The 71,840-nt window shown below is 42.0% G+C and overlaps 2 protein-coding genes across 6 annotated transcripts in view; one reads left to right on the top strand and one right to left on the bottom strand.

The window, feature by feature from the left end:
- The first annotated feature begins 24,903 nt into the window (after nt 1-24,903).
- On the top strand, nt 24,904-59,628 carry GNE (glucosamine (UDP-N-acetyl)-2-epimerase/N-acetylmannosamine kinase). Of its 3 annotated transcripts, none has more exons than XM_071424606.1 (12): nt 24,904-25,237; nt 37,988-38,196; nt 39,860-40,311; nt 41,345-41,497; nt 41,946-42,158; nt 42,399-42,486; nt 50,108-50,318; nt 52,697-52,826; nt 54,597-54,818; nt 55,693-55,875; nt 56,464-56,580; nt 57,283-59,628. In XM_071424606.1, the coding sequence occupies exons 1-12, from the start codon at nt 25,187-25,189 to the stop codon at nt 57,516-57,518; spliced, it is 2,265 nt and encodes a 754-aa protein (XP_071280707.1). In that variant the 5' UTR covers nt 24,904-25,186; the 3' UTR covers nt 57,519-59,628. The 3 variants fall into 3 exon arrangements, with proteins under 3 accessions (XP_071280707.1, XP_071280709.1, XP_071280710.1); XM_071424608.1 differs by lacking the exon at nt 24,904-25,237 and adding an exon at nt 33,931-34,063; XM_071424609.1 differs by lacking the exon at nt 24,904-25,237 and adding an exon at nt 36,314-36,453.
- A 3,612-nt stretch (nt 59,629-63,240) lies between these two features.
- The window catches only part of CLTA (clathrin light chain A), a 14,348-nt gene continuing 5,748 nt past the window's right edge, over nt 63,241-71,840 (bottom strand). Inside the window, exons 2-7 of one of the 3 annotated variants that reach the window (XM_071424610.1) lie at nt 70,830-70,867; nt 68,852-68,969; nt 67,398-67,509; nt 65,942-65,995; nt 64,743-64,778; nt 63,241-63,684 (exon numbers count right to left, since the gene is read on the bottom strand). In XM_071424610.1, the coding sequence (XP_071280711.1) occupies nt 63,513-63,684; nt 64,743-64,778; nt 65,942-65,995; nt 67,398-67,509; nt 68,852-68,969; nt 70,830-70,867 (530 nt within the window). In that variant the 3' untranslated portion in view covers nt 63,241-63,512. The remainder of the gene's footprint in view (nt 63,685-64,742; nt 64,779-65,941; nt 65,996-67,397; nt 67,510-68,851; nt 68,970-70,829; nt 70,868-71,840) is intronic. The other 2 variants (XM_071424611.1, XM_071424612.1) reach the window with 2 other exon arrangements.

Below are 71,840 nucleotides of genomic sequence, written 5' to 3'. Positions count from 1 at the left end.
GGAGTGTTAACCAAAATTACTCACATCAGCCAGCTCTTAAACCATATCTCTCTGTTTCTTCTTGCTTCAGGTCCCCCACCCCTATACACCTCCCAAGACAGGACACCATGCACAGTTCCACCTTTCCCACAGCCTGGGTGTGGGTCAGAATGTGTCCCTGTCTAGGGTGGATGACACTTTTGTTCCAGTTTTCTGACTCCATCAGGGAGTCTGGCTGTCAGAAGGGCGGTGACCAGAACTGCCTTGAAGCCCAGTCTAGCCATTATGTGGTTTGTTAAAGGCCATGGTCCAAGTAATGTTCAGGGCAGATCTTCAGGATAATGGGAGGATGAAGGTCTCCTGTCCAGACTCTCTCTTTCATCCACCTTTTCTACAAGAGCAGGAAACCCAAGGAAGGGGGGTGATTCTGAACTGGCCTGAGCTGTCTGGTTTCTGTACCTTCTTTGTCTTGGCACACTGTTTTGTTGCACTTCCCCACAGCTGGTGAAAGCTGAACCTGCCTGCTTCTCTTGGCTGCAGAAATAAGGATTTCTTGCTCTTTCTGATTGCAAGCCAAATGAGACATCCCCAGACTCAGTGTGTCAAGGGAGGATTCTAACTCACAGGAACTGAGTCTTACTTTTCCTTCACTGTCTGAAGTGCCTTACACCTCTCCCAGTGTCACACAAGCTGCTCTGTCCCACCCAGGAGTCTCTTCTCTACAATTTAAAAGTTAATCTACAGACATTGCCTTAGGCTCCCCACCCCAGCTCTCTAAACCTAGTGTTGTTTAATGTTCTCAAATAGCTAACATTCGAAGGGAACAGAAACACCCTTCCCCACCTCAGAACTAAGATACACACACAGAGTCCCCTAAAACAACATCATTCATCTGTCTGCAACTGGTTTCACACATAGGGTGAATTTTTAAGAAAATCTCAAGTCCAGTTTGGAGAACAACTCTGCTTTCTCAAAAAAAAAATTTAAAAAAAAGCAAATAAAACAGACAAGATTTGGCACATCTGACAGTGAAGAGAAAGTTTCTGAGACATCAGAATTAAGTGGGCTGAATGTCCTTTTTGAGCACTTGTCAATATTTTTTGAAAGGCTGAGGTAGGAGGAACTACAAGTTGTCAGCTGGGCAGGAAGTCAGCTTTCCCAAAAGAAATAGAAAGTTTCAACTTTATCGAAACCAAAAAATATCTTGACTCACAGCAACAAACCGAAAAGGACAAAAACAAATTTGCAAACTGTTCCATTTTGCTAGAATTACCCCTCAAAATATTTTAAGTTCAGTTTATGCACACCTAAACAACCTTCCTAAAGCAAGGAGCAAAGAAATCTCTGAAAATGCTCCCTCTTCCTCTAGTTTACAAAACAGAGGTTTGCTGACAGCAAATCCCCAGAAGTCCAGCACTTCTCAGATTGAAACCACAGCAAACTGATGAACCCCTCAACTTTCAAGGTCTTTGGCCCTGAACAAGCTCCTTCTATCCCCCACCTGTCCCCATGGCATGGGTTTGTTTATGTGCTCATGATGAGCACATAATGTGGCCCAAATGAGCACCACTCCCTCTAAACCCCACCCCAACATCCAGAAAACCAAAGCAGCATTCAGGCACTTATGCAATTTCCCCATGCTTGCTAAATTGAAGTAGGCTTAGATCCCCTCTGACCACCACATCCCCAATGCCTTTCACCCATAGAGAAACATTTTGTGGGCAGTAACCCCCATCTCTGGTGGCACCAGCAGGGTTAAAAAAGACTGACACTGGGTTCAGAGGGTGGCACAGTAAGAAACTCTCTTGTTGGAAGCATCACTGTTTTTTCCTTTCTCCTTATGTAGGAATATTCAGTAGTATGCAGGCTTCCACAGGTCTGCTTCCCTATGGTCACTCTCTTATTTTCATTAGATAAGGAGGGGTTGATGGTATCAATAAAGCCTAATATTTACACTAGGCTCTCGTAGACCAGTTGAGCCAGTTTGATTACAATGATAGCACAGTGCATGGGATACTGCCATACTCTCTGCACACACCTCATGCTTTTATCTTTGTTAAGGCATGCACAAATTACTTGAGGCATTTTCTGCAATATTGAGTACAATTTCATGCCACCTCTGGTCTAAAAAAAACCACCCCCAAATTTCAGTCACATTTCTCAAGCAAATCTATAATGGCAAACAGAGTTGTCTGCTGAGTAGGAAAAATAAACTGCAGGAAGCAAAAAAAGAATAAAGTATCACTGAAAATAAGACAAAGAAAAATAAAATCATTACCTAATTTTGAAGAAATCTTCCTTTTTAAATATCAGTATTTCATGACACCAGTTTATAAAAAAGTTTAGGCAACAAAGGAGAGCAGATGTTTTGAAAGAATCCCACTACTCCATGCAAAAAGAGGAATAAGATAAAATCCAATGGAAGTTCAGGGATTTCACTCTCTCAGGACCCCTCAAAAGTAGGTGGTACCTACTGAGTAGGTTGAAATTGTCATGTGACAAGATAACTGTCCATCAAAAAGTGAAATGAGCCTTGTCTGTTTTTCTCACTGGTCCATCTGGATAAAAGCTGGTGTCCTGCCTACAAAGTTTAGCTTTCCTCTGGGCCTGATCTAGATAACCAAATAGATTCTTGTGCAACTTCTGCCTTGATTAGACATATGAGAAATATGATGCTTTTCTTGGAAAAAAGGAGGAAAATAAATGCTTTTTGGCCCATACACAACCAACTCAGTTTGTGTATCTGCAAATTATTTATGCCTAAGGAGGTGTGGGCTATCAGCCACCATTCCCTGCTATTCACCAAAAAACACCAAGGAACACAGCTGGTTCCCAATAAATCCCCTTCACAGCCTGAAGTCAGATGCCCATGCTGCGATATTATCTCTGCTGGATTTAATTTGATCTTCAACCTTTGGACTTTTGTAATCACTTGAAGAAGCCTGCCAGCTCTAGCTTCAACATACAGGTGTCAAACATCAGAAAAAGCTCTGCTAGGGCCAAGTGTGACCATCCAGGACTCATGGTTATCAGGATCACCCTTGAAAGATGATCCCAGAGTCACTTGAGAAGTACCACCCAGGCTCTACCAGCTTGACAGACCCATCATCTTTGCATCACTGCCATCATTGTCTAGCCTGCCTGCTTTCAGCTGAACAAGATAACCAATGACCGGCTCATTTTCTACAAGAGTTGGAAATATTATGCTGTGTGCTACTGCATGATATTGTGAATGGATTTTGGCATAAAAAAAAAAAAAGGAAATATTCATTGCTGTGGACACAGCATAGAAAGAAGGGAAGAAACAAAAATCAAGCCTTGTTTTAGTGTTTCTTTCCTTACTCAAAGGACTTAGCCTTTTAGGGCTTAAAAATTAAATTCTGTGGTAAGTATATCTTGCAACATGAGACAGTAGTTGCAACCTTGCTGTTATTCTAATTTATTCTAAGTGCTGTATAATGAAGCATTCCACTGGACCTTCTTTTCCAGGAAAGCAGATGGATTTTCAGGAATACTCTGCTATACTGACTCAGACCTACAACAAAAAGAAAACCTTGGGAAATGCTTGACATTTCATATTTCATACTCATATATTCATCTCAAATTGAGATAAAAGACATCTATTAGAAACCCAATTTATGTTTTTAGTTTCTATGAATTCTAAGCACCTTTCTACAACACTTACCCACTTACTCTTACTTCTTCAACTGAATTTGGTTAAATAAAACTGAGTCACGTGAAAAAACACAGCTTTTAGGAACAATTTTTATTTATATTTGGGGTTTTTTTCAACTAAACTTTATTGAATTTAGTGGATCATTTTACTTCCCTTAAAACTTTATTTCTCAGAGGGTATTACTCCAATGGAAATGTTCCACGAAGTTCTGCTCTGTGGTCTATCAGTAGAAAAAAAGGCCACCAACAAAGGTATCTCATTTCCTACCTAGTGAACATGGTGACATTTTGCTGGAAACCTAGGCCACCACACATACCAATTTGATTTACAGCATAATGGATTTCTTCAGGTGCATGTGATTATAGTGGCTTCGGACCCAATCTCGGTTATTCATTGTTATAGCATCCAGTAGAACAATGACAGATTTCTGTTACAAGCTTTCAAAAAATATACTGCAGCACTGGACACATGAAAAAATCTCATTTATGTTTCACTGGACTTGTCTGCAAATTTCTCACACACACGTTGCAAAGCATTTTGGAGGAAATCCTACTTATCTTCCTGGGAACGGCTCATTCCCACTCCCTGTAAGCTGAGTTTAGAATGAATGAGGTTGTCACTGAAGAATGTAATAAGAATGGAAGACTGAAGTAAATACCAAAGAGCCTAATCCTTCTTCTATAACACCACAAGTCTCTGCCTACCGTCCCTACTATGTCTGCAACAACATCGTACCCGGGGGATGATAACAGAGGAATTGCAGGAATGAGACTCAAATTAGAGGAATGGATTCCTCTCCCACCCTGGGTGAAAATGAGTGAGAGAAAGCCAACACTATTCTCCAATTCCACTGCAGATAAATAACAAGGTCAATTCAGCTTTCTCTTCAGTGCTAGGACTGTGTCAGGGTTTGGTTGGTTTTTACCATGGCCAAACAGGAATGTCTGCCCCATACATAAAAAGGAGCACTCCGTGCAGAGTTGCTCCATTTGTGATTTATACAACCAACCTCTGAGGCACATTGCCTTCTGAGCAGATAACTCAGGCCATGCCAGGAGGCTGATGTGGAGCCTCAAATGCAGTTGTTACAGTTTGAAGACAGAGGATTCAATTAACTATACTGGCAAGTACTGTGGTTTTGCTTTAAGTCCCAGATAGTGCAGTAATTATCTGACTTCCTCCTTATTAATAAAAAAATTAAGATTCTTGTTTTCAGAGTGGCAGAGAAAATCTTGAAAAATAGGGGCATACAAAAGACTCAAACACAAAAAAAAGACAGTAAGAAGGCAAAATACATTGATTTATGGTTTTAAGTAAATATCAGTAGCTTTTCAATATAAAAAACTGAAAATACTTTTCAAAGCAAAGAATTTAACCCTACTTCACAAAATAACTGATGCTTTCTGAACTCTTGGAGATTAGAGAGACACAGATTTGCCCAATTTCTTTAGTAGGAACTGAAAGTTAACTTATACCAGGAAACTCTGTAAGCTGACTCTCAGTTTATAGATAAGGGTTTCTAGGCCAAATTTTGCAATACCCTTTGAACAGAACATGATAATAAAGCACTGTTTAAATGCCCTTTTCAGAGTGAAAAGTTTTCCCTCTTCCAAATGACTGACTACAACAGACCCATTCACAAACTCTGAGCAATATAGTATTTTGTGGCACATGCTCTCTGGGTTATACTGGTAGAGGATGTTTTTGGAGCATCTGACACACAAAGCAAAACACTAAAGGATCATAAGCTACACAGAAACTCCTGAGTTAACATACCCCAGGCCTGTCAGAAGGTTAAAAAAACTCTCAAGATAAGATTCCTATTAGGCTTGAAGACATGGGAATTTGGGAGAATGCTGTTAGTGACATAGTGCCCCAGGTTACAAAGGTGTGCTGTTTAGCCAGCACTTGCAGGACTGACTTCTGAGACTGTTGCAAGACTGGACATCTCCTGCAGAATTTCCACTGCAGGAGCAAGAAGCACTTCTTGAAGGAATACCAAGGTGCTTGCTGCACTTTTTAGATATGTCAATAACAGTGGAGCTCCTTTGTGCCTTTGGCACTACCTCCTTCATCATCCTACTCATTCCTTCAATCCACCAGACCATTCCCCCTCTGGAGCAATCACAATGAATCAAGCCATCCTGGTCCACCTAAAAATAAAAAGCCCAGTGTCATACACATCTATTTTCCCTCAACAATTCCTGGTTGCTAAATGTGAAATTGTAACAGTGCTTAGTCAGGATTTGCCTACAGGAAGAGGAAAGGAAGTCCCATGGGTGTATCCTTGCCCTGTAATAATGTATAATTTTTCCAAACAGCCTCAACCACTGGAATGTTCTCTGACCTCCCACTGTCTCACTTGGTAGCTTAGTGTCTTGAACAGAAAATCATATGAAATAACTGCATAAGTTTGGTTGGGTTGATTACACATGATTCTTTTCATTGTTGAGAGACAGCTTTTTATATCACATCACCATCCCTGAATTTACAGAGACTAGAACATAGTTCAACAAGACACACTTAGATTTGCCATGTCAGGCAGGATTTTAGCAGCTGTTCCCAGAAGGACCTTGTGAATGTTTTCCTTAAGCCCCATCTGAAAAGTCAAATGAAACAAAAATATCTGACTTTTTTCTGAGAAAGGAAAAAAAAATAGTTTGTTCAAATGCAAATCCATATGGTCTGCAAGAAAGAAGTTTTTGTTTTTCTTTCAAGATGTTATAAAAAAAATCCACTTTCAGCACTCATTGCTTTAGTTCAGCTGAATATTTAACTAACAAAAATGGAGAGCCATGCTGTGCTTTTGACTGTGCTTTGTCCCAGAAGAAAACTCTTAATGGGAATTGGCTGCTCAGCAAGACAGAAATTTTTATTTGGTCCGTGAGGTGTCAGTCAACATAAAATGGAAACATTTATCATTATCATTTATAACATTATTATACTTGGCTTGTATATCAAAATAAAAATCTCTGTAGAGTTTTGAGGATGAGTAGTCATTTCACTATGAAATACTCCATTTCTAGTGAAGTCCACAATCCCAGGCCAACTGTGGTGGGTTATATACAAGTCTGCAAGCTAGAAATAAATTTCTTGCTCTGGAATCAGGATTCCAACCTGCTAATTCCCAGAAATACTATGGGAACCTCAAGAACCTGTAGTGACTACAGTGAGAATACAAGTTTGAAAAGACAGTCTGAATAAAAAAATCTCATTAATTGGCAAACCAACCATACAGGAATAGAAGAAATAGATGAAAAGAGCAAATATATGCACTGGAGCTTTAATGATATAGCCTCAGCCAGCTCTGAGTAATACCTTACCAAGATGTGATTCAGCCAATGTGGCAAACAAGAAATTCAACATTTCTGCCTTTAGGACATGCCAACCTGAATGTTCCACAGGCAGAGCCAGCCTGCTGATGCATATGACCCTTATCTCTGCTCTGCTTGGCTTGAGAGGAGCTGCTGTCCTCCTAACCCCAGCACAGGTACAGGATGTGAGAGGGAACTGCTGCCTGCAGGCTGGTCCAGCTGCAGTTCTGCTGTCTGCATGGCACAGGCCTGGCACTTCCTCATCTCTCTGTACAGGCAGGAAGGAGAGGACAGAGAGCCAGGTCCTAGTCCAGAAATTACAGTTAAACTTTAACAAAAATATTTGCACAGAAATAATGGCCTATAAAAGATCAGATAAGTCTGTCTTACATAGAAAATTTCGTGAGTGACTTGATAAACACCTTTTAGTCTCCTTGTTTAAAACAGATGGTGTTCTCAGAACTACTGCAACACATTTATTTTTAACTAAAGGAGTTCAATAATTGACTGCTTTAAGGTGAAGGATAGCAGAGTGGAAAGATTTTTACAGTCACAGTAGCCCCAATAGCTGAACACTGCTCAGAGGCAGGAATGAATGTGCAAAACATAGCATTTTGGAACCCTTTCACATGCTTTCTAAACAACTGACCATTGTCCACATGGCCTCCTGCCAACGTCCATATGTTATTTCATTCTCTTCTCTTCACCTCACATCTGGCGTATCCCTATGACAGCAGCACTAATACGAATATGATTGCTATCTGAGGTAGCAACAGGGCCCTGAATTTCCTGTCAGTACCCTGCACCACAGGACACCATCATCATCATCTTCAGAAATATGAGGCTAGTAAAACCTGGACTGGAAAACAAATGTAGCTCTACACTTACAAGTGGGATCAACTAATCAATACAAAAAATGTAGAGATAAAGAAACATCTGAGAACATCAAGAAAAACTATTTTTTTGGAGGAGAAAACAATTTTTTTGCCTTGATGTATTACAGTTTTAGCATGTGCTAAGACTACATATGTCTCCACAGGCTTGGATGGAGATTTTTGTATGAAGCGCTCTGCTTTCTTAGAAGGGGGAGTGGCAGTTCCTGTTTGCAAATCTAAGTTACTTATGCGTGCTGAATTTATCACTTACGTATACAGTTCCATTACCGCTTTGCTCATTAACTGTCCTGGAAACAGAAGAAAGGTACTGAAGGAAGAATACCAAGCCCATAAGTTCCAAGCACACGTTTCACACTGAAGTGCCCTCCAAGCCCTGAAGTAGTATCACTGAAGTTTTCCTGTTATACATTGCCTGCAGCTGGAGTTGGAACAAAATCTTGGGCTGGCAGATGAAAGGAGCAGTGGTAAAGTGTTTGGGTTAGTCGTCTCTCAGTATGCAAGCCCCATAACAAGCTACTTCTCTCAGCATACTAGGCTGTGAGTCTCACCATTCTGTCAGTGAATTGTACTCCTGGAGTACATGATGTCTTTTCCATATCAGAGGGGTATACATGAGAGATCCAAAGGTCCAGCACATGGATTTCAATTTTGTCTTGAAGGTTGGCATTTGCTTCAGTCAGGACTGGAAAGTATCGGCAGCAAATGAGGATTTGTCAGCCAGGGATACAACAGAATAGGATCACAGAAATGCCAATCCCTCTCAGATTGACTTTTGGCTTTTTAAAGTATTTCAAGTCTTTTTAGGTCTTACCTTTCCCCTTACCTTCAGAGAAAATTTCTCAAATCCCAGGCCCAAGAGTTATAGATTTATTTTGACACTTTCTTAAAGTCCAAATTCAGATCAAGTACCATGGGACTGGCATTTAGAGCTCTAGCATAGACAATACGATGCACCTCTAGCTTGGCAATACCATGCACCTCTCCTTGGAAGACAACTCACCTAACCCAACCCAAAGTTCTCAAATGTGAAAGACTCAGCTTGATTCAGGTAAAGCTGACTGCAGCTTCCCTTGATACCCGGCTTTCTGTCCATAACCTGTCCTCTGATGTTCCAAGGAGGCCATGCTTACCTTGATGTGTCATGACACCCATGTTGGTTTCAAATGCTGTCCTCATTGCAGGGAGACCCAGTGGCTGTGGTGAATTCTTCCAGGAAGTCTGCATTGGCCTGCACTGACCTGTGCTCAGCCATGTCGAGAAAGAGGTACCCAATTTAAAGGGGTCTGGGCTTTATCTACTCTTAAAGTCATTTCTTTCTGGTCCCTTCACTGCTGCTGTAGATGAATTCTGGACACTTGTGTACAGCTCTCTTCAGTGCTTGCACACAAAGCTTTGCCTTGGCTTCTTACATCCTAGCACAGTTTACTTGGCAAGACCTGAATAAATCACACCATGAAGCTTCAGAGAGACACCCCAATGACCCACACAGGTACCTCCCCTGCTGATTTGCACCTGTGGTAGACCACAAAATCAGTTGTTTTGACTAGTTCAGAATATTTCATTCTGATATGGAAGTCCCCACCTAAAGTTATCAAACGGCATTTCTCAGAGCAATCTTTTCTGCAAAGGGCCATGGTAAAGGCCTGTGGCCTTTCTCACTGTCTCTAAGCTTAGCTGATTAAGAAATCACTGAAGGACTCCCTTGCTCTTGCAAATGTAGGCATGCAGACTCCTAAGATACAGCACAGATTTTGATAGTCTGCTTAGGTCATAGGGTCCTCACAGTCTCAGGAAATTCACTTTCCAAAAAAGAACAAAGCACAAATGAACTGAAGGAGAGCAGTGGAAAGTGGAGAGAGAGGAGAGAGTCCCAGCCACTTTATTTTTATTGTCTTATTCACTAAAAAGACAAAGGAAGATTTTGATGCTATGTATTTCAGATTTTCTTACTTTGATCTGCTTCTTCCTGACTGTTTGAGGCATGCTCTGTAAGCTATTTTTGACTTGTTCTTATCTGTATTTTCAAGAAGGGAAAGACTGGTCTATGTCAGCTATAATATGCCACAGATTTTAGCTAAATACTGGCAGTCTTGAGTTCTTTAGTTCTGGGTATATCATTCTCACATACGTACTGCAGCTTTCTTCCCTGGCAGCAGACTTTTACCACACAGCTTACTCTCTGCTGCTCCTTCATTGAGAGAATTGTGTGCTCTTGAGTTCTGCAGCTTAAACAGAGACCTAGGAAAGCCCAGTCACACACTGGAAGCAAAAGCACAAATAGACATTTTTATTCCAAGCCATTAGACTGGCTGCAGAACACTCTGCAACAGTTTGCTAAGCAGCATACTCCTGTGGGACTCCATGCTCCAGAGGGTGGAGTTGTGGCTTGGAGTGAGAACTGTATCTCTTTGTTAAAACAACTATGTGACCTAAAGGGAACAAGGGACCAGAAGACATGCTATTCACCACGCTCTGCCTGCTGCTGTGCCATGATGTGGCACCCTTGGAAGTCCTCTGACACAAAAGAAGAGGCAAGAGCCCACACAGGTTGTGCCAAGTCCCAAAGTCTGGCCAGGCAGGTTTGCAGGTTTGCTAATACTTTCCCTACCTTCAGCCAGGGATGAAGTCGAGAATGAATGCACTCTTAGTTTCTTAACAGCCTCAGAAATTATGTTTCAGGACACCACTCCTGTTCCAGGAAAAAACTGGACATCACACTGTCAGCTTCTCAAAAACACTGAGGTCCACATATGAGCGGAGGAAGGTGTTGGTCGAGTTAGATCCCAGTTGGCTAGATACTGGAGGGAAAGGAGTTCTGAATCTTATCCCCTTCCAATGCATATTCAAAATTCCCAGTGGTGTCTTCATATACTTTAAGCACCAAAGTACCTTTAAAAAGCTGACATTCCTCAGTTAAAATCCAGCAAGCCCTGCCTGCCAAAAGTGGCTTTCAAACTAGACTGAGAAGAATCCAGCTAGGCCTTTTACAGTTTTCAGCACCTCTGACTTTCTTTATTGTAGATAACTTCCTCAAACAAAATCTCTTTCAGCCTGCAATTTTGCACTCTACTCTTTCAGAGGTGATTTATTTTCCTGATTTATGAAGAATTTCAGTTTGGCTTTTTGGGGGTAACTGATGTAGAACATCAGAATAGAGCATTTTCAAAAACCTTTCAGATACCAGCAAGCCAATATACAGATAATTGCAACACATATGAAGCACTAAAACTTTCATTAGGTTTAATGCTAGGAATTTTTTGAACTTGTGCACTCCACACACACTTTCTTGTGCTTTCTAGAAGCATGTGTGACATTTATGAAGATAGACAACCTGAAGCACTGGGAAAAGATTCTGCTTTGAAGGCTTAGAGGGGAATTTGTCTTAAGATTCTCTGTGCAGAGAGTCTGTACAGAAGTGAATGTCACTGCAGAATTTGTGAAAGAGATATCACTCGCACACTACAACTTTGTTTCCTAAACTCTCCCTCCACAGTAGGTTGCTGGCCTCACCCAAACAAAGGAATATGCTAGGGTCCTCACTTGGAGTAAAAACCCAATTAAAACAAAATGTAAGCTAGAATGTCCTCCAGAGCCTTCCTGTCTCTGTTTTGCTCTTGGAGTAAAAGGATAAAAGTTTATGGCATGTTGACTCACAGAACTGCACTGATGCCAAAGCACTTTGCTGGTAGATAGACCATCTCATAATTTGGATGAGCAAAGTGCTGAAGTAAGTAGGGATCTCCTTTATTCATCAGGCAAACTAAAAGAAAAACTAGCCTCAGTATGTGAGCAGGATTTTTATTATCTTTGCAGCAGACTGCCAGCTTCACAGCTCATTATAAATACATTTGCCAAGAACAAAAAGTCCTGCCCTGTTCCCTGCTCATCTCAAATTATGAACTCACCTTCAGGACTGCTCTCACACAGTACAATCGGTGTTTCTCCCCTTGCATTTAGCAAGAACAGTAACTTTGAGTGTGGCTCTATATATTCCCTTCTGTGTGATCCCACAAATATTTCTACTTTATCATTTACATATAGGAAATCTGCATAATTTACATCTTGTTTTCCTACCCCTGGATTTTCAATGATCTGTTGCAGTTGTGAATCCAGCACATTTCAGACCCAACATATTTCAGATCCTCATTTAAACTCTCATGTCAGAATTTGGCCTTTTGGTTTCAGGACAGTAAAAAGTGGTCACACAAGCAAAGATGTCCTGTCAATCATAGTTTGAACCAGGGAGAAAAAGCAAATCAAACAGAGATCTGTATTTCTTCAAGAGAAGAACGCAGCAAAATGGTATTATAAGCAGTAACTTTCTGTGATAATTTATCTTACAGTCAGAAACAGGCAGGATGAGATTGCAGGTGATCTGGGATTGAAAACTAGCATGCCTGTACATGCAGCAGCAGTACAATCCTGAAAATTTTCTCTCATTGGTAAAAGGGTTTTTTCTTGCTACTCCAAATGCCAACTGGACTCTAAGCCTAGATTCTCAACTGAAGGACAGCAGTGACTAACCCTGATTTCAGCTCTTCTGTCAAAATCTTCTGATGCAGACCTCTCCAAAAACATGAAGTCCCAAATCCCAAGCACTTGGCTCAGGACCACCCAGACTGTATTCTCCACCTCTGAATTATCAAGCAGCAAGGTTCAGATCTGTAAGAGTCCTCAGGTTCCCAGATCCTTGCTACCTTGATACTTGAGGTCATATATTTTAAAGTGTCCCATGCCACCACAAATCTAAGCAAATATCTGGTCTGACAAAACTGCAAAACAGTAGAATCAAAAACTGACCCAAAAAAAAAGAAAAATCAACTGTAAAAAGTTCATTCCTGGGGAAAAAATACACAAATGTCTGTAATGCATAATTTCACACCAAACAAGCCAACACCTTTAAGATAAATATGCTCTTCCTCTTCAACAGGATCCACATCCTGCTCCTGCCCATCCACAGATACAACATTGAATGGAATATGTTTGCTCTGTGTAAAAGTTACTGCCAAGACACTAAGGAGTAACTCAGGAATTTAAACAGAGGCATCTGATGTAATTTAGAGACCTTTAAGTAACCCTTAGTTTTCAGCACACACCCTGTAGGAACTTTTATGTCTTTAGTATTTTATGACGTCTATCACAGAATCTTAGAATGGCGGAGGTTGGAAGCAATCTCTGGAGTTCATCTGGTCCAACCACCCTGCTGAAACAAGGCCAGGACTACACTCAGATGACCTCTGAAGATCCCCAAGGCAGGAGAATCCACCACCTTGATCACTCACACAGTAAAATTCTTACCTGATGTTCAGAGGAAAATTCAAGCATTTGAGTTTGTGCTCCTTGTCTGTCACTGGGCATCACCAAAAAGAGTCTGTGTAGTCTGGGTCCTTCTTCTTTTTGCTCTCCTTTCAGATTTTGAAGCACACTGATGAGATTTCCCCGTGAGCCTTCTCTGAGAAAAAGTACCAGCTCTCTTGGACTTTCCTCATATGAAAGATGCTCCAGGCCTTTAATCATCTTTGGAGCCCTTCTGGACTCTCCCAGCAGCTCCATATCTCTGCTGTACTGGGAAGCCCAGAGCTCACCACAGCACTCCAGGTGTGACCTTACCAGTACTGAATAGGGGAGAAATATCACTCTCTCAGCCTGCTGGTAACACTCTTTCTAATGTAGCTCAGGGTACTGTTCAGCTGCATTGGCACAAGGGCATGCTGATGGCTCTTGTTCAAACTTGCTGCCCACCAGGACATTGGGTCCTTTCCCACAAAGTTGTTTTGGCCAATTGATCTCCAACAAGTACTAGTTCTGGTTGTTCCTCCCCAGATGCGGGATGTTACACTTCCCTTGGCTGAACTGTATGATGTCAAAATCCCACTAAAGAGCAGAACCACCCTCTGGTGTATCAGCCATTCCTCCCAGTTTGGTGTCAGCAGTGATCTTGCTGTGGGTGCACTCTGTTCCATCATCCAGATCATTAACGAAGATGTTTAAAGAGTGTTGGACCCAGTATTGACCCCTGGGGAGCACTACCAGTTACTGGCCTCAAACTTCATGCCGTTGAACACTACCCTCTGGGCCCAGCCTTCAATCAGTTTTCAATCCACCACACTGTCTGCTCATCAAACCCATGTGAAAGCAGTTTATCCATTAATTTTATGAGAGTATCCAAAGCCTTACTGAAATCAAGGTAGGCAGTATCTAGTGCTATCCCCTCATATATCAAATTAGTAATTTCATCATTGAAGGTTATTGACTTCAATAAGCAGGACTTCCTCTTTGTATATCCATGCTGCCTAATCCAAATCACCTTCTTTCAAGGAATAAATAGTTTCCAGAAAGTTGCTTCACCGTCATGTCAGGAGACAGAGAACCACAGAAAGAGTTGAAAGAGACACTAAGTATCATCTATTTTCAACCTCCTTGCCATGGGCAGGGACAATTTCCACTAGACCAGATTGCTCAAAGCCCTCTCCAGACTGGCCTGGAACATGCCCAGGGACTGGGCATCACTCACTGGACTCACTCCAGCAGGTCCATGTCCTCCCTGTGCTGGGACCCCAGAGCTGGATGCAGGGCTCCAGGTGGGCTCTCACCAGAGCAGAGCAGAGGGGCAGAATTCCCTCCCTCCCCTGCTGCCCACGCTGCTTTGGATGCAGCCCAGGACACGTTTGGCTCTCTGGGCTGGGAGTGCCCATGGCTGGGTCATGTCCAGCCTCTCACCCAGCAGCACCCCCAAGTCCTTCTCACAGGGCTGCTCTCCATCTCTTTGTTCATCCCCAGCCTGTCCCCTGATACTGGAGATTGTCCTGGCCCAGGTGCAGCACCGTGAACTTGGTCTTCTTAAACCTCATGAGATTCCTATATGTCCACTTTTCAACCTTGACCAGCCTCCTCTTGATGATATCCCATCCTTTTAGGAGTGTCAACAGCACCACTCAGCTTGGTATCATCAGCAAGTTTGCTGAGGGTGCACTTCATCCCTCCTACTAATGAGCCAGGATGGGGGTGACTGACCTATAGTTGCCTGGATATGCTTTCTTGTCCTCTTTGAAGACAAGAAAGATGGGAGTGACATTCTTTTTCCTTCAGGTCTCAGGAACCTCTCCCAGTCACTATGATCAGTCCAAGATAATTCAGAGTGGCCTCACAATTATATCTGCCAGCTCCCTCTGCACTCATGGGTACACACTATCAGGGCCCATGGCCTTAGGTAGTAATTTAGTTAAGTATTCCCTAATTTGAATCTCTTCCAACAAAAAGAGTACTAAATCCTCCTCCCTTCAGACTTCCCCCCACTCTCACTGATATTTAAACTAGTTAATGCCTACAGTGCTTGACAAGCAAGCAGTCATATTGTGGCCAAACCACTCCTTGTAAGCCATGAGGAAGCCATTGTTTACTGATACAGAGCAAGGCAGGCAAGGTACAGAGGTGTCTTCTAAGTGTTGGCAATGCATGAATGGTGTCTCCAGTCTCCCATGTCAAATTCTGAGCTCCTTGGTTTGTTATTTGGCACCCAAGTGAGATAGTTTTTATTGTTGCCAAGTGCTGGGAATTGAACAAATACACTAGCATCAATAACACAATTAAACAGCAATAGAAGAATAGGGTTGTTTCTTGTGTGTGCCTGTGTGTACTCAGCATGACACTTTCCAGATAGGGCTGGGACAGGGTTTATCACTAACTGAGACGACCATTCTTAGAGAAGAGATCCATGTGTGGACATGGATCACTGCTGTTTTCTGATGGGAGTGTGTTTTGTTTTCTCTTGTCTATCTGCTACTAACCAAAAACCTCTATAGTTTGATCCTTAGCTGTCCTCTCCTGCTCTGATAATTTAAGCTGTGGAAGAAAATCTTCAGTTTCCCCTGCTCTGACCAAAGACAGAGGGTGAGCAGTTGTCAGGGTTATATCAGAACAGCTGGCTAAATCTTCCCAGAGCAGCTTTCAAGCCTAGACATATGATGACACATCTCACCTCAGAGTGGGAACAGAGCAATCAGTGCCTCTCATTGCTCTGTCAGGGAAGACATGACAGGTAGCTCTGAGAACACCAGCCAGAGCTCTCTCATGCACCTGATGACAGTGCATCCTTCATAAACAGCCAGCTCTGTGAAAAACCAGGGTTTATTGGAAAGTGCTGAATATTGACTGGTTCCCCTGGTACCTCATCACAGCCCTGAGGTAGAAGGCAGGTAAAGGCATTTTCCCAACATTTGCTTAAGGGCAGAGGCTGTCTAAGGACCATTCTAAGACAGGTATGTTCTGTCCAAAATAAGCAAGTGCTCTTTTTTGTCAAAAGTCAGATCTGACCTGGCCTAATAGTCGCGTGGATTTGTTTCCTTAATTAAATCTCATTACTCCTGCATAATGGTCACAGGCCTCCTTAGAAAATTCTAAGATCCACATGACTTTCCTGGAGCTAATCACTCACCTTCCTCAAAATATTTGTTGCTCTCATTTCCCTGCTGGGGCACGAAAACAAGCATCAGTCTAATTACAGAATCACAGAATCACAGAATTTCTAGGTTGGAAGAGACCCTTAAGATCATCGACCCATGTTCTAACACCTCAACTAGATCATGGCACCAAGTGCCACATCCAGTCTTTTTTTAAACACATCAAGGAATGGTGACTCCACCACCTCCCTGGGTAGATGATTCCAGTATTTGACCACTCTTTCTGTGAAAAACTTCCTCCTTAATTCTAGCCTGTATCTCCCTTGGCGCAGTTTGAGACTCTGTCCTCTTGTTCTGTCTGTTGTTGCCTGGAGAAAGAGACCAATCCCCAGCTCACCCCAGACACCCTTCAGGAAGTTGGAGTGATAAGGTCACCTCTGAGTCTACTTTTCTCCAGGCTGAACAACCCCAGCTTCCTCAGTCTTTCTTCATATGGCTTGTGTTCCAAGCCCCTCACCAGCCTCGTTGCCTCTGGACACGCTCAAGCATCTCAACGTCCCTCCTAAACTGAGGGGCCCAGAACTGGACACAGCACTCAAGGTGTGCCCTCACCAGTGCCAAGTACAGGGGAAGGATGACCCCCCTGCTCCTGCTGGCCACACTATTCCTGACACAGGCCAGGGTGCCATGGGCCTTCTTGGCCCCCGGGGCACACTGCTGGCTCATGTTCAGCTGGCTGTGGACCAGCACCCCCGGGTCCCTTTCTGTCTGGGCACTGTCCAGCCACACCATCCCCAGCCTATAACGCTGCAGGGGGTTATTGTGGCCAAAATGCAGGACTCGGCACTTGGACTTATTGAACTTCATCCCATTAGATTCTGCCCATCCATCCAACTGTTCCAAGTCCCTCTGCAAAGCCCTCCGTCCCTCTAACAGATCGACACACATTCCCAGCTTAGTGTCATCTGCAAATTTGCTAATGAAACACTCTAAACCCTCATCCATGTCATCAATAAAAATATTGAACAGAACTGGCCCCAGCACAGACCCCTGAGGGACACTCCTGGTGACTGGCCCCAGGTGGATGCAGCACCATTCACCACCACTCTCTGGGCCTGGCCATCCAGCCAGTTCCTAACCCAGCAAAGAGTGCTCCTGTCCAAGCCATGGGCTGCCAGCTTTTCCAGGAGTATGCTGTGGGAGACAGTGTCAAAGGCCTTGCTGAAATTCAAATAAACAACATCTACAGCCTTCCCTGCATCCACTAGGCGGGTTACCTGGTCATAAAAGGTGACCAGGTTGTCAAACATGACCTACCCCTCCTAAACCCATGCTGACTGGGTCTGATACCCTGGCCATGCTGTAAATTCTGTGTGATGGCACTTAATATAAACTGTTCCATTATCTTGCCAGGTACTGAGGTCAGGCTGACTGGTCTATAATCACCAGGATCCTCCTTTGCACCCTTTTTGTGAATGGGTGTCACACTGGCCAGCTTCCAGTCATCTGGAACCTCACCAGTGAGCCAGGACTGTTGGTAAATGATGGAGAGCGGCTTCACAAGCTCATCTGCCAGCTCTCTCATTACCCTGGGGTGGATCCCGTCTGGTCCCATAGATTTATGAACATCCAAGCATTTCAGTAGTTCTTTGACTGCCTCTTCTTGGATAATGGGGGGACCATTCTGCTCCCTGACACCATCAACCATTCCAGGCGGGCAAGTGTCTTGAGGGCAAGTCATCTTCCCACTAAAAACTGAGGTAAAGTAGGCATTAAGCACTTCTGCCTTCTCCTCATCTGCAGATGCTAACTTCCCTCCCTTGTCCAATAAAGAACAAAGGCTGGTCTTACCCTTCCTTCTAGCATTAAGGTATTTGTAAAAACATTTTTTATTATCCTTTATAGAAGTCACCATTCTAAGTTCAAAATGAGCTTTGCCCTCCCTAATTTTTTTTCTGCATGCTCCAGCAGCCTTCTTGAATACTTCCTTAGAGACCTGACCCTCCTTCCAACGCTGATACATCCTCTTTTTATTCCTAAGTACCTCCAAAACCTCCTTGCCCAGCCAGGCTGGACGTTTACCCCATTGACCGATCTTTCAGCACACAGGGAAAGTCTGTTCCTGTGCCCTCAAGATCTCTGTTTTGAGGCATGCCCACCTTTCCTGAACTCCTTTGTTTTTTAGGGCTGTTTCCCAAGGGACGCTCTGAATAAGTCTCCTAAACAGGCCAAAGTCTGCCCTCCAGAAGTTCAATGTAAGAGTCTTACTGGTGCTCCTCCTGACTTCACCAAATATTGAGAACTCTATTATTTCATGATCACTCTGCCCCGAGCGACCTCCAACCACCACATCTCCCACCAGCCCATCTCTATTTGCAAACAGCAGATCTAACATAGCCCCTCCCCTGGTGGGTTCACCCACCAGCTGCAACAGAAAGTTTTCCTCCGTACATTCTAAGAATTTCCTGGACCGCCTCTTTACTGCTGTATTAAGTTTCCAGCAGATGTCTGGTAGGTTGAAGTCACCCACAAGAACAAGGGCTGATGATCTTGAAACATTACCTAGCTGCTTATAGAATAAGTCATCTACCTCTTCCTGGTTGGGTGGATGGTAACAGACTCCCAGTAGGATATCAGCCTTGTTGGCCTTCCCCTTAATTCTTACCCATAGGCATTCAACTCCATCTTCCTTAGTTTCAATTTCTACGGTATTGAAAGTCTGCTTAATACAAAGGGCCACCCCTCCTCCTCTTCTTCCTTTCCTGTCTCTTCTGAGGAGCTTGTATCCATCCAGTGCAGTACTCCAGATATGTGAGTCATCCCACCATGTTCTGTGATGGCAACTACATCACAGCTCTGCAGTTGCACCATGGCCTCCAGCTCTTCTTGTTTGTTGCCCAAGCTGTGTGCATTGGTATGGTATGTCAGCTGGGCTACTGACTTCACCCCTGATTTAGCCTTGCAACCCTTGGGCCTGCTTCCAGATAGCTCGGCTGCTCCCCCTTCCCCCTTCAAACCTAGTTTAAAGCCCTCTCAATGAGGTCTGCCAGTTCAAGAGCTAAAAACCTTTTGCCCTTAACAGAGAGACATACCCCATCTGGTTCTAGCAGAGCAGATGCTGTAAAAGTTTCCCCATGATCAAAGAATCCAAAATTTTGTCAATGACACCAATCCTTAAGCCACTTGTTGATGATGCAGATTTTTCTGTTTCTTTCTTCATTTTCCTCCGCCACCAAAGGGACTGACCAGAACACTACCTGTGCTTCTGCCCTATCAACTAACTGACCCAGTACCCTGAAGTCCTTTCTAATCGCCTTGACACTCCTCTTTTCAGTCTCATCACTGCCAGCCTGGAGTATCAGCAGTGGGTAATAATCAGAGGGCTGAATCAGCCCAGGAAGTCTCTCAGTGATATTTTGTACCCAGGCCCCAGGGAGGCAACAGACCTCCCTGTAGGATGGGCCTGGTCGACATATGGGGCCCTTAGTTCCCTTCAGAAGGGAATCACCTACTACGATTACCCTTCTTTTCTTCTTGATGTTAGAGGCAGTGATCCATCTTACAGATGAATCATAACTGGGGGGTTCACTGGGGGGCAGACAATTTTCTCCTAAATCATCTAGTTGGGTCTCTAGATCCAGGACCCCATACCTATTCTGAAGTGGTACCTGGCTGGATGATGGGGATGGGGAGGAGTTTTTGTTATTACCTCCTTTGTAATTAACCAAGGGATCTGAAATTTTCACAGGTAAAAACTTGTAAGTAAAATGTGACCTTCTTTAAATACAGGGCACCAGACAGGCCTTTCTTGTTTTCTAGGTAAACACTCCATACCATCTCAAATGAATCCTTCCTTCAGCCTGCTTCCATACATATTAGCTATATAAATCTAGTGCGTCCAGACTCCTGCTTTCACTAAAATGTAAGGATTGCAGTTTATTTTTGCCTGAACAGTCAGAAGATGATCACCATACAAATACTTCACTGCACTCCATTTGTGCAGGATCCTTCAGAGCTTGAAGCTTTTGAAATTAGAAAAGCAGGGGTAAATGTTTTCCTCTAACACCACATAGCTTGTGTACTAAACCTTTACACTGAGAACTTTGTTACATACAGCCACATTACTGGGATACAGCAGAGGACTTAGTCAAAAACTGGCTAAGGAGTAAGATCTGAATTCACTGAGTGTTGTAACAGGCTGTGAACATGTAACAAATGTGATGTTGCTACTGCTAGCAGAAAGATGCCATTATACTGTGGAGGCTACTGGTTTTATTTTAATGAGTTGTGTTCAACTAAAAGTATTAACTATTCACCATACTGTATGTTACTAGCTATAGAAACTCTCAACATTAACACATTGGACTTTTATGAAGTACTGGTCTTTTTATTAAATATCAGTAAGGTCTTTTCATCATCATCTGTTTGAATCTGTGTAAAATACTGGGTCTTACTAAGTCCGCAAACCTGAGGATTTTCTACACAGAGCTTTTCCATTCACCTCCCTCTTGACAGAGAGTCTCTGCTGTTGTGGGTCCAGGATCCACATTCCACTTCTTTCAGACAGCCTGGTCAGGCACTAATGCAGCAGATGAAAAGGGCAGGGGAAGGGCCCCAGCTCATCTGCCTCATCCAGAGTCCCTCGTGGCAGTGGCTGGCAGAAATCACCTATATTTCTGTCATTCTGGAAGTTTAGACCTTCCTTTCTCCTTCAGCAACTTTACTGTGCTAATTGTTGTACTGAATTCCTCCAGTGTTTGTGGTGACATTTTCAGCTGAGCCTGCATGAACTATATAACAGTAGTCTGCTCTTTCTTAGTGGATGTTCGTCACATGCTTTTTTACAGGAACAGCCTGGAGGCAAATAAAGGAGGGTAGAGCAAGAAAATGTAGTAAAGCAAGTAGTAATTGTTTAATCAGAGATTACTTGAAAAGTTTCTTCTGTTCCTCCTTGCCCTAAAGCAGAGAGAAGTAAGTATATCCTAGAAGGGGTCAGAGGACTTAACATTTGCTCTCAGCTGCAACACCACCTCAGTGCTCTGAATGCCCACAAAGGAGCAGAAAAAAACTTCTACAAATCATCCATGTCCACACTTCAGCTTCTTCCACACTAATACCTCATCACTTGGTCAGGGCGTAAGTCTCCAGACTGTATAAACTGCCAAGAGATCAAGTAAACCTGTAAGATCTTGTTGAAAGCCCAGGCAATACTAGCAGGAAAAGGGTGATGCTACCTCCTTTTCAATAGGAAAGGTCAGAAAAGATGTGTGGAAAACAGACATGGCTGTGTGAAGTCATATGAATATGTCTTATGTATGACTATACTCATTTTAATATGACATATAACTTTACAAAGACAAAGCCTTTTTTATTCCCCTTTCACCATCAAGCAGCCAGGCTGCTGTCAGCAACGTGTCAGCTGTCCAGCAGAAGGCAATGCAAGTTCCCAGTGCAGTTCCCTCTTCCTCAGAACACTCTGTTCAATGGGGTTATTGCTACTTGCAAGTCACTGGTCTCATCAAAGCAGGGGAAGAGAGGGAGAAATTTAAACTTCTGTCAAATTGATTAAAATTGACCGATATGTTATTTAAAATGTAATATCTCTTTTAGACTGTAGGCAGAGGTGACATTGTGCAACAGCATTTTACCAAGACTTGTTCCTTAAAGGAGAGGCCAGAAGACAAGATAAGTCACTTTAAGGTCTGGTTTTGTGTGAGAAGGCAGGCACTCAGGTCCAAGTAGCTTGCACAACCTCAGGTGTCTCACAAGCCTACTGAAGATTAAGGAGAACATAATCCTCTCCATTAGTCCTGTGTGCAGAGAAGGAGTGGTGGACAGTTGTGGTTTAAGCCCAGCTGGCAATGAAGCACGACACAGCTGCTCATTCAGTCCACTCTCTCATCAGGAAGGGGCAGAGAATCAGCAGACTCAGGCTTTACATAAGGACAGTTTAATGGGGACAGAGAGAACATATTAATAATGACAGTGGTGATGATTCATAATAACAAGAACAACAACAACAACAATGATAATAGTAGTTAGAATATATAAAAGAGTGAGTGATGCACAAAGAAATGCTCACTGTCTGCTCACTGATCCTGCCACTAATTCTGCCACTTCCCAAGCAGCAGACCCCAGACAACTTTCCTCCCCAGTTCATATACTAAGCATGACATCATACGGTATGGAATATCCCTTTGGCCAGTTGGGGTCAGCTGTCCTGGCTGTGTCCTCTCCCAGCTTCTTGTGTTCTGCCAGCCTTCTTGATGGCAGGGCAGGAGAAGCTGAAAATTCCCTGACTTAGTATAAACACTACTATAAACTTAGTAACAACTGAAAATATAAGTCTGTTATCAACATTATTCTTATACTAAATCCAGAACGCAACACTATACCACCTACTCAGACGAAAATTAAATTATCCCATCTAAAACTAGGGCACGGACATATTACAGAAATTACCTGTTGCTATTCTAAATCAAGGGATAGTAAGGGAAAACCTCACTATCTCACCTAAAGGTTCGCTTTATGCAGCCCCTGCCATCCCTCCTGAATAAAGCCTTACACTTATGAATTACTGCACCTACACAGGTGTGTCTGTAGAGGGTGGCTGAGAATAGCAATCATCTTTCAGCTGGAGAGGTCAGGACAAAGGTTTATAATACTGAGAGCCTCAAACACCTTGGGGCTACTTTACTGCACCTCCAAAGACATGATTTTCTGCACACTGGGTAAAACACCAGTACAAATCACATGGCACACGGGACCAGGACAGGAACACTTGACTGCCCCTACAAGCACTCAGGTGTGCTCATTTGTCTGAAGGAGTTGGTGAGTTTTCAGAGGAGACTCAATAAAGTCCCAGGTTGACATCCCAGACTCATGGGCTCCTGCTTTTGCTAAGTTTCAGGAAAAGTAAGAAGTCCTGTAGCACAACAGACACAGTTCCTGGCAGATGAGAATTTCCTGCACTGCTACAGAATACAGTACTAAAGGAAAAAAAATGAGCTAAATAAATGAAGTTGCATTTGTATCAATCCAAAACAAAGGCCCATCTCTAAGGGTACTAATCATCAGTAGAGTAGGAAGAAAAGGTCCCATGCCAAACAAATGATCGGTGACATTTGAAGAAGCAGGATGACAAATGTTTGCAAAAGTGGAAAAGTACAGTAAGAAAGGAATGCTGTTTGGAGAAGCCCAAGGGAATTTGAGCTTTCCTTTTTAGTAGTGTTGTCCCAGAGGAAAAAGAGCCTCAAGTTCTAAATCTAAGGCTCTCTTTTTGTCAACAACAGAGAAATTTTAGAAACCAAGTATCTCACAAAGGGAAATTTCAATACAGATCGTTTTCTCACGCAACCAGCAAATATGTTTAAAACCTATGTACCTACATATATATTTATGTGTATGCCTACACATATGCATCAGTGTAATGCAGCCCTGGGAGAAGAAAATCTGTTAATAGGATGTTTCAATGCTGAGAAGAAATAAGAGCTGAAAATACATATGTGCAGGATGAGACTTCAGTAGAACACAGTGTAACACTTTGGGTTTCAGATTAGACTAGAGACAGAAAAAAAATGTATATTTCTGAGACAAAGAAAGAAGACAATAGCAAAGAACTCACAATGAAAATATATAGAAAAAAGAACCACACAGATCTGCACACTGTGTAAAATGGGGGGAAAATCCAATGTACAGTTCAGACCGAACTAAGAAAATTACTCCTTTTCCAATTCTACAAATGCCCACCTTTTTAGAGTCTTTTGTGCTGCTTCATTGTCCTTCCTTTTGTTCTGATGTTTTATTTAGTAACTTAACTTGTAGACATCTAACAGATTAAAATGAGCAGCTAGGAAAACATTGTGGCAACAGAATGGCCACTACTGTTGAATTGTTTGTGTACAGGTGTAAATCTGGTCACAGAGAAAAAGCCAGTCAGCAAAATTTACAGTGCTGTGTGCTGACCTGCTTACTAGAGTAAAGTACTATAAATTTATGTGTTGCTTTGAACATCTGTGTTCCAGGAAAAACAAGCAGGAAAGGAGAGAATGGCTGGAGACAAGCAGTTTCTCCACAAACACTAAGGCAGACATCTCAAAAATCAAAAGACATGCACAAAAAAATTGCAAGCACCCCAAGATGACCCAGAAATTTGTGGTCACACAGATGTCTACAGTAGCTTGGGGCTCTGCATGAGAAGGGTAACTCCAGGGCTAACTTGGGACAGGGTGGACACATGCAGGCCCCAGGACTTCCAAGGGGCCAGAGGTACAGCTACAAGACACAGCATGCCACCGCCTTGAAGCATTGTCTTGGGACAAGAAGAAACTGGAATCAGGCTTGTGAAGCTCTGGCTGCTGCTGTCTTCCAAACCTGTGTTAGGGAAGACTCACTTCACAGGTTCCTTGCCTTGAGACAGCTGCATATTCCTGTTGTTCTGACCGGATCTGGGTAGTCTTGGTGATGTTAAACACACAAGGTGTCATGGATATTAGCGGGTAATATCCACAGAGATGCTTGGTAGTAGTAAAGCTGCCTGCATTTCCTCACCGCTGAGTGCTCTGAGGGTACCCAGCAGGGGAGCGGCTCCCCGAGGCACAGGGGAGCGCAAGGAGGCCATACCGGGGGATACCCGGAGTAGGACCCCGCTTCCCACGCCGCCCTGCGGGGATACGGCACGGCCTTAGCGCACGCAGTGCTAAAGCCTCGGACGCCGGGACCACCCCGGAATACGGAGCAGCCTCAGCACAGCCCCTCATCCCTCGACCCTCCGGCGCCTTCCAGCGCCGCGCACACCCCTCCCGACGGCGGGCGGAGGGCGGCGCTTGCAGGGCGGTCCTGGCCCCGGCCCCGGCCGCGGGTGTCTCTCGGCTTGGCAGCGGCAGAGCCGGCCCGGCACAGCGGCGGGGACCGGCGGCCGCCATGGGGACGAACGCGCCGCTGCGCCGGGAGCCGCTGGCCCGCGGCCCCCACGTAAGTCAGGGCTGGGCGCGAAGGGGGCCGCGGGCGGGCCGAGGGCGCTGCGGGGCCGTGCCGCGGCTGAGCCCCGCGGGGCGGCCGGGCAGGCAGCGCTCCGCCGAGCCCTGCGCCGAGCCGGCTCCCGGCACGGGGGGATGCACCCGGGAGGGAGCTGCCTGCCCGCTCGGCGAGGATGTCACGGCAGGCGCCGTCTCCAGGGCCATCGCGGGACCCGCCTCTGTATCTCCGTGTCTTCAGCGGGCACACGGGATTTGGGGCCGTGCCGGCTGATGTTCTGGGCGTTTAGAAGTTCTCGTTAGACCTGTGCTGAATGGTTGCCCTGGGCTGAATTTGTGCCCTTTCTCTCTGGGTTTTTTTCATTACCCAGTCCATAGCAAGCTGTGGGGAGCCAGTGACCTTTTCCAAAGCTAGCACACGGTGCCTTGTAACTGTGACTATCGTTCTTCTATTTGGGAGATGAGAAATTAGATTCACCTACATTAGGTTCACCCATCCTGGAAGGTGGTCTCGGCAAGGGTCTAGAATAATTTTCAGTTTTATTTTGTTGATGTACCTCTGGCAATGATGAATGCCTGAGATTCCAGGTGCTATACTAGTACAAGGAAAAAAGGCATGCATGCTCCAAGGATTCACTTTCAAGCAGGATGTGGACAGGGTTTGGGAAAAGAGACATGAATACAGGCAGGATAACAAGGGGACTTGAGCTCTGTGGGCTAATTTTTCTGGTAGGTTTTCTCAGAGGGTATGCAGCCAACAGGTGAAGTCAACACAACATTGAGGAGAAGGCAGAGGAGAGCTGTACAGCAGGGAGGATAGCAAGTGCAGAAAGGCTGGAAATATGGCACTGGAGAGAGGGCCAAGACTCTTGGGAGGGAGGGGTCCAGAATCCTTGCTCTTTGACCAGCAGTGCCACTGCAGGAAGCAGTGCCTGCTTATGCTGTTGCCCCGGGCCATTGACTTTGACACCTGTAGAGCAGGTTTTGTGGCTGACTGACAGCTGGTTTTAACTACTAGGAGCTATAGCTCTCTGCATGCTTGAAGAGTGCAACAGATATCAGAGGTGATGTCTGCCAAAATACAAAACAAAAGGTGTGTGCCTATCATGGAAGGAAGGCCTGTCCCATTTCAATCTGAATGTCCTACCATGTCAGTTGTTTCTCTGAAGCTTTTCTTTTCCTATCCTCCCTTTCCCCTTGTGTTCCAGTGAGCTTTGACTTCAGATTTGGCACCAGATCTCCCTGAGATCTGGAGGTGTTGAGAAATAACACCTTGGATATTCACCAGTGAAGGTATCTATCTAGGACTCAGATACAGGCTTTAAAGAAACTGATATCCAAAAAGCACTGAAAATATATCTGTTGTATTTATTTTTAAGTAAGAAATTAATTTACATTTTTTGCTGTCTAGTAGCACTGCTTTCCTTTGGTGCTTTGAGTCCAAATCTGAAATCACCATGTCAGCATATCAGATACTGAAGAGTAAATAAACTCAGAGACAAAACTGAAAATTAACAAATCTCCCCATTCATATTAAGGAAATCAAGGGTGCTGATGGAAATTATACAATGTTTGCATATCCCCCGAGATTTTAAATGAGAATGTCAGTACACAGAAACTATGTGGATTGTTTGACTTGGGAGCACTCTTCTACCAGAAGATTTCTCATCTCTGATATGTGTGATGTGCTCTTTAAGCATATCACACTTAACAAGACTACCTACAGCCTGGAGATTTTTAACTAGTAAGAAGGTTGGGGGCCCAAAACTCAGGGACATGAGTCCCATCAACACTGTGCTGCCTGGGGAAGGCAGATTTGTATGGGCTATGTAAAACTGACACTAGGGCAGAGTCAAGGACACCCATAATATTTTCTGCAAATAAGCATGATTTCAAGAAGCCAATCACAGGGATTTTTCCACTAAGTACTTAGTACTAAGGATTGTCCTTTCCAAAATTGTGTTCAAATTTTATGCTTTTTCTTATAACTGTAATCAAATTTTAATTCTAATCAAAAGATTGAGCTGGATCATTGGATATTTGTTTGAGAAAATACAGGCATGACAGCATGACACACAATGCCAGTATTTAATAATTGCCTTTCAGAGACACACAAGACGATTTCAAAAAGCACAGGAAAAGTAAGAGGAAGAGCCTTTCACAACCTGGAGTCTCATTGTCAGATACATTCAGGCTGAGTTTTTTATAAATACTGCCTCAGCAGCCAGGCCAGTCAAAAAGTGGTCTGTGTCCACATGATTCTGAGTAACCTCCTACACCCTGGCACACAGAAGGCCTTGGGAAAAGAGACTGCTATTCTCTTGATAGTGTATGGTCTTTCCCAGAGGGACTCGGCACAGCCTAAGGACATGGGTGTCTATTAGAACGTCTGTTGTAGACTTGCTCTTTCTGCAAAAATCAGGGAATATTTTAGCAGTTATATATCTCTGTAATTCTGGACAATTTTTCATTAAAACATCTGGTACTAAATCAAAGCTTTAATAAAAGAACATGGATAGCAAATCCAGCTGAGAAAATCAGACTATTCTAGAATAACAGCTGACTCAGGCGCTCTGCATGTGGTTGTTTTTCCAGATTAGTATCAGAAAGCCGGAAGGAAATAAGTAAATGGCAATTTAGCATGTGGGGCTTTTTGGGTTTTTTCTAAATGTCATCCTGAATTCCAGAGATTTACTCTTCATCATCAAGATCTTGATTTACTGTCCAATCAAAGCAAATTAACTGATGGTTTGTTGGTTGACGGCTTTAGAAACAGAACCTCTTTTTAAAATTGTGCGCTTGTTTTTGCTTTTCCTTGGCTTTTATTTGTTGTTAGGAAAAACCAAACTTTTTCTGGACATTTCTGGTAATGAAAATAAGGCCTACAGATACTTCAAAAAACAAGGAGACTTTATTCTTTATTCCAGAATTAAAACCACAGATGTACTTTTGTGGAATACCTGATACCACTGTGCTTTTGACTGGCACTTAAGCCTTCTGTTGCATCTCTACAAGCTTCTTCAAATGGAAAATCCGAAATTGTTTCAGGGAATTATAGTAGCCATGTAATAGATTAAGATTTAAGATTCCTCTGAGAGTCACATGTTTAAAGGAGACATTTGAATAACTCACCTAATAATACATAGTGTGTTGAAAGACAGGAGAATCCAGACTTAGTGAAGGGTAGCTACTGCTACACCTGTCCATTTTATATTGTCTCACAAAATTTCCTCACCGGTCTTAGTAAATGTAAACTGACTATCTGCTTTGTACTGTAACTTTACAATCTCATTTTCTTCTTTCATCATATTTTTTGTCTTAGTTAATAGCCAAAATCCACAAACTACACATGAAAGAAATTATTTTAATATGGCAGAAAGGGTAGAAATACATGTTTACTATTATAATTCTTTAATCCTGATAATGGATCACTTCTTAATGGATTTTTTTTTTGTAATTGTGTAGTACAATTAGTACTCCTTAAAATTAGAAATTAGCAATTACCAGAGAAGACATAATAATTCAAATATTGGTAATCTAATAGTCACATTGAAAAACACAGTTGCATTCAAGTAGGAATGCCAAAGAGCCTCAAAAGGATTAGGAGAGATGAAAAAAAAGAACATACCAGTTGGACAGGAACAGCAAAGAGGAATCTCTAGACCAGTGTGCAACACGGCAGGTATTTATTAATAGCGAGAAGTGGCCTGAGTTTGATTCCTCCTTCCTGCCAGACTTTTAACTTTCTTTCAGCACTTCATGTCAATTTGAAGTGAAAAAAGTAGGCAGTCTTAACGTCAGAACTGGTAAAGCTTAACAGAACTTTCTTTCCAGACTTTCACAAATGAGAGGCATTTACATCTTTGGCTGTTGCAGAGTTGGCTCTTTTTTCTTCATGGTTTCCTTGACCAGGTATTTATATATATATATCTGAGGTGGAAATTGGGATCTTGTATTTGGCAAAGTTACTCACTGTCTTACCTAGTGATGAGGTAAGCTTCCAATCAAGTTCATTCTGCACTGGATCACATCCAAATATTCTGAGTATGTAGAGCAACTCTACTCATTCCATTTTGAACATACCCCAAGTTGTTTTAAGAGAACCACATTATCTACTGATCCAGAGGTGTAGATGCACGGCACCATAAGAAGAAGAATTGCATCACAAGAACCACCCCAGCCTAGGCTGCCATCATTGTTCAAGACCAACTGGTTTGAAGCCAGCTTGGGTATGTTGAACTGCATCAGATTTCCCAGTGGTGTCTGATGTGTGTCAAAAACTCGCCAGCAGCAATCATTCCAGTAGGACTGAACCAGAAGTGGAGCTTCAGAAAAAACAGACAAGCTGTAACCCTAACAGCATTGGTTACAAGTGAAGAAAACAGACCCATTTGAAGAATTAAACTGATCACATAAGCAGAGTTAGTCACATGATGACAGCAAAAAGTGGGTCAGTTCCACTATTTTTAGATGGAGTGGGAAGGAAAAGTTTTGTGGTGGTTTTTTTTAGCAGAAGTTAAGATAAAGGCTCAAGACATCGAATGAACTGGGAAAAAAAACCCCAACTACTGAGGTTTCCAGTACTCTTTCCACTGCTTTACATGGGTTTCACGTGGATATTATCCTAGCCTACACTACACACACACACCAACCTGATCAAGGAATTCTCTACAAAGAGGTTGCTTTTTATGCCATGTATCTATCACATTCTACAATCTACCTAGTTACAATAAACTTTACTCACATTTTATAGCATATATGCAAATGCCATTGTTTTGTAACACACCAGCACCAAAATATGCCATCTTTCCAATAAGGAAGAAAAAGGTACTGTAATCTATTACAGAACATTGGAAACTCTTGGAAAAAAAAGTATTGAATGTTTTTTACCTAATTCCTAATTACTTCAATGAGATTCACAATTCTGCTTCTTACTTAGGCTTTTGAAGCACCTAATTTTAACACTGACTTGTGGAATATTTAGATTGGAAAAGAACCTTAAGGTCATCAAGTCCAACCATTAATACAGCACTGCCAAATCCAAAATTAAATCATGTTCCTAAGTGCCACATCTATGTGCCTTTTACATAATTCTAGGGATGATAACTCCAGTACTTCCTTGGGCAGTTGCTTATGATGTTTGATAACCCTTTTAGTGAATATATATTTCTGAATATCTAAGAATAAACCTTCACTGAGGGCACACCCTGAGGTCATTTCCTCTTGTCTGTCATTGTTACTTGGGAAAAGAAACTGATCCCCACCTTGCTACTCATAAGATAGCTCCCTGCATCAGCTTCATTGATTTCTTTGGACAGTATCTTTCCAGAGACAAAGAACAAATTTTCATATAGTTATTGATTTCTTCTCCCTTAGCTGGGAATTCTGTGTCTTACAATCTTAGATGCCCATTTTGTGGGCATAAGACACTGAGCGAAGATGTAAGAGATCTGTATTGTGATGAGAAAAGAATAAATCTCCAAATTTCCCTCTTCATAGCATCTACGGCATTGTCTTATCCCCGATCTTTTCCCCTTCTCTGGAACATCAGATATGAACTGTGATGTGGTTGCCCACAATTGCTGTTAACTGCACACCTCACCTGATAGTTTTCACCAGGAAGAACAAACAGGAAAATGCAGGAAGGTAAAATTTATTAGGCTTTCCCTACTGTGTGTAACTGTTTATATTCTCCTTATATCATGTAGTGCACGGTACTTGGTCTCTTCCTGCAAGGGATATTTATAATGTAGTGCATTCTCAGTAGCTGAACACTACCATGACAGAATCTTCAGAGGTTATCAGTTTGGCTGTGTCAAAAGGGCTTGCTTTTCTGAAAGCCCTGATCTTTAAAATTCAAGTTGCTTTCAGGTTTTAGGCTGGACAGTACAGAATTGATATGTTCAGCTGCTTTTGGAAACCTTAGTGGAAGTTTTTTTACTCTCAGCATGTGTCTTTGACATAAATAAAATGGACATAAATGAAAAATTAAGGAGAAGTAATAAAGATTCACATCATGAAGGTGTTGAAAAGTCATAAAGCTCTGCTTTCAGAAGGTAATAAGTAACACACAGTGCTTAGCACCAGTGCCGAAGATCAGAGTGGTACTGATTCTGTCTGTCCACACTATCCATCTCCTGGCCACCGTCATGCAGCGACCATCCCAGTTAAGCACCTTTCACCTTTTGCAGATGGGTTTCCAGCAAATTCAAACCAGCTGCAAACCAAACCCATTCTTCTGTTCAGATCTTAAGCAACATGACTTCTCCCAAAACTAGTAAGCTCCTCATCTCCAACATTTCCCAACACTTTGACACTAATGACCATTTAGTCTCTGCAGAGCCTTTACTATTCCTGCAGAGATTTCTGATGAGGGAAGTGCCAATGAATTTTCTGGATACTGAGACCCTGCTACTCTAATGAACCCCTTCACAGCCACAGGCCTTGTCAAGGCCCTCTTCACAGTGTCATTGGAGATTTTGAGCAGCAAAGCATAAAACCAACTGAAGCAGGCAGATTATGGGCTGAGACTTCTCCTCCCATCTCATCATCTCATCTCATCTCATCTCATCTCATCTCATCTCATCTCTCTGCACAGCATTTGTCTCTCTGCTGAGAAGCCTTGAGGCAGGGCTCACTCAGTAACAAGAAAAATTTAATCTTGTTTATGAAATATGTGAGGTCTGGGAGAAATAACCAAAAGGAACATAAACTTTCTTGTTTCTTCTGCACCTTTTACTGCAACATGCTGAAACACCATTAGAACATTTACAGAAAAAATCACATGAAGAGATGCACTGATGGTGTTGTAAGAGTAATTAACTCTCAATGTGGTTGCTTCTAGCTGTGTTAGTACTAGTATAAACCGGAGTCTGCCCATATGTTCACACTTTCATACACTCATGCTCAAATATGATTCAGGCTCTTCTTCAGTGTTTCAGTGAAACCAAACATAGATATGCTGGCAAGCTTATCATAACCTGAAAGCATTTACAGCAGACAATTCAAATGCCATATTTATTTAATATGGCATTTCCAGAATGTACATGGGTTTTTTAGCAATGTGCATAAAGTAAATCTAGTGATGCAGAGAAGAATGAAAATAATTTAAATTGGACATGAATTGAAACTAAGGTGCCTATCAGTTGCTATTACTGCATGTGGTCAGTATTGCAAGCAAAGATGCCTGGTAATTTCAGAAGTGGGTGTGCTGCAATATTCTCAAAACACTAAGTCTTTGCAGAGCTGTGACTCATTGAACCACAGCTGTCTGAGGACTTTCTGAATGTCAGCATAGGATAAGATCCTTTCTACCTCTCTTGGGAAACAGTCAGATCATCACTTCAAATTCCCAAGGGCAAGTCGTTAAGGGTTTTTACTTTAATAATCACTCTTGAAGATATTTTTTCTTTTAGCTGAAAACTTCAGTAATTGTTTCTTAAAGTCTTTTTAAACAAATATTTGTAACTGCTAGGAAAGTCAACCTTTTTCTCCCTGATAAAGGCCAGAAATGCAGTTATCTCATTCCTTGCACCTACTTTCTTCTAAGTATGTCAGACAAGAGTCACTCTTACAGCTAATTTTTCTAAGAATTAAAGGGCAAAGCTAGAAGGGATATGAGACCCCTCAGGTATTATATGGATAAACAAAGATACAATCTGGACTGAAAAACTGTGGCAAAGTTCAGGTACCAAATAGCTGAATGTTGTACAGGCTTGTTCCAATGTATGGCCCTACCACACTAGACTCAGGTTTCAGCCACACAAATGTGAAATCAGAGAAATAAAAATGGGGAAAGAATTGTCCTTTTACTAGGACTGCGTGACACCATTTCAGCTACTGAAATGTTTTAGGTAGTTTCATAGCAGAATATAGTGGGCACAGGTTGCTGATGTTACACATGGTGCCTCAGGTATTGAGCTAGGAACCAAGTCACAGTCACTTCACTAATGTGAGACTTGATCTCAAAACGCCTCCAGCTTGAGAAAACAAACCACATCTCTTTTACAGTCAACTGGAACGCAGATGACAGCAACACCTGGTAGTTGGTTTAACAGCTTTTTTGATTGTGCTGCATGCCAATGAAGTTGTCATTTGGCGACGCCCTGGGCTGAATTAATGCCAAAATTATAAAATTCTGCCTCATGCCCAGTCACTCTTCATGGGCTACTGGCAGGTGCTCTGACTGGGGGGCTGTAGTTCCTCACAGCCTGCACCATCAGGCTAATGCTTCCATACACCCCTGTAGGCTGTTTGTCCGAACTGTGCATCTCCTAGAGCACCCCCACAGCCCCTCGTTCCCTGACAGCCCTCACTTTAAAAGGTCTTAACACGATGGCAGTCGCCACTGAAGCCGTGTGATCATCCAGCGGTTTTAATTAGCTACCTCAGATGTGTATATATGGAGTATTCCATATATAAACCGACTCTGAGGTGGGACAATATGTTCTTATAGACGATATGGCTCCTCTTTAGGAGAATTTCTTCACAGAAAGCCCGATGAGACATTGGAACGGGCTGCCATTGCAATGGAGTCACCGTCCATTTTTTAAGGAAAGACTGGATGTGGCAATCAGTGCCATGGTGTCGTTGGCAGGGAGGTGTTGGCTCCTAAGTTGGACTCGGTGACCTCAGAGGCCTTTTCCAAGCTAATTGGTTCTGTGATTCTGCGATGACAAACCCGCACGCGGCCCTACGGGCGTGCCGGGGGCTGCCCGGGCCTCGGGCCAGCGGGGCGCGGCCGGGGCAGACCCCTCCTCTGCGCTCACTTCCTGCGGGGCGGGGCTTGCTGCCTGCGGATGCGAGCGGCCCTGGCGCCGGCAAGGTGACTGTGGGGCGGCCGCGCAGGGCCGGGCCGGGCCCACCTCTCCGCCGCCCATGTGCGGGGAGGCGGCAGCAGCGGGAGCGCGGCGGGGCGGGGGCGGGAGCGCGGCTGTGCCTGGGGGCGGGGCGGGGCGCGTCTCCGCGGAATGCGGGGATCCAGAGCCCCGGAGATGCGGTACGGGTCCCCGGGAAGAGCGGGATCCAGAGCCCCCGCAGGAGAAAGGTGCGCACGGGGACACTGTCCAGAGGAGCAGAGAAAGCGGCGGGCCGCTGGCGTGGCTTGTCCCCGTGGCTTGTGCGGAAGCGGGGGAGTACCGGGACAGCCTTGTGTAACAAGTGAATGGCCTGAAGTGTCAGGGCGGGTTTAGATTGGATATTACGAACAGGCACTTCACCCAGAGGATGGCTTGGACGGACTCCCTAAGGAAGTGGTCACAGCACCAGCCTAACAGGGTTCAATGCTCTCGGGCACATGCATGCTTGGGTTGTCCTGTGCAGGAGTAAGAGTTGGACTCAATGATCTTTGTGGTTCCCTTCCAGTTCAGCATTGCAGTAATCATATTCTGTGATTCTTATCAGTATTTGGAGAAGCACAGGGGTTGATCCCTTGCACCAGGAAGGGGTCTGTTGGAGACATCAGCCACATTCATGGGGGGAATGGTGGGGAGCATTTTTTGCCTTAAAACATGTGCAGGGCGATGGATGCTTTTCCATCCTCACAGAGGTGTTTGAGGGTGTCATTTGATGTTTGGTCACCTGCACTCGGCTCTAGGAAGAGGCCCTGGGTGTGTGTGCACACAGGCGATGTAGAAACCGATGGCTCAGCAGATGAGTGGAGAAGGGTGGTGGGAATACAGATACTGGTAAACGGTGTGGGAAGAGCTCAGGGTACAGTAACCTGTGTGCCACACAGCAAAGCAGTTGGGAAGATGAAATTGCCTTCAACGCATGGGCATACACAGAGTGTAGAGACGGGGTCTTTGATTTTATAAGCCAGTGTTTCAGAGGTGTGAATGTAGAGTATAGAGTATACAGGTGGTGTCATTTGTTTGTGAAACAGTGATCGAGGGGTGTCTCATGCTCTGGGGCCTGCTAAGAGAAATAGTAGCTGCTTGGCTGCTGTAAAGTCTGGTCCAGAATTTCCCAGTCTCAAAAAGTCCTTGAATCTGTAATAATCTAAAAGCTTTAGGATGGAATATAGAAGAGCAGTAGACCAAAGCACATGGAGATTAAATATTTCAAGTAGTCCTTCATGGAAGACTGTTTTATTTCTTTACCCTTCTGCTAAAGATTGCTAGTTCCTGCAAGGTGGAAGAGATAGACCTTGGAACAGGAGGATCCCCAGCTAGAGAGTTCTAAGTAGATCAAACTCAGTATATCATCAAACGTCTAGAAACTAAGAGGCAAATGTCAGTGATTCATTATTTCATATAATTTTGGTGAACAGTCCTGAAAAGAGATGACTTGCCTGCAAAAGCTGATAATAAATTCTAAAACCGCAATGGTAACAAAATTTTGTAACTTGGGCATCACAGCTATGCTTGAAGGAATTTGCTGTTAATGGCTGAAGGGACTTGTCCATTGCTTTTTGACAGTGAATACTGTCTGAAATTAAGAATTATTTTTCCATTTAGGCTCAGAAAAGTTTGGAGTCAGGATAGAATAATGTCTGTTATTAAACTGTGATGTGGCAATACATCAGATGTTTAGGAAACATCCAAGTTATCCTAGAAAACAATAAACCAATTTAATTAGTGGCAAATTTCCACATGCAGTTGATAATTATACTGCATTGTTACCTACTTTATACTAGGGTAAATATTTTGGTTCTTCAGATAAGCAGGTGTTTAAAATTAAAAAGCAATAGAAAACCTGTCTGCGCCAAGGCCAATGTCTGCACTTGGCAGCTTTTTGAAGCTACTGGGTTACAGAGTTTTAAGGCAGTACTGGAAATAATTCTGCTTTGAAATATGTTAACAGAAGTTGAAATGGACAAATATCAGGAATTTCCTTTGATTCTAGTCAATTCAGACAGATTTGAAGTGTCTCCACATCTACGTCTAAAATTATTTCAAGAGACCATTACTACAGCCAGATACTAACTGTAATTAAATGAGATCTTCATGGCTGGAAAGATATGTGGGCTAGTGATTCAGTCCTGTTGGATCTGTGAAAAAATGGTGGAAAAAGATTTTATTTTTTCTCAACTTACAGACCTTCTGTTTTAGGAGATGGTATGTTCTGTGTCTGGATGGAAGGTTTTTAGAATTTCAGACAATGCTTGAAGAAAAAAGAAGGACAGAAAACTATTCTGCTTCTTAAAAGACTGTTTTGCATAAATGAAGAGAAACTGCTTTGTCAGAGGGGTCATGGTGGTCCTAGCTCAGACAGGTAACTTGGAGTTAGCAGACTTCGTTTTAGTTTGCTTTGTCACTTCCTTATTTTGCAGTTTTTTACTTTGGCTTCTTGTTTTATATAGTATAGAATATGTATGCAGCAGTGACCAACTTGAAGAGTTTTGTGGGAGGTTTGGCTCTAGTTATACTAATATTGTTCATGCAGTTTCAAAGAACAAGCTTATAGGTGTGTCAAAAGTGGCATTCACATCTTGATCACCATTTTATTTGAATCAGTGGCTAGTTTTACATAAATAATGACAGGACGTTGTGCTCAGAACCACCTTCGAAGAGAGGTTGTTTTAGAAATGAGGAAAACAGTGGGGTCTGTTAGATCTGAGTCTGGCTGGTGTCACTGCCAGTGATAGTCACTGCTAGTTTTCTCTGATAGTTTCCACTGGTAGTTTTGCAGAGCCGTAATGGATTGCAAGTGGACTAGAGATACCACGTTGCCTTTGACAACTTGGCATAGATTCCTGATCACCCTGATGTTGCTATTACACCAAAGCATTGTATGGTCATGTGTGATGAAACCTAAACTAATGTCTTAAAAATAGGGAAATCTTGAAATTTTGTAAGTTGAATCTTGATTTTGAAAGTTTCATGAGAGTGTGATATCACAGTAGCCTTTCTTTTATAACTTTACTGAAAAAATCTGAATGCAGTCTAAAAGGAGCATGGAATTGCTCCTCTTAATATTATCATGTATTGTCACACTTTTCTAGCTGGCAAAATCAATAGAGAGATTGATACTGCTTTGAGTCAAGGATAAGCAAGCCTTGTCCATTAATCCAGAAGAAGTTGCATCTGCAGAGTGGAACAAAAATCTGAAATCTGATATAACATCAAATTTATACCAAAAGGATGGTGTTTACTTAAACTCTTGCTAACACCTTAGTAATTTCTGTTTGGGAGGAGAAGAAATTGGGTTATTTTGATGTTTTGTATTATTGATTTTCCTAATGTACTTTGGCCTACAAAAGGGTATGTAGGGTTTTGGAAATAAATGTTTAACTTGCTTTACCTCACCAAAATGTGTTTAATGGAGATACATAAGCTGTCTTAGTCAAAAACTTCTTATTTTTGTTTACAGAGTCTGTCAGTGGATGCATCTGAGCAATTTATTCCATTCTTTTATTTGGACTATGAGATTTTCTTTCTTTCATTAACTAAGGCAGAATAGTTTTTCTACTTATGCAGAGGTTTCCATCAGAACAGGGAGAAGTAATTTTACTGTTTGATTACAACTGAACTTCATAACACTTAAATATTGTTAATACAGAATTTTTATATACGTTTTGTAGAAATAGAAGCATTAAAATTGAGTTTTAACTGGAAAAAAAACTTTCTATTCTAAATTTTGGAAGGAGAACCCATTTGTTTTGTTAGGTACTAGATGTTCATTATAAGTGCAGTAGTATCCATATTTGGGGCTGCACTTGTGTGTATTGTTCATGAAGTGATTATCATTTGATGTAAGTAAATTACTATTATTAATGACACACTTCTTGTTTTCTCTGTTATGTCAGGAGGTGTACTTCAAGAATCTTTCAAAACAGAAGCAAAAGGAAGTAATGGAGAAGAATGGAAACAACCACAAACTTCGTGTTTGTGTTGCTACTTGCAACCGTGCTGATTATTCAAAATTAGCTCCCATTATGTTTGGTATTAAGGCAGAACCACAGTTTTTTGAGCTTGATGTGGTAGTGCTTGGTTCCCACCTGATTGATGATTATGGGTAAGGTGAATTTTTATCTACCAGTATATTTCTGAGGTGTTAGCAATGATAATATGAACATTAGGTAAAACAAACTCTTGGCATCATGAGTGCAGACAACAAAGTTTTACATTTTTTTTTCCAGAATTTTATTTTGCAGCTTCTTATGAGATTGCATATTTTATGCAATCATTTTTTTCAGGCAGTCTTTGAATTCTAGAAAGTTTTGTGCAAATGCTGTAACTGAGACCCCAAAAAGAATCACAGGCTTTATGAAGTGAGAAAGTGATGTAGTGGGTTTTTCCCTGAAACCTGGTGATTATCAAATGGAAATGTGCTACAGTTTTTTAGTTTTCATAGAGAAAAGAGCCTCCTCAGTCATGTTAAATTGCAGCTCTTCTGCTTTACAGTTATTGGAGAAAGTACATATTGCATATGCCAGGAGGACACTGTTACTTCTTACTTCCAGTGTTGTGGAAGCAGGAAACTGTCGTCATATGTTTCTGACAAAATGAATGACAAAATTTAATAACAAAATAATAGCTATATGGTTGTCTGGTCATGTATGGGTAGGTGGGAGAGAACTAGTAAGACAGGATGTTCCACTGGTGACTGTTCTCTTTATGCACATTACAGCACTCTGTTCCTTGCTTTGTACTGGACGTTGTTTCCATCCAGTAACATGGCAAGGTGAATTCAACATCACAAAAGTAACCTGATTAAAAATAAAACAAAACAGTTTAACTTCTTGACAGGTTAGTATGTTGAATTGCACCCTCTCTGATTGGAGAAATAAAGTAGTTCCGTGTCATTTGCCATAAACGACAAACGTGGCCCTGATTTCTCCATATCACATAACCCTTGGCTGTCTGCAAGACTTGTGCAAAGTAATACAAAATACTACTTTTCCAGTGCCAAGGTGTTTAACGTTTGTCTCTGTATTGTGAATGATTTGTAATGCACAAAGCAAACAGTAGAGATTTTGATCTGGCAAACATAAATGCACAGTCTCGCTTGTCTCCTAGATTTTCACCTTTCAAAAAGCAAAGAATACAGAAACAAAGAGAAAAAAAGTTTTCTGAGATGAATGTACATAATCAGGAAAATGGTAGGTCTGTGAAGGATATTTGTAAATGGAGTTGGAAATTTAATGAAATTTATGCTCTATAAATGCGAGCCCCTTTACTCAGTAAAATAAAAAGGATATGCCTTAAAAAAATACAGAATCTGAAATAATATATGCTACCTGCAGGATGTTTTCTTTAAACATACAGGCCTCAGCTTTGCATCACATTGGTTGTTGTATTTATAGAGTTGTCCACAGAAAAGTCAATAAACGTACTCTTTCTGACAGGAAGTCATGCCATATCTATTCTCTGTAAGTCTCGGTGGACATACGAATAAAGAGTTTGATTTCTGAGGATTTCCAAAATGTGTTCAGCACAGTTCTTCCTTAATGGTGTCTAGAAAAACTGGATGTTTGGAATATTAGGGAGGATCTTCACACAGATGAGAAGATTCTGTTAAAATCTTAAAAGCTACTTTCCTCAGTGAAGAAGATGTGGAAAGCAAGTATTTTTTCAACCCCAGTACAGCTGTTGTAATTTATGTTTATTTTGTGAAGCAACATTGCTGTAAAATCAAGTTGTATTTACTCTAATAATGCTTTTTCTCTGCCCTTCAGTAATACCTATCGTATGATTGAACAAGATGACTTTGATATTCATACAAGACTGCACACCATCGTGAGAGGGGAGGATGAGGCAGCTATGGTGGAGTCAGTGGGCCTTGCATTAGTCAAGTTACCTGATGTCCTCAACCGCCTGAAACCTGACATAATGATAGTTCATGGGGACAGATTCGATGCTTTGGCCCTGGCCACGTCTGCAGCCCTGATGAACATTCGCATTCTTCACATTGAAGGTGGGGAAGTCAGTGGGACCATCGATGACTCCATCAGACATGCCATAACCAAACTGGCCCATTACCACGTGTGCTGCACGAGGAGTGCAGAGCAGCACCTGATAGCCATGTGTGAAGACCACGACCGCATCCTTTTAGCAGGCTGTCCCTCGTATGACAAGCTTCTCTCTGCCAAAAACAAAGACTACATGAGTATTATTAGCATGTGGCTAGGTAAGCGGGCCACTTCTTATGTTTTTCTCACATGCCTTTGAACACTAGACAAACTCAGTAAGTAGGCTATCAGTCTACTTACAGTCTATATTAAAAATAATATATATTTTTAATAGTACTTGGTATTTCTTTCTACATTTGCTTTCATTCTGCCACATACAACTGAAAAGCTACTAATCTATTTCACTGAACACTTCCAGACCTTTCACCAAGTCAAAAAATAACTCCTTAAATGGGTAATTTCTCTGAGCTGAACAATTTAAAAGCAGAACAGAACAGTCTTTAAAAAGAACAGTCTTACATGAGCAGTTACTTTGGTGTAGTAGAGTTTTAGTTAAATAGAATCAAAGCTGTTCAGGCCTAATATAAAAAAAATCATACAGAATTTGTATTATGAACCTTTTTTTGAGGAATGCACTGCAACAGGACAACATGCACCAAAGGCTTTTGGTGTTTAATACTGACTGACTTAGAAATAATTCCTGTAAACAGTGTGGTTTTATGTTTGCTTTTTATCTTTGACAAAGCAGTGTCCTGTATGGCTACCATGTGTAGAAGCAGGATTTTTTTTCAATCAGTATGTTTTGCAGATAAATGTTTATCAAATGTACTAAGACAAGTGTGACTGCCTGTTTTAAAACCGTGGAAATGAGGTCTTTGCTTGAGAATGGACAACTGACAGAAAATCAGAGCAGCTTCAGGAGTTAGTCCAGATTTATAGTGGTGTGAGAACAGTGTCTTGATCTCCTGGTATAGTCTTGGAAAGCTTCAGAAGTAGGCTTGCAAGTTAACAGTTTGTAGACATTTAGGCAGTGGTCTCTAAAATTATGAGACGTGCTTAGGTCAATAACAAGCTAGGCTACCCTGTAAGTCCCTTGATTTTTATTCTAGCATTTTGCCTATGTGTTAGATATATCCCATTCGGTGCCTCAACTTTTCAGGGTTTCACATTTGTAGTTCTAAAAGTATGTCCTTTCTTCCTCTTGCTATTCTACGCCAATAAAAAAACTTCTCTTGCCCTCCATTTGGACAGGTGAAGATGTCAAAACCAGAGATTATATAGTTGCTCTGCAGCATCCTGTAACCACAGATATTAAACATTCCATAAAGATGTTTGAGCTGACACTAGATGCACTCATCTCCTTCAACAAGAGAACACTTGTTCTATTCCCTAATGTGGATGCAGGTGAGTAGAATACCTTCATGACGGAGTGACACATAACAGATTGTCTTCAAAAGAGTGCTTTTATCCCAGGTCCTCCAGCCAGATGGAAATAGCTGGATTGTGTCAGCCTCGTGGGTGCATCTGCTGCAGCTCTATGTTCACATTGCTAGAGGACATTTCAGTTTTTCAGTGTGGGAAGGAAAATGAGGAGAAACCAGGTGACATGTAGGAGCAATATTAGTGCCTCTTAAATTAGCTTAAAACTACAAAGACACTTTTGCAGTGAATTCTTGTGTCAAACTTTGGCATATGTGCTGACTAAATGATTTACAGTGTAAGGATAAAAAGAGCAAAAACCTGTTCGGAGCTAGCAACTCAGTGAATGGCTGGCTACTATATTCTTTGTGTGCCTGGACTTTGATTTTAAAAGTAGAACTTAAATCATTTATTGTACTTTGCTTTTCTGTAGGAAGCAAAGAGATGGTTCGTGTGATGAGGAAGAAGGGCATTGAACACCATCCCAATTTTCGGGCAGTGAAGCATGTGCCATTTGACCAGTTCATTCAGCTAGTTGCTCACGCTGGTTGTATGATTGGTAACAGCAGTTGTGGTGTCAGAGAGGTGGGAGCGTTTGGCACACCTGTCATCAACCTGGGGACACGGCAGACAGGAAGAGAAACAGGTACATGTTTGCTTAACTGCGTTTTGTAGTGCAGGACAGTGTCTCAGAGGTGTCACCATTGCTTTAGTGGGAGCAAGGGGAGGCACAGAACTGATGAAGAGTGATGTCAATCTGATGGGCATCTTGCTCTCACAGAGGAAATAAAAACTTTTTTTTTTTTTTTCATTTCTAAAGCAGCTCATACTCTAATGCAATTTGAGCATCTGATCTGTCCTATTACCTTAATTTTTTGTTGTCTAGGTGAAAATGTTCTTCATGTTCGTGATGCTGATACACAGGATAAGATTCTTCATGCTCTACAGCTGCAGTTTGGGAAGCAATATCCATGGTGAGTACTCTTATCTTAATTCATTGAAGGGGATGTTAAAGCAATAGAGTAAAAGGCATTTAGTCCTAAGGTGTTTCATCATATTTGATTGGAGTGCATTTAAGACACTGATTGGAGGTTACAAATGATTTTTCATTTCAGAACCATAATGTGGTGTCCGGTATGCAGTAGTATTTATACAGCAAAATGTTACTAGTCATGTTTCAATACAAGTTCATTTAACATGTTCATGTTTCAATATGTGTTCATTTAACATCCAACAGAAAGTCAAGAAGACAAAATTTATATTAACCTAGACCAGTGATTAAGAGAGCTTGTTCTTTAGGAGCAGCATGGGGAAGAACATCCTGTCTGCCTACTTTGACTTGTGCCTTAAGGACACTTTGTGTGGGTACAAATGATACTGAGAGCCAAAAAATGGCCAGGATCAAGGAAGACTATAAAGCCCTGGTGAGGCACATGAAAAACATCTCTGCCCAAGTCATCTCCTCCTGTATCCTACCAGTCAGAGAAATCAGGACAGTCAGAGGCAGACACATTGTGCAGAGCAGTGTCTGGGTTTGCGGCTGGTGCTATCAAGAAGGTTTTGGCTTTTATAACAGTGCATTGTGTTTTTATTATTTTTAGCCTGTTACAGGGCAATTGGATCCCCTGGCTAAAAAGGGCATAAAAAGGGCAGTGTGTCTTTGGCAGCAGGCTGGCCAGTCTGGTGAGATGGACTTTAAATTGAAGGACTGGGAATCAGGGTGCAAATGGCAACAATTGTGCCATTGCTTCCTCCTGGGGAGCAGGTCATAGCAACCGCTGCAGAGTCAGATGTTCCTTGGCTGCAGCTCAGATTGAAGATCTGTCTCATTTTGAGGAAATTTAAAGAGATGGGCACTCTGAAATGAGTAACTTCCCCCTTGATTCCAACCAATCCCTTTCCACCAATAAGGAACAACACACCAGTAGATGCAAGTGAAAAAATAAGTTTATTAACAAACAGGATGCCTGCAGGTTGGGCGTGGGGGGGGAAAGTAAATAACTGTTAGATACCAAACTGCTAAATTTCACAACCCCACGGGAACAGAGAGAGACCTGAAATGCTGGAAATAACTGTTCCTGAAGTGGTGCCTGCCAGAGGCAGCTGCATGGCTGAAGGACAAAGGGAAACGGGCATCACACCTTTCCCTTCCAAGGTGGTGCCTCCCAGGTGACCACACATTTGCAGGAACAAAGAGGCAAGATGGTGAGAACCCCCACTGGGAAGGCAGAAGTCTGCAGAGCAGTTCTGGAGGCAGATGGAAACTTTCTGGTTCCAGTGGCTGCTGCCACTTCCTCCTGCTGTCTGTGGGCTCTGCCAGCGCTGCTGCTGTGCTCTACACCATGGTTCTGGGATGGGCTGGTGGGGAAGGAGCAGTCCATCCGCACTGGCACAGGGTGCCCGACCCCAGGAACTTGCTGGCTTATTTGCTGCCAGCAGACCTTGCAAAGTTCCCTTTGAAACAGTTTCTGACTGCAAAATGCAGTTTTTAGAATAGCAAGCCCAAGGCTGCCACAAAAGGGAGAAGCTCTACTCCCATAGTCTTCTCTCCTGGAGCAGCTCGGACTGAGGCAGGGCCAGCCCCTCCCTGCAGCAGCAGGATGGCACATATGGACTTCGCCCCAGGACAGCCCAGAAACACCAGCTGGAGTCCGTCTGAGGCAAGGTGGATAAACAATCTCCAACCACATTCCAAAGCAGCAAAACACAAGAGAAGCAATCAAATAATTGCTGTTTTCATTATTCTCTGAGACTTCTCAGCTTCCCAGGTGAAGAAATCCTGGTGAAGGAATTTTTCAGAAAATATGACAGTGACAAGACAGTAATGATTTTTTGGCCCAGATAGTTGTGGAATACAGCATTATAGATCACTCCAGGACAGGATCATAGGGCAAAACACATCAAGGGTTTTTATGCCTGTGGTGTTCATGACTCTCACACCCCTTCAAGCAGCCTGGTTGTTCAATCTTCTGTGAAGTGCCTGTATACCAACGCACTCAGCAGGTGGTATAAACAAGGTAATCTAATAAACTAAATATCGCTGTGAGGTTGCAGAGCCATGATCTCATTGGAATTACGGCAACATACCTGGAATGTTGTCATGGATGGCTATGTATAGAGGTAAATGTTGTCATGGATGGCCAAATCTAGAGAGGACAGGTCAGAGAAGCAAGGTGGTGGAGTTGCTCTTCATGTGAGAGAGCAATTGGACTGTATCAGGCTCTACTCAGGGACAGATGAACAAGTTGAGAGTTTATGGATGAGAACTAAGTGACAGGCTAATATGGGTGACACTGTTGTGGGTATTTTTGTGTGGGCAACTGAAATAGCGTCACAGGCCCTGATTCTCCTGGGAGATATGTACCTGATATTTGTTAAGAGTGACAACACAGCTTGGCACACAGTTCAGGAAGTTCCTGCAGATCAGTGAAGATAATTTTGATGCAATGGTGGAGGAGCCAGGGAGGAAAGATGTATTCTGGACCTTTTACTAACAAACCAAGAGGCACTGGTTGAAGATGTGAAGGCTGGGGACAGCATTGGCTGAAGTGACCATTAGAAACTCAGAATCCTCCCCTGGGGAAGCAAAACAGCAAGCAGGATTAGAACCCTAAACTTGCAAAGAGCTAACTTTAACCTCTTCAAGGGCCTATTTGGAGGAATCTGATGGGTTAGGACTCCAGATGAGGAGGGTATCCAAAGAGCTTGTCAGTATTCAAGCATCACTTCCTCTGACCTAAAGACCAGTGCATCCCTATGATCCAGAAATCAGGCAGAGAGGGCTGGAGCCCTAAATAGATGAGATTTTAGTAAAACTCAAACAGAAGAAAGAAATTTACAGGATGTGAAAAAAGGGACAGGCCACATGGGAGGACTATAGGAACATTGTCACAATATGCAGGGATATGAGAAGGAAGGCCAGAGGCCACTTGGAATTCAGTCTGGCCAGCGATATAAAGGACAACAAGAAGGACTTCTACAAATTCATCAGCAGCAACAGAAAGAACAGGGGAAATGTGTGACTGCTGCTGGATCATATGGGTGTCCTGGTATTGGAGGACATTGAGAAGGCCAAATTATTGAATGCCTTCTTTGCTTCAGTGTTTACTGCTGAGAACAGCCTTCAGGTATCCCAGACATCAGAGGTAAGAAGAAAAGGTTGAAGAATGGAAGACTTGCTTGTAGAGGGTGGGGTTAGAGATCAGCTAGGCAGATTAAACACCCATAAATCTACAGACCTGATGGGATGCACCCATGTGTGCTGTGGGAACTAGCAGATGTTGCTAAGCCAGCCTCCATTATCTTTGAAAAGTCATGGAGAGGGAAAGATGCCTAATAACTGGAGGAAAGCCAGCGATCTTCAAAAAGGGCAACACAGAAGGGCTGGTGGGAGATATGGTTGTTGGGATATATGGCCATTTGGGATACAGTGATCATGAAATAATAGAATTCTCAATAACTGGTGAAAGAAGGAGGGGCACCAAGAAAACTTCCACACTGGACTTCCAGAGGGGGCAGACTTTGGCCTATTCAAGAAGCTGATTCGGAAAGATCCTTAGGAAGCAGCCCTTAAAAACAAGAGGGTACAGGAAGAAAGTAATCTTGAAAGGCCAGGAGCAGGCTGTCCCTATGTGCCGAAAGATGAGCTGTTGGAGAAGATGACTGATCTGGATGAAAAAAGAACTTCTGAAGGAACTAAGGGAGAAAAAGACGATGACCTCTGCAAAAAGGGGCAGGTAATTCAGGAAATATTTAAGGAAGTGGCTAGGTCTAGTAGGAAAAAAAATCTAGGGAGGTAAAAGCCCAATTAAAACTTAATCTGGTCACTTCTATGAAGAATAATAAAAATACTTTTATAAATACATTAATGGCAAAAGGAGAGGCAAGGATAATCTCCATTCATTATTAGATGGGGAACGGTATTTAGTAACTAAGGATGATGAAGAGGCAGAGATACTTAACACCTTCTTTGCCTCAATTTTCAAGAGAAAGACAGGTTGTCCTCAGGACAGCTGTCCTCCTGGGCTGGTAGATGGGGACAGGAGCAGAATGTTCCCCTGTTATCCAGGAGGAGGCAGTCAGAGACCTGTGGAGCCACTTAGATGCTCACAAGTCTATGGGCCCAGGTAGCCATCCCAGGGGAAGGAGGGAGCTGGCAGATGAGCTTGTGAAGCCTCTCTCCATCATTTACCAGCAGTCCTGGCTCACTGGGGAGGTCCCAGATGACTGGAAGCTGGCCAATGTGATGTCCATCCACAAAAAGGGCAGGAAGGAAGATCCAGGACACTACAGACCTGTCAGCCTGACCTCTGTGCCTGGCAGGAGAATGGCACAGATCATCCCAAGTGTGGTCACATGGTACCTCCAGGATGGCCCAGGGCTCAGATGCAACCAGCATGGATTTAGGAAGGGCAGGTCCTGCATGACCAACCTGATCTCCTTTTATAACCAGGTGACCCACCTGGTGGATGAGGGGAAGGCTGTGGATGTTCTCTACCTGACCTTCAGCAATGCCTTTGACACCATCTCTCCACAGGACTTCCGCTCCTGGAAAAAGCTGGCAGCCCATGGCTTGGACAGGAGCACTCTTTGCTGGGTTCAGAACTGGCTGGATGGCCGGGCCCAGAGAGTGGAGGTGAATTGTGTCACATCCACTTGGTGGCAGTCACCAGTGGTGTCCCTCAGGGGTCTGTGCTGGGACCAGTTCTGTTTCATGTCTTCATTGATGATCAGGACAAGGGGATTGAGTTCACCATCAGTAAATTTGCAGATGACATCAAGCTGGGAGCAAGTATTGATCTGTTAGAGGGTAGGAGGGCTCTGCAGAGGGACCTGGACAGGCTGGATAGATGGGCTGAGTCCAAGGATATGAGGTTTAACAAGTCCAAGTCCCAGGTCCCAGACCTGAGCCACAACAACCTGCATCACCACAGGCTGGGGATGGTGTGGCTGGACAGTGCCCAGGCAGAGAGGGACCCGGGGGTGCTGGTCCACAGCTGGCTGAACATGAGCCAGCAGTGTGCCCTGGGGGCCAAGAAGGCCAAGGGCATCCTGGCCTGTGTCAGGAACAGTGTGGCCAGCAGGAGCAGGGAGGTCATTCTTCCCCTGTACTCAGCACTGGTGTGGCAACACCTCGAGTGCTGTGTCCAGTTCCTCAATTTAGGAAGGACGCTGAGATGCTTGAATTCATGCAGAGAAGGGCAACAAGGCTGGTGAAGGGCCTGGAATACAGATCCTATGAGGAATGGCTGAGGGAGCTGGGAGTTTAGCCCAGAAAAAAGGAGGCTTAAGGAGACCTTATCACTCTCTACAACTCCTTGACAAGAGGCTGTAGCCAGGTGGAAGTTTAGGCTAGATATTAGAAAGAATTCTTCACAGAAAGAGTGGTTTAGCATTGGAATGTGCTACCCAGGTGTGAAAGACAGTATGAAGTTCCCCTCATTTGCCTCATGACTGTCCCAGACATCTGGTCAGACATCTGGAACATGATTGGAATTCTGGCTGCCGGTGGTGGATGAACTTGCAAAAATCCTGAGGCCTCTGAGCAGAGTTCTGGCCTGCCAAGTGATTGTTCACAGCTGTGTCTACAGTGACTGCTTCTAGCAGGGCCTGCCAAGGGGCAACGCACCCTATATGCTTGCACCTGCTTCACGACCCTAGCCCAGGAATTCTCCCACCTCTTGGCCAGATGAACTTGCTGGGGCAACTTTGATAGCCCCCCCATGGAAAATCCTTCATCTGCTCCACTACCACCATGACGGACAGAGATTGAAGCCCCCTCTCCCAAGGACTGAGACTGAGACCCCCCATAATTCTGATCCAGGGGTCCTGGCCTGACTGAAGCAGGATGCCTGCTAAGTGCTGCCTGCAGATGTGTTCACTGGACCTAGACTGGTTTCCCATAGAAACCAGTGCTGAAACACAATGGGTCCTGCTCACTGCTGACATTGACTTATCCTGCTGAGAACATGGACTGTCTGTACCCTTTTTCAATATCTTTTTCCCCTCAGCCATTTTAATAGACTTACTTCAAGATCTGTTCCCCCTCTCAGCAATGGACTATAGTAGAACCCTGAGATAACCAGGACTTTGAGATCTCCCCGACACAGCAGGCGGATCCTTGGCCGGACTGCAAAGGATTTCCTCTCTACGTTTGGTAGCTGTAACCCCCCCGCTTTCTCTCTCCCCCTTTCTCTATATTTTTTCTCTCCCTTAATCCCTCTATCGCATTTGCTGTGGTCATTCAATAAAAGGTGCATTTGTTTTGATTAATACTGAAATCTCCACTGTGTTGTGTTTTGCATTCTGAACCATCACGACTCCTGTTTGTATGAGCAGATCGTGACACCAGGGAGGTGGTTGAGCTGCTGCCCCTGGAGGTGTTTAAAAAAAAGACTCGATGAGGCATTCAGTGCCATGGTTAAGCTGATAATGTTAGGTAACAGGTTGGATTCGATTGTGTCAAAGGTCTTTTCCAGCCTAATTTATTCTGTGATTCTGTTATTTGGGGTCTGGAGCATCTCTCTTATGAGAAGAGAGAGAATGTGGAAGCTGGCCCTGCCTAGACAAAGACAGGGCAACTGAGAGGGGGGAATCTCTTCAATACATAACAATGTCTCCAAGGCGGGTGCCCAGAGGATGGTGCCAGACTCCTCTCAGTGGTTCCCAGCAATAGGACAAGGAGTAAGGGCCATAAACCAAAACACAAGTTACATCTCAACTTGAAGAAGAGCTTTACATTGCAGGTGGCAGACCCCAGGCAAAGACTGCTCAGGTATGTTGTGGAGTCTCCCTCCCTGGAGACATTAAAATCCCACCTGGATGAGTTCCTGTCACCTCATCTAGACCTGCCTTGGCCTAGATGATCTCAAGAGGTCGCTTCCAACTCCAGCTATTCTGTGCTTCTGTGACACAATACTCAATAGCTGATTTGACCTCATGATGCATAGAGAGTCCTGAGTGCAAGCTTCCAGGGAAGCTGCAGAATTCTGGGAAGGTGCTTTTCCTTATTCCTCAGCCCTAATGAGTACTGACTCTCATTCCTCTAACATTTTAAGTTCTTATAAAGTTTGATAGATACTAAGGACAAGGATAAAAAGAGTATTTCTTAAGAATCTAAACTGAACAGTAAAACTGAATTCTTTAATACCAAGTATCTGATGCCGTGTATGATATTTTAGAAACAGTCATGTTGAAAACTGACGTGAATGTACGGTTTATTATTACATAGTTGGCATCTGTGCAATAAGTACATCTTACTTGATTTGTAGCACATAAACTGTCCATATTTTTATTTTTGCTTCATTAAACCTAATTTTACAGGGGTTTTGGTATCATTAGTTTCCAGTTTTCTACATTCCAGTTTCATATTCCAAAATGGAGCTAATGCCAGACTTGAAAGATCTGTGTGTGTTCTTTAAATTACTGTCACTATCTACCATGTCTCATGACAGTCTGTCATAGTGTGAGCTGCAGTATTGGCAGAGTAGCCAGATCATAATATTGTAATGATACTGTTACACTCTTCTGCCATACGAAGAACTTTATAGATTCCAGTGTTATTTCAAATTACATGAATTCTTTTTTGTATTATAGCTCAAAAATATATGGAGATGGTAATGCTGTTCCGAGGATTTTGAAGTTCCTTAAATCTATTGACCTCAAAGAACCATTGCAAAAGAAATTCTGTTTTCCTCCTGTCAAAGATAATATCTCTCAAGATATTGACCATATTCTAGAGACACAGAGTGCTCTGGCAGTGGATCTAGGTGGAACAAATCTCCGAGTAGCAATCGTCAGTATGAAGGTAAATATTCTGTTCTGCTTCTAGATATTCTGCCAGCTCCACTGGGCTTTGTGGATACGGGCTTGTGATGCAAAATAGCTCCAAAACAGAGCAGTCTATCAACTTGTGTTGAGGGACAAAGAAGATTTCTCACCTTCTTTCCTGCCTCTCATACAGTCCTGATAAAACTTGCTTATTGCTTTGCTCTTCTAAGACTGATGTTAAACTACTAGCAATGCCCATTTGTTGGTGCAAGGTTTTAGCTGCTTCTTTGTGGGTTGACTACAGACTTTTGCATATGTTGGTTCTTCTTAAAAGGTGACTCGGTTCAACCTGCAAGGTTTTGTATGTCAAGCAAAACATGGAGGGCTGCAGTATTAGATTTTTTGCTTCCCCACTGCCTTACACTTCCATGTAATCGACACAAGACCATTCTGAGCAACAACCAGCATCTAGCAAATCAATTTACTGAACTCTGCAGCATTTCAAAGATGTTAATAAAATTCATGATGAGAAGTCTTTAGCTTTTGTTCTCAACAGTATTGGACAGTTACACCTACAGTTACATTTCATATTTGCAGATAACTAGATCAGTTCAATAATAATTGCCCAGAAGGCAGAATAAGGTGCCTGAAGCATGAAGGGTTATGCAAACTGACCTGACACAGTCTACAATTTTCACATTAAGAGAAAATTTTCATTTCAGAGATGTCTGACAGATCTTCAAGGTCTTTAAAGACAGCTTTTAAAAGTGTAATATTTTTAGAAGCAAAATTGACACCACATTTTTTTCTATGAGTCAACACAGACTGGAAAAAAATAATGTAAAAAAATTCTGCCCACTTTACAGATCTTGAAGTTACATTTGTGAAAATTGAAATGCTAGCAAATCAGAGTGAAAACAATCAGACTTTCATAATAAAATTTACACAACAGATGTAAGTATTTAACAGCCAGTGGCAGAATATGAGATTTAATTTTATTTTCACAAAAAAAAGAAGATTTAAAAATTCCTTTTAGGAGGCCTTATGTCTTCTGATAATATTTGCTGCAACCTTGTCTTCCAAAACAAGTTCTCTGATGCACCCTCAAACCTAAAAGTGAAGAAGAAACTAAGCATCCAAAATCCACAAACTGTCGCTTATGTGATACTGAGATGGTGGGACCCAGTACTCAAACCCATTATCCGTGTGGAATTTTCCAAGTTCTTTGGCAACAATGACTCAGCCATGTTGTTTATAGACTGTCTTTGTTACTCCTCTTTACTGAGTTGCATTAATTCAGTGCAGTTCATTGAGATACATGGTACAGGGGATTTAACAGGGAGAATAACACTGTTACACAGGATACCTTCAGCAGTCTCCTGGCTTATTCCTGCCATGTAAACATTGAATTAATATCAGTTCCTTAGTACCCATAGATTCCAAGCATGCATCATGAATACTTTCATTACACAGCATGAATAGGGTTGAAAATAATCTTCATGGCCCCTCCCCACCCTCTCCAAAGTATTTACAAGGGCATGTAGTGACAGGAAAAGGGGGAATGCCTTCAGCCTGAAAGAGGGTGGGTTTAGATTAGATATTAGGAAGATGTTCTTTGTTGTGAGGGTGGGGAGGCACTGGAACAGGTTGGCTAGAGAGTCTGGGGTGCCGCATCCCTGGAAGTGTTCAAGGCCAGGTTCGATGGAGCTCTGAGCAACCTGGTTTGGTTCAGTGTCCCTACCCCTACCAGTGGTAGGAAGTTGGAACTGGATGACCTTTGAGGTCCCTTTGAACCCAGACTATTCTGGGTACCACCAAGTGTCATGATGTATGACACTTGATGGTACTCCACAGATATTGCAAGTAACTCAGAAGTGTAATCACTTAAAAGATATTTCTGAAAGTATAGTCAATTTTGCCTTGAAATTTCTAGCATTTCTGTCTGTCTGATTCTGCTTTTTTGTGCAGAAACCTTTCATGCAGTCAGATTGGAAAGATTTTATTTTTAAAGCACTGTGGGTTTCCTGTCCTTTTTAAGCAATTGTTACTCTCTTTTTTTAACACAGTGTTGAGCTTAAGTACATTGCTCTGTCATGGTTTGTGCCTAACAACAGTTGCAGCAGCTCTGGTGATACTTCCTCACATGAGCTATGTGTTCCTTAAAATGTGTATTTAATTTCAGATGGGAGGTTGATTACAGAAGCAGAATGCAATGCCTAATCTTACAAACTTATACTCAAGAGCTGTCAAGAACATTGTCTGCAGGCCCAAAAACTAAAGTATAGCATCTGTGTTTTTTTAAAAGAGATAAGTTATGGCTCTCTATTTTCAAATTGACCTGTAATTTATATGGAAGAGAAATTTCATCATGACATACATTTCTCTAGGGCATGTTTTGTTGTTTTTAATTTCTAGGGTGAAATAGTTAAGAAGTATACCCAGCTCAACCCTAAAACCTATGAAGACAGACTAGCACTAATTCTAAAGATGTGTGTAGAGGCTGCATCAGAGGCAGTAAATGTAAACTGCAGAATTTTGGGAGTAGGTAAGTTAACAAATACTTTTTACATCTATGTTTTCCAACATGAAATTAAATCACTACTCATTAATTTAAAACACCTCTCTAAAATGGATCTTCTGTACCTCAAGTTCTTACATATTCTTAACAAACAAACATTTCTAAATAGCTAAAAATGAGAAGCTGAGTATAAAGACTGAAGTTTGTACAGTTTGTAACAACCATTAAACAATCTGTTAAGTTATGGTAAACTGTATCTAAAATGTGTTTTTGTAGTACTCTGGATTATGAAGCTCTCTGCTGTCTTGGCCTTGTGAATCAGATGCTCAGTGTTTATCAAAACAGCTCTTTGCTGTCTGTAAGCTTTTCTTTAAAGCTAGGATCAACTGTGCAGCAGAATTTTCAGATACACCAAGGCAAACTAAAAAGGCAAGAATGTTAGGAGTAAATTTGTAGCTAACAGAGACAAAAGCAGCCCTTCTGCTGACTTCTAGTTCACTTGCAGTACAGTTCTGTATTAAGCTGTGCTTGTATCAGACAGGGCTTCTTCGGTTTGATGGTGACTAGGAGATTTGGCCTTAAATATTAGTTATTTATGAAGATGTTGATTAATGTGTCCTGGATTTTTAAGAAGGACGTAGAATATTCATTTTAGTTGAGAAATGTTCCTAAAGAAAAGTAGTTTGTTCCAGATGAAAACTTACCTGAATCACACACTACAAAGAAAAGTTAACTTGAACTTTAAAAACAATGATAAGTACACAAAGCTGTAAGGAGAAATGTTAGCCCTTCAAATCTGATCTTTTTTACACCTCTAATGTTCAATTCAGCTGCTTGTTTTGGAGCTTTTATGGCTGCTTTCCATTACAGCATTAACCCTGGAGCAATCTTCATATGTGACGCAGTCATATAAGCTCTGTACAAGAAAATATTCAAACTTTATTGTCTAGAGCTGCATACCTCCATTATGGACACCTGCTTTTCAGTGGTCCTGAGAGATTCCACCAACTCTGGAAGCCTCTCCAGCTAGGGAAAACTGGGTTGGCCAATAGAGCCTGTTACTGGTCTACTTTGTTCAGCAGACAAATCTCTGAACACAGTTTTGATCTTTCACAAAAACTGTGTGTTTTTAAGGAAAAATCGCTACTCTAGGTCTAGTAATTATTTTTAGTCATTCTGAATCTTGAGAGTAATAGCAGACTTCCGGACACTAATAGAGTTCCAGGGTTTGAATAATTTTTTTTTTCTGTTATGTCTTTTCTACACCACTAACAAGAAAGGCAACTATTAAGTGATTTGCTGCAATCTTGCCTGAAGTAGGAACATTAACTCTCTGACTAACAACCACTACCCATCTGGTTAGTCTAAAGATACTTGGTGCATTGTGATTAGAGGTGTGGCATTCTATGAACTGTCTTCTTTACTTTGAGGGTGACTGAGCACTGAAACACACTGCCTGGAGAGGTTGTGGAGTCGTCTTCTCTGGAGATATTCAAAATCCACACGGACAGAATCCTGTGCCACTTGCTGTAGGTGAACCTGCTTTAGCAGAGAGGTTGGACTAGATTATCTCCAGCAGTCCCTTTCAACCCAAACCATTCAATGATTTTGTGATCTGTACATGTCAAAAGTTGAACTGCCAGTAATACTTCAAAAATTTTACTTTCATACTCTGCTTCAAAGCCTAATATTAGGGGGAAAAAATCTTGTCATTAGAGAACGAAAAATAGGTTTTTACTTAAAGTCTGTTACACAGACTTAGTTTTCATTTTTCTCTCCTGTATTTTTGGGACTTAGGTATTTCCACAGGTGGACGGGTAAACCCTCGAGAAGGAGTTGTGCTTCACTCTACAAAACTCATTCAGGAGTGGAGCTCTGTGGATCTCAGAACTCCTATATCTGATGCTTTGCACCTGCCAGTCTGGGTGGACAATGATGGAAACTGTGCTGCTCTAGCAGAGAGGAAGTTTGGTCATGGAAAAGGAATAGAAAATTTTGTAACACTGATTACTGGTACAGGTGGGTATGTTGTAGTTCAATGACACCCAAAGTCCAGCACCATCACTTAGAGGCTCAGGTGTTCTATAGGCATAAACATTACCACTGTGCCTGGAAAACCAAAAATTCTTTTGCTATACTGTTTGTTTGGTTTAGGGTGCTTTTTAATTTATTCCAGCAAATAAAACCACTTCCATAGTTTATAGACTTTTTGATCAAAGAAGTTCTTCTGGTACTGCTACACAGGCGAGTAAGGAAAATCTGAGCAACTTCAACTGGAATAATTTGGCATTTTTCAGCTTTATAGATTAATCCTCTTTCAAATTCAGAAATGCAGAATATGTATCTGGAAGATAAGCAATTGAATATAAGAAAGAATGCTTAAATCTCAAATGCAAATGTGGGGTAACTTTTGTCATTTGTTAAGTATATAGTCCTTTAGATGGTGGCAGTAAGAACTAGTTGATGAATCTACACCCAGTTTGGGGAGGGGCAGCAGAGGCCTGCATATTTATCTGTCCTGGCCCTTTAACACACAAGTTTAACTGTCTAAATACACCATTAGAACTTCTCTTCTGAAGTGCAAAATTTTAAGGCCACTTGGATAGTTTTCTGCATAAAGAGTATGACTCACAAGCTTAAAAGTTCTGTCATATTTCAGTACCATCCATAGGTTTAAAAAAATTACAAACATTATATACCATTTTGATACATATATGAATAGGAGGGAGCTATGAGCTTGTGTATTAGGAGTGTCAAATCACTGAAGCAAATTATTTAATCTTGTCTACATCAGAATCAGCAAATATCAGTGTTTTGTAGTCTTTAAAAACTGTTGGGGAGCCGGGGCTATTTGTCTTTTTTTTAAACAAAAGAAGTCTTAATATCTTTGCAGGAATTGGAGGTGGAATCGTTCATCAACATGAATTGATCCATGGCAGTTCTTTCTGTGCTGCTGAGCTTGGGCACATTGTTGTATCCTTAGATGGACCAGAGTGCCTGTGTGGCAGCCAAGGATGTATAGAAGCATATGCCTCAGGAATAGCGTTACAAAGAGAAGCTAAGAAACTGCATGATGGTATCTATTTACTCTGGGTTTGAAAACACTGTTACTAAACTGCAGTATAGGAAGACATTTTAAAAGAAGGTATTGAGAAAAAATTAATCTGCCTTCTTTTTCTAGGAGGAGACAAGAATAGGTGCACAGGCAGCATACATAATACAGATCATTTTCAGTGGCAAGGAACATTTGGAACCACTGGTCTCAGAACTCGCAGAAGCACACAGTAGAGCTGGCCTTTTCTTTTTAAGCTTGATGAAAACCCATCTGACAGGCATTCTGTGACATTTGGTTTCACAGTGATTGTCTTTCAGCAAAAGCTTCTAAGTCTTAAATAATTTGAGAATATTTATATTTTATTTATTTTTGGGTCCAACAAGACTAGTGAATTACCACACTCTAACTGTTTGAGTTTGATTCCCTGCTTCTGCAAGTAGTGTCCTGAATAATATGGATATGATTACTTCAGCTAAACTCAGGGTTGAACAGATTGTTCAGGATTCAGTATACAAGTAAAAGAGATGGAAAGATTTTAATTTTTCTTTTTTTTCACCCTCTGACTTTCCACATTATCATGTTTTGCTCTTGGTTTTCTCTCCTTTTCAGATGATCTGCTTTTAGTAGAAGGAATGTCAATGAAGGAGGAGGAGATTGTTAGTGCTGCACACCTTATTCAAGCAGCTAAACTTGGGAATACAAAAGCAGAGAGCATTCTCAGAACAGGTGAGAACATAGCCCAGAGGGTGAAACACTTTCATGATTGTATTTTAGGGGATACAGAAATGGTAGCGCACTGTAACACTACAAGCAGCCTGTACATGTTGAGGCCCTCTCAATATAGATATTACTAATGGTAATGAGATTTTAAATATAAATGTTGGAGAAAATGTCAGCAGAAGTGTTAAAAGTATCTGTTCCAGTAAAAAAAAAACCAAAATAAGATTAAAAGGCTCTGCTTTAAAAAAGAAGTAAAGTCTCAACATTATCATAAGGGAAAATGCCATTTCATTGTAGACAAGTGAATGGCTGTCAGAGATAGCAAAGGCAATTTATGTTATGTGCTACTTTACATGGTGGATTTTACTGATTTACTAGTTTTAAGCATAGTCCTTCCTCATACACTGAGGTGGTAGAGCGATGCTTTCCTATTTTCTCCTTTCTTACAAGCATGCTTAATGCCTTGTTTTGTCTTTTCACATCCATAACGTTGAATAATGCATTATTGTGCAAAAAAAATTGCCTTTTCTTTTTTTACTTTCAAAAGAAAATTTAATAGCAGACACATATTACCTGATAACATAAAACTCTGAACAAAACACTTTACTGACTTTCCAGTGTTATTTGCTGCTAACAGAACTGTTTCAACTACTGATGCTAGAACTGCTCTGAGTATTCTACTCAATTTCTTTTTACTTCATCTTTCAGCTGGGACAGCGCTGGGCCTTGGTGTTGTGAACATTCTACACACGGTGAACCCGTCTCTTGTGATCCTTTCTGGGGTTCTAGCTAACCACTATGTTAATGCTGTCAAAGATGTGATAAATCGACAGGCACTGTCCTCTGTTAAAACAGTGGATGTGGTGGTCTCAAATCTAGCAGATCCTGCTCTTCTTGGAGCTGCTAGCCTGGTACTGGATTATACCACACGTAGAATATACTAAAGAATTACAGAAGAATTAGAGAATTGGACTATTCAAATTCCTAATGGGTGGAGGGAATACTTTGCCCCAAACTTTTCTTTGATGAGAGCAGCTAATGAATCAAAGTAGTGTTCTGAGTAGTTAGTGACTACTTCAGCATTTCCTAATTGAGGTATTATCTTTTTGTATTTTTCCTAAATTTCAGCTGACTTCATTGGAAGTAATGTGCAATTCTGGTTTTTTAAGCACCTCTGTTGTTAAGCCTATACATTACTTTTGAGCGTGGCTGACTTATTTATGAGCATCTCTTGCTGTATGGGGATAATGTTTATGGTGTGTAAAATTATTATAACTCTTGGGGATCCATATCTCATTTCCCGCTTATGTGAAATGAGATGCTTACCAGCTTTTCAGTTTCCAGGATTCCACCCACAAAGTAAAGATGAAGTAATCATCAGTAGCAGGTAGTAATTTAAGTGGGTGGAAAGGAGGGCCTCTACAATAAAAAAAGGTTACACCTAAAAGAAATTCCTTTTCATTAAGGACTTGGTAGAGGCAACCAGGTTTACTTATTAGATCATCTCTGAAGGCCAGAGTCCCATTTTAGAAGCTTTGCGTATGAAAGAAAAAAAACTACAGTTTAGTGAGCTTACAGCCTGCAGAGGAGTCCAAACAAACTGATAAGAGAGCAGTGAGCATCTTTGTCTTCTGGCTATGGCCAGTAGTAAATTGTTTGAATTTTAATCTTAGGGGACTTTTCAAGAGACTTAATCTACTACTTTAAGAGAGCAGGGCTGCTTATTCTTTGGTAGCCAGTTAGCTGAAATTCAGCCACATGGCACAGCTGATCATAAAGAACCTTTCACTGCAGAGTGACACAGTGCATCCCCTCAGCCATTCAGGTGGCTGAAGGTGCATTGTTCTTGTCCTGCTTTCACCATCAGCTTTCAGGATGGAGACTCAAATCTGACCCTCATCCTTGCCTTCAGAGCATTCAGAGGCCTAGGAGAAAAGTATGTCAAGTACCAGTGAAGGCTTGCCTAAGTAGGCTGTGGTTTGTATTTCTTTAATGAGTCCTTGATATACAGTGCTGTCTTTATCCAGCTGCTTTTTTAGCATTCTTTCAAGATGCTGGAGGAATTGAAAAACCAACCTATCTATCAGCTAATCCAGAAAGATAGCTCTAGAGGAACAGTCATAAGACTATCCTGTCCTGAATTTAATGACCTATTTTAACATCTAACTCAACCACTGATATTCTCAGGAGTCCAGTAGTGTGTTAGTACAGGGGCTATTTCCACACTTGAACTTCTCCTCCAATCAAAATGAAACAATCTTCTGCAACCATTGCCCTGTCCTATACAATCAACTTGGAATGAATAGCTCCTAGTTCATTTGCTAATTCTGGGATATAATCTATAGAGATTGTCTTTACTTCACCCTCTCTTCCACAAGGAATGCTTACTGGTAACTCACATCTTCAGAGCGGATTTCAGGAATACCACCAGATTTCCCTCCTGACATCTCCAGGAAGAATCCTGCAGCCTCTATACCACTGGCAAATAACTGGTTCTTAACTCTTTGCCACGTTATACTAGGCTTTATGTAACCAAGGAGATTTAGTTTCTTTTCCTACAAGTCTTGGTTCACTTGATAAGTATTGAAGGTAATGGAATTACCTTCAATGCCACAGTATGAGCAGGTCAAGGAGAAACTGGCATTTCTCTGCAGTGACAGTAACTCAGATCAGGAGTATTGAGGTTCTAACAGTGAGGAGGCCTGTCATTTGATCTTTCCATCCTCTACTATGACAAGGAATGCCTGGCTGGAATGCCTGGCTAAAAGTGGGACCAGGCTTTTGCTTTCCAGACCCTCTGAAGCTCTGTATTTCTTATATCTCAGACTCAAAATGTTTTTCCCGAGCAGCTAAAGGGAGGGTGCAGGCACAGAAAAAACACAACAGACTAAAACACAATTGAAAAGTTTTACACCTTTAATGTCATGTTAAGAAAACAGTTCTTTAAATGCTTTTGAAAATGCTTTTTTTCTGTCAATTGGCCAAGAACTTGCTGCATATGTAGAAGCAGTTTATAAAATCAGAAAGAATAAAAAATCATGTTTAATAGTGTAATAGTGGTTTTGTTTGTCTCTACTTCTTTCTCTGTTCAGAAGCATCCTTTGAACTTCAGGTACTTGAATGTGGATCAGAGATTTTATGGATATTAGCCCCCTGTTGTATCCAGTCCCAGAAGGAGCAAACATCAGATGATCACAGAGTATCTGCAGCAGTGTGCTTACTTGTTGCTGGCCCAGTGTCCTTTAGAATAGCCCATACCGTCAAGTTTAGTTATTCAGTATTGTGAATCTTTGATATGCCACCCAGACACTTGGAAATAACAAATTCATTCATTTTCTGGTGCTCTTAAAGCACTGTCCTTCTTCCATTTAATTGTAACAAAATTGTCAAAAACTTGCATGTATTATCAATGGCAATGGCAATTTTGTATTAAAAAAACACAGAGTAAGGTGCAGACAGATTTTACACTTGGATTCAGTGAAATCTGATCACTGTGTTGATTTCAAATGCCATGACGATACCACTGGCAGTAGTAAGTATATAACACCTGGGCTGTACACCCGTTGGACCATTCCACGTAATTATATCTGGATTAGAACTAGTGCCACAGCACACAGTTCTGCAAAGGAACTTGCCTGCATGACAAGTACTGCTGGGGGAATCCTCTTGGCAATGACTGTAGACACCCATGTTGTCCATTCTGATACACAAGCCAGTAATCTATGTTTGCCTCTTAACTGGCTGCTCAGGGAAAAAAAAAAAAAAAAACCCAGCAGGAAAAAAGATAAGCTGGACCATGATTTTTTATGGCTGCTTAAAACTTAACCATGTTCCACAAGCTAAGAGGATGAATGCATAGTGCTGTTGTTTCCAGGCTCCCTGCTTTCCAATGAACCCATGACCTCTCCATCCCCCTTCTTCTTTACAAATGCTCATTGTAACTTCAGACTGCCTGGCTGCTGGCTGCCACCTGATCAGAAGCTAAACAAAGCAAGTTCTATACCAGGACGTATTCAGCAAGAGTCCACAGCTTCTCTCTCAATACTGCATGAGATCTTCACACACATGCAGCTAGGATTATATCTGCAGGATAGGAAGCGTCCAAGTTTTTTTCCAGATTCCACTGACTAATGCTATGGAGATAAGCAGCAACAGTGGGAAGTTAAAGCCAGTAAACAGGATTGAGCATGCACAGGAGGCCAGAGGTGTAGCACAATACTGTCACATGAAGTTACAAAAGAAAGTGACAGAACTGACCTCTGAAAAAAACAAGTCAATGTTTAGAAACACAGACAAGGGAGTTGATTTTTCCCAAATAAACCTGAGAATTCCTTTGCTCTGTCTCAAGGTCTAAGTACATAAAACAATTCTCAGGCACAGAAAATGTCCTGACTCCAGGAGTGCTGTGTTTGGTTTTGAGCTCCCCAGTACATGAGAGACATAAGCACACCAGAAAGAGCTCCACAAAGAGCCACAAAGATTATAAAGCAACTACACCATTTCTCCTGTGAAGAAGGGCTGAGAGCTGCAACTGTTCAATCTGGAAACGAGAAGGCTTAGGGGAATGTTACCAATGTATATAAATACCTGAAACTAGAGCGCAAAGATGGGCTCCTTTCATTTGTGCCATGACAGGAGACACTGGGCACAGACTGAAACATAGGAGACTCCATCTGAACATCAGAAACACTTCTTTACTGTACAGGTATCCAAGCACTGGCAGAGGTTACCCAGAGAGGAAGTAGAATTTCACTTCTTGCAGATCATCAGAAGCTGTCTGGATATGGTCATGGGCAACAGGCTCAACGTGGTTCTGCTTGAGGAGTTGAACCACATGACCTCTAGAGGTCCCTTCCAACCACAGCCAGTCTATGATTTTGTGACAGCACTGATGAAGGAGACAGTGAGCTAGCATACTTGAATGTAAAATTAAGACAGAAGAGGTAATCTCTGCACCAGTTACTGGAAGTAATCAGAACCCACAGAGCTGCATTTTAAGTGTTCCAGCAGGATGAAATATGTCAAAAATCTGCAAACACATTCTTAAGCTCTGCAAACCCGGCATATAGAATACTGCTTTAACTTCTGTAACATTGCTTTGGCCTTGAATTCAAGTCTTTGCCCATTTTCTTGGATCGCAGCTCTAAGCCACATTCACAGCCAGATAAAATATTCTGTAAGATAGGAAAATGTAGTGGTCAATACATACCATCATTCAGTGTGCAGGAACCCCTCTAACCTGTTGATCTTTCAAATTTTCTTAAATTCATATTTAATATGAATAATAACACTTTAAAGACTGTATACTTAATGTAGTGGACTTTTCTTTATTAAATTATCAGCTCATTTTGAACACTTTTGTTTTCAGAGCTTTTGAATGTGCAGCAAAAAGGAAATTTTCGGTCAAGGTGAATACGTAACTAGACAAGGCTAGGAATGATTATCAGTACTCTACGGATTTGCCCTGTGCTTCAGTCCTGTGGGGACTCACCTGCCATGCCCTTGTGCAGTTCAGAAGATAACTTCTTGCCCTAATCTTCCATGGAATCAAGCTTTCAAACTTGTAGTGTACTATCATTCTCATCACCACCCATCAGTAGTGTGTGAATACACTTGCAAACATGAGAGTAGGTACAGCCATTACAGACAACAGTAAGGTACAGCTTAACTACTGCAGTCCAACTGGAAACCATTTATTGACTACCTTACCCACCAAAGGGACACAGCTGCTGTGCAGTAACATTCTGAGCTTTGGTCCATCATAGTCTGTATCTGCAGCCCTTTTCAAACTACCTGGACTAACCTTCCAGCTTGTACATAAAAGGTATTAAAGCAATTATGCTACACAGTAGTTAAAATACTGTGTCTTTGATAAAGATGGTGGAATAACATAGGAGATTGAACAGATTAGTTTTAGAAGATAGACAGCTAAGGTAAGGTTTAACAGAGCAAGGCTAGAATACAGCCCCTGTGACTGCTCAGTGAGTAAAGGAAGCAGAACACAGATTTTCTAGATCACTTTGTTTCTGATTCAACCACCTTGGCAGACAGAGCTCCAACCTAGAGATGAGCAGCAGTAAGAGGAAGTCTTCCCTTCTCTTACTCTCCAACTCTCCAGTTCACCACCCTAGTGGGAGGAGGTGTCTGCAAAGGTCAGGGAGGACAAGCACGCAGTTCAAAAACATCCAAACAGCCTCTGCACCACAGATCTTTGATTGATTGAAAACCTAGTGGAACACAATAAGCAGTAGAATACCAAAGGTCTTAACTGCAGTGCCCTCTCCTTTGTGTTGAGCCTCAGATAGACAGGCAGAGTGACAGCAGAAAATTATACACAACTACTTACCTGCAGAAGGCAGCGTCCTCAGTCCCACTGGAACAAGATAAGCCCCTTAACAAGCCTGCTGTTTAAGTTTTCTTGAGCTACTGTCTAGTGTGACAAATTGGATAGTCGAGAAGTTTTTCAACTAAAGCTCTCAAGAGTTTTAAGAAAGCTTAAAGAAACAGGGAGGACATCCTTGCACAGACCAGAAACACTGCTGGCTGGACATTCACCAGCAAGGTGAAATCACTAGCAATCAAGAGAAATGTTTACTCACACTTAATTCAAACCCCCTCTGTCAAAAAGAAGCAGGAAACCTTCTCAATTCATCCAAAGTCAACACATTTTGCTGTTTAACAGATCTTTAATATCAGTAATGTAGGAAGTGACACCTCGGTGCACAACAGCACAGAGACTACAGTTTTGGAGGTTCTCCCATTTCAGACACAGAAAGGAAACATCAGGAAGAACATGCAATCAAACGATGATCAGCTCTAGGTACATCATGATGTGGTCCAAAAATACACATTGAAACAATAAATCAAATTACTGCAAACACAGCTTCTCTGAGTAAGGTTAAGATATTGCATTTGTAGTGTCTCCATCGAGCTTTGCTTCAGCGAACCAGTGGAGCCTGCTTGAGCGAGATGAGGACTGAACGCATGCGGGACACATCTTTTGCCTGCTTACTAGACTTGGGATTAAAGTCACAGAGCTGAGCCACACGTTCCCACTCAGTGCCAGGAAAAACTTCTTCTGCATCATTCACAAAGGCTTCTTCAGCGGCCCTAAAAGCAATGCAATGCACCTTGTGTTAATGCCCAGCATGTAAGGAACTCCTTCCCTCTTGAAGGATGCAGTTTCTTTCAGCATGTTTCATAAGAAATGTGACCTGACAGCTGCTTGTGGACATTATGGCCACGTAAGCTCCCACTGCCCCAATCCTGGAGATGAAAGTAGACTGCAGTAGTATGCTATGCACAAGCAGTGCAGAGGATCGCAGAGGATTGTGTAAAATGTTGGAATACAGGTGTTTGGTTTTAAGAATACGTATTGAGTCTTTGCCTAAGGAGTAACCACACAAGCTTCCAGGAAGTAAGGTACTTCTTTTGTAGGCATTTTATTTATGGAGAAAGCCCAGGTCTTAAATAGTTAAGCCTCTGCTGCTTGATGGCTTATACTGGACATTTGCCAACTGGAAATTTACAACTGCCTGCAAGCATGTCTTAAACAAATTCTGTTTGAGGATTTAAATCAGCCCCAAGGCCTACAGGCCATCATAAAACTATCTGCTGATGATTCCCAATGCTGTAGTGAAGCAGCATGAATCATAAGGAATTTAAGTCAGAATCCCATGCTTGTGAATGCAATAAACTACAGCATATCTTGGCAGAGGAGATTACTTGTTTGAGGTCACCTCACAGAACAAATGGATTTCCCCTGCTCTCACCCTAAGGAGACTCTAAGAAGGCTTTGTACATTATGCACATTATGTACACTGTACATTATGTACAGTGGCTTCCCAGCTGTATTATTTTGGCTTTTCTATGCTGCCAATAGCATTGCTTCAATGCAGGGATAGCACTCCAGCATCTAGTTTACATGATGTGGGGCCCTGGTAGCTGCCTGAGTGCAGAAGCAGTAAGCATCAAGAGATCAAACCAAATCCATCTACTCCAACAAGCAGTACAGAGAAAGCAGTGAAAATGACTCTCCCATGAGGGTTCAGCAATATTCACAAGGATGATAAGGTTACAGACACCACTGAAGACAAGGATCACTACAACACTGCTACTTTATGTGACATGACACTTTTAAAGGGCAGTGAAGATTTTTTTTACTTAACTGTTCTAGGCTGTAGCAAGGATGATTTATGTTTGTGCTTAAAGGTGAAGAGAAGAAAAGAAACAAGGAGAGAAAGTTTAAGTCAGATATAGAAAATGAGAATGAGTTTAATGCAGATGATTAGCTGGCTGAACATGCACTAGTAGCTTAGCCTACATTCAGGTAACAGGCAGCCAGTTTTATTATGCAGCACTTACACTGCACATTTGCATTGGACATATAACAATAATGGTTTTATTGTAAAAATCTAACAAAATCAACTCCAGGAAATTTCAGAAAAGTTAAACACCACCTGTAAATCCATCATTTCACAAGTCTTGGTTTACATCTACCTACAGTTAGCTGTCAATTTCACACCAAATCTTCAATATTAATGCACTCAAAGCCAGAACACGGCTCACCAATACACCTTCTAAAGGTGTCACCTTAGAATCTGTGACATGTCCATCTTTCAATTCAAGTCTACAAATTAAGGGAAGAAATTAAAATACATGAACAAGCCAATGAACATTGCAATCCTTCTACCCCTCAGAAACTAGCATACTCACTGGGGCTTGAAAGTCACAGCTCTATTTTCACTGACCTATTAGGCTGGCAAAACATCTACACTACTCCTAAATGTCTTCCCAGCAGTTTACACTGATTTCTCAATGCCACCTTCTTGTACTTTCTATCTGTTCTCTATTTCTACATGCATGCACATTTTCTGCCCTGATTCATGTCAGGCAATTCCCCTCCACCTTCCTTGGCTTCTCTGTGAACCTTTATGTGCAAGCATTGCTTGAATATTTTTCTGATATGTAGGCAAAGCAGGTGGTCACTGCCTATTACAGAATTAAGCACTGCTTCTCTGTGGAAGGACTAAATACAGCACCCATGTGAAACTGCAGGCACTAACCCACATCCCCAGCAAAGCATCTTGCTAAGCAACATTCACTGGCCTGGAAACAACTGTAAACCCTTAGGTCTAAAGAGTACTCCAGTCATTACCATAATTCCAGGGCTATGTACACTACATGACTTAATCTGAAAATGCTAGGATTTGTGCACTGCATACAGGAGAACTGCACTTAATACTGCAGACCAGAAGTGGTCCAAAAAGTAAATATTCAGAAGGCACCTTCAGACATTCAGCACTATTTTTGATCCTGCTTATTATCGTGTTGACTAGCAAGCAGAATTAGTAGTTAAGCAACATACACATAACCAATCACGTCAGCGAAGGGTTGTTTGTAGAAAGCTTCATCTGCCACCCTAGGTAGCAAGTAGTCCAACAGGCAGGCAAGCAGGCAGGAGAAAAGAGATAAGGATGAGAAGTACAGAACACAGCTGGAGGCAGTTTTAACAAGCATATTAACCTTGCATCACCTAGACTAACTGTAACAGGAAAGCAGTTACCACATGGAATGGATCAATTAAGCATTGGTCAGAGGGGCAACACAGAAATTCTTCCACATCCTAGAAGTTTAGATCAGCTAGTTGAGGACTAGAGCCCCAATGTTAGCATTAGACTACTCACAGAGGACAGAAACTACCAGCAGGCAAGAGATCTCACCAGGGTGATGAGAATGCCAAACACTTCTGTGCAACACCTGTTTAATGTGCCCTGCTCCAGACTCCGTATCCTGCACTCAAACACTGGCCATAATAAAGCCATGAGGGTATCATGAACTCTGGCCACCAACTAGGACAGTACTAATCCTGTTTCCCTTTCTTCACTCAACCAAAAGGTGGTGAATTCCTCAGTGAATGTTATGGAAGTGGCAAATCCATAATTCTGAAGGAGTAGGCCTCCTTTCTTCCTTTAGAAAGAAGAGTAGTCTACCTAGGACTTCATTTAATAAAGACAAACCTGATGGCTATTTTGATAAGAAAAGCAGTATTTCAAAAAAATAAACTAACAAAATAAAACAAAATTAACAAAACAGCAGTTTCAAACAGCAGTTTTGAACCCTGTGAGTTCCCAAAATATAAAGCAGTCTTGATGATTACCTAGAATGAAGTAGAGATTTAAGAGGCATTAAGTCAGTTCTATCACTTTTACCGTCATGTACCTTGAAGTCAAAATTCCACAGGGAACTTCTAAGAAAGTGTAAGAGCTTACTATTCCAGCAACCAAGTCATCACTTTCTACCACAGGACCCATAATTAGACAATTCAAACCACTACAGACACAATCAGCATTTAGTTTTTCACTAGTAGAACTGAGTCATGTAATTTCTGAACTGCTTCCAAAAAGAGCAGCAAAAGATTTTAAGATATTTAATGAAATTACCTGTAGCAAAGATTAACTAGAATGCCATTTCCATATGTTCTAAAGTAAGCAACTAAGAATGCTAGTCTCAGGGTAGGTAACTGCAGGCATTGAAGGCCTGTGCAGCTGGGAGCATGACAAGAAGTGGGCAGAATAAAATATTTTCTGGCCATGTTAAAGCTTCATGTCCTAAGGAATCTTCAGTAATACCTGATCATCATCTTAATGCTTCCTGGATATTTAATCTAGATTATCTAAGAAAACTTAAAAACGTAGGTCGTAGGAGTGTTTAATGATCTGAAGGACTATTGCCTTAGGACATAGAAGAAGTATTCTCACCTCCCTTCCTAATTATTTTCATAACTAGAACCATAACTCCCCTGATGACTGGAAAAACTTTACCTGTTACTGGCTTTTGTTTTCTCGAGCTTTTCATCTTGCCTTGCATACCACTCTTCCAACTCTTTTATTGCTTTCTCTTTCCATTCTGCTTCCTGCTTTCGTGAGTTTGCATCTGAAGATTTAAGAATTGCTTTGTCAGTCATGTTTGTATTCAAATGCATCTCGCAAACATTTCAACTTATGGTTCAGGGTGCACTCTAGTGCAGACACTTGCTTCACCAACTCAGGTAAGGGTTAGGAGATTTCCTGATTTAATCTTAGGAGAACTCTTAATGCTACAAACATTCAAAGGATTAGCTGAACAGAACTCCTGTCCTGCGTAACTGGGACAGTCCACTTCAGTTTAGGATAGGCACTTTACAGAGTAGCTCAGATTCAGTCAATCTGTTGGTCTGCAAACTGCTCAAATCAGAAACAGACACCTTGCTATGCCAGTGCTAGAACAAACCTTAGTAAAACCTCTATGCTTAGACAAAGTGAAGGAACCTGGCACTCCACATACTTTTACACACAGCCTACAGTTCAGGACAACCTCACCTGCTGTAACTAATACAAAAGAGGAGTGAAACTGTCAGCTTTATCCAGAATTACATCTTACAGAAGGTCCTGTCCTAACAATTTCAAGCAAAGGCTCCTCCACCATGTAAGTGGGAAGCACATGAGTTTGTAGTCTCTTAGACACTGTCCATGGGTAGGTACCACTGCATTTGATAGGTGTATTTAGTTTAATTAATAATCCATTATTTTCTTAATTTAGTTATTAGATTAAGATCCATCCACAGATGGCCTCAGCTATTACAAAATGAATAATCTTTATCCTTTGAAATAAACTACTAATGCCTGTAGTATTTATTATCATCAAAGCTTAAAAAAGCTTTTCATTTTCTGTCAGCTCATCTCTAAGTAAAGGTTGAGAGAGCCACTTGCTTGCTGACTCCCACACCAGTCTTAAGTCTGCTTACTAGAAGACTCATCCAGGAAGCACGTTAAGACTCTGAAGAAGCACTGCCATGGTTCAGAATTCTATTGCTTAAGAATCATAGAATGGCTTGATTTGGAAGTGGCCTTTAAGATCATCTAGTTCCACCTCCTCTGCTGTGGGCAGAGACACCTTTCATTAGACCAGACTGCTCAAAAACCCCATTCAGCCTGGGATGGAGCATTCACAGCTTCTCTGGGCAGCCTGTGCCAGTGCCTCACCACCCTCACCACAAAGAACTTTTTTCCTAAGTAATCCAAATCTACCCTCTTTCTGTTTAAAGCCATTCCTCCTTGTAAACTACACAACGCTCTCTTGTAAAAATTCCCCCTCCAGTTCTTCTGTAGGGCCCTTTAGGTACTGGAGGGCTGCTCTAAGGTGACCCCAGAGCCTTCTCTTCTCCAGGTAGAACACCCCCACCTCTCTCAGCCTGAGAGGAGCTGACATTAGGTTACTCAACAAATACCACGCTTACCAAGTTGCTCCAGACGCTCCTTTTGCTCCTCTCTCCACTTACGAATACTTTCTGGTTCTGACTGCAGTCGATCTACTTGGGAGATGGCAGCATAGCAGTCTGTGGGACCATTACTCTCCTTGGAGGAAAGGAACAGTAAAGTCATTTGTGTAGAACAAGTGATTTCGGATAACTGCCTGCCAGCTATATAAAATTATACTCCATTTGAATTGAGCCAATAACACATTCATTTGATGTTATAACACATTTCCACCATTAAAAAAATCACAGCAGAATCAAAGGAAATTAACACAGGGATTCCTCCAGAAATCAGGGATCAAACAAAGATTCAACACAACTGGAAATACAAGTGCCACAAACACTTAGTGCCAGAGCACTAAGCCTTCAGAATGCAGAAGACAATGCCTAGTACCTCACTACACAGTTGTAGGCCATATATTCTCTGAGTTCATCTCACCTTAAATATTTGTTGTGAAATAATTTTCTTTATGGTTTTGTGCACAGCAGTACAAAACATTCTTTGCAGCTTATTTGTCTACTTCAAGAGACATCTGCATATCACATCTGCATATCCACAAAATTTGGATTGCTGTATGCAGCTTATAACCCAAGAGGCATTTTAATATTTAATCATCAGAACAGTGAGAGTACTAGCATCCTTTTCACAATGTAACATCTCAAAGACTCGAAATGAATAGGGCTAACATTAATACACCAGATTTACAAAGCTAATGAATATTGTGGTATTTGCTACAGAAGATACTCTAAGTTTAATGACTTTTATTGCTTCATCCTACCCCTAGCAGAGTTAAGGAATACCACTCCTATGAGTACCAGGTCGACTGCAGCTGACCACAGATTTGGCTTGCCCCTCTCTGGACTTCTTGTAGCAATCAATGAAGGAACAATGCAAAGAGAAGACACTAGGCTGGTGCAACACCACCAGGCTTCACATTTCATCCAAAGCAAAATAAACTGGGCAGCTGCAGGGCCAGCTAGTTACAGGTAGCTAAAACCTAAGTTATGTATAGCCCATTCAGTCTCTTCTTTCTGATTAAGAGGAAGCTCTGTCAGCCAAAGCAACTGATCTCTTAGAATTTCAAACACAAAATCAAGGTACCTAAAAAGGGAAATCTACCTTCTCTTGTACAAGGAAGAGCAAAGGGCCTGTGAAATACAGGTTGTCCCATCAATCTCACAGTAATGCTGAGGATATAAGAATGTCAGCAGCAGTGAAAGCTGTTTGTCTCCACAAAGCTCAGCATTCACTTAAAACTCTAAGGAGAAGTACATCGCTTGCTTCTTTCCCAAGCATTCATTTAATCAGGCAAACGAGTCAACTGTGACACCAGGCAATGACCATGCCTTGAAATTCAGTTACAACAAAGTGATTGCCTTAGCATGCCTCCTTCCTCCCTGACACCAATTAAGCAGGTATCTCCTTCTTTTGTCATTATCGTGGCTGTCTAACATGCTTTCATACTGTGATTGAGCTTTTTAGCCAGAAGCTTAATTTCATGCATCTTCATGTCACTAAGAAATGTATAATGTTTTCAGTCCGTTCCTTGTAAGACTATTTTGATAATAAGACAACTAGGATGCATGAATTATCTTTAAAGAGCAAGCAAATCTGAAAACTCTACTTTAAACTAGGTAATCTGAGCACACTTTCAGCTTAGCAGCCAGTGTAAGTCAATGTAAAGTCATATCACAGAGCCTAAGTCTGCTTTACAGTGCTTACATACTGTTAAGCCACATTTCAAAATGAACTGCTGCTTTATGTGGCCTCTAAGTTCAGAGGATGGGCATAATTAGGAAGACTGACAACTCCACGAGATGAGCTACCAGTACAGAAGACCCTCCTCAGATACGAGACAAATTTACTTTAAAGGCAAGAAATAGGAAGTATTAGTCTACATTAAGGTAAAGTTCTCACAGTAGAACAGCACATTCTAAGTACAGAATACTTCTATCTTACCTGATAGACATCCCCGTTAACCACTCCATCAACGGCATCTGTAAAGAGGTGACTTGTTTAGTCATTTGAGAAAGATAGAACAGCCAGATTTACTGATTTCTGTAACTTGTATGGAAGGCTTTACTAAAGTAGGTAATGTGGAAGTTGTGAAAGGGAATGTTACTTGATACCCTGCAGGGACACTTCCTTCTTCCTGCACTTTTCTGGACAGGCATGAAAAACCAAGTGAGACACTGTTCTGCAGAACCAGAAATACAAGGTCATTTCTTCATCATGAGATCCTGCTTTTAACAACACAAAAAGCAGAGCTGATACTGCTGAGAATCTGCTACAGACTGTGTTCTAAAGCTACTCCCACTTTGTCATCCCTCTCTTAGAAGCTGACTACTATACATCTGTTCTTAAGTTAAGAAGGATGACTACCAGTTTTTTAGTGTCTACCTGGAAGATTAACAATGCTGCAGCCAACAATTGGTAATTCTTATCCTACTGTTGTTATCTCCTAATTAGCTCAGAGATAAAGCTGACATTCCTAGGAAAGTCACCTTTCTGCTACCATCTGTGATGACATGCTTGATAGCTCCTAATTCAGTTGCAGCATTATTATCTCTGAAATGACAGTGGCAACACAGCCGTAGGGAACAAATATCAGGTGTGAGTCAAACCTTTAAGTTTTTGAAACTATTTAAATCTCTGGACTATACAAAATACACCAAGATTTTCAGAAACTGCTAAGTCTCAGCAGGGCATCTCTCTGGAGCAGCGCTACATAACATCTGTCAGCATGCTATACCAAGTACTCATGTTACTCTCTTATCACCATGGATAAATCTACCACACAAAAGTGTGTCCACCATAATACAACCCTCAGTGAAAGAAGTGACTATACCAAAAAGTAAGCAGAAAAATCACGTTATTTTGCACCACCGTCTTAAAAACAGATAGCTGACTGACCTAAAACTATGCAAGTTATGCTGCTGTGTCCTCTTGTTTGCAGCTAGGTATGCACCA

This window comes from Agelaius tricolor, unplaced genomic scaffold (genome assembly GCF_023055355.1).
Source record: "Agelaius tricolor isolate 1412-34295 unplaced genomic scaffold, bAgeTri1.0.p SCAF_4, whole genome shotgun sequence".
In the NCBI taxonomy this organism is placed as follows: Eukaryota; Metazoa; Chordata; class Aves; order Passeriformes; family Icteridae; genus Agelaius; species Agelaius tricolor.
Note: the sequence above shows the minus strand (reverse complement) of the source record. Positions and strands in the feature narration are given on the sequence as shown.

What these genes read in the sequence shown, in the direction of transcription:
- GNE (XM_071424606.1), top strand. Translation starts at nt 25,187, where the DNA reads ATGGGGACGAACGCGCCGCTGCGCCGGGAGCCGCTGGCCCGCGGCCCC. An exon ending in GCAGACAGGAAGAGAAACAG is followed by an intron (nt 42,159 to 42,398) that starts GTACATGTTTGC and finishes TTTGTTGTCTAG; the next exon opens with GTGAAAATGTTCTTCATGTT. An exon ending in TAGCAATCGTCAGTATGAAG is followed by an intron (nt 50,319 to 52,696) that starts GTAAATATTCTG and finishes TTTAATTTCTAG; the next exon opens with GGTGAAATAGTTAAGAAGTA.